General features: G+C 45.3%; 1 protein-coding gene across 1 annotated transcript; it reads left to right on the forward strand.

Moving 5' to 3' along the window:
- The first annotated feature begins 26037 nt into the window (after positions 1-26037).
- On the forward strand, positions 26038-31432 carry LOC125518474 (serine/arginine repetitive matrix protein 1-like). Its single transcript, XM_048683303.1, has 4 exons — positions 26038-26485; positions 27966-28084; positions 28176-28337; positions 29468-31432. The coding sequence occupies exons 1-3, from the start codon at positions 26038-26040 to the stop codon at positions 28182-28184; spliced, it is 576 nt and encodes a 191-aa protein (XP_048539260.1). The 3' UTR covers positions 28185-28337; positions 29468-31432.
- The last annotated feature ends 40657 nt before the right edge of the window (positions 31433-72089 follow it).

Raw genomic sequence — 72089 nt, forward strand, 5'->3', positions numbered from 1 at the left:
TTGACCGCTGTCCAGTGATCCACTCCTAGATTACTTTGGTACCTCCCTGCTAGACTTATAGCAAGGCACACATCAGGTCTGGTACACAGCATTGCATACATGATAGATCCTATCGCTGATGCATAGGGAACATCTTTCATATTCTCTCTATCTTCTGCAGTGGTCGGGCATTGAGTCTTACTCAATTTCACACCTTGTAACACAGGCAAGAATCCTTTCTTTGCTTGATCCATTTTGAACTTCTTCAAAATTTTGTCAAGGTATGTTGTTTGTGAAAGTCCAATTAAGCGTTTTGATCTATCTCTATAGATCTTTATGCCTAATATGTAAGCAGCTTCACCGAGGTCTTTCATTGAAAAACTCTTATTCAAGTATCCCTTTATGCTATCCAGAAATTATATATCATTTCCAATCAGTAATATGTCATCCACATATAATATCAGAAATGCTACAGAGCTCCCACTCACTTTCTTGTAAATATAGGCTTCACCGAAAGTCTGTATAAAACCAAATGCTTTGATCACACTATCAAAGCGTTTATTCCAACTCCGAGAGGCTTGCACCAGTCCATAAATGGATCGCCGGAGCTTGCACACTTTGTTAGCTCCCTTTGGATCGACAAAACCTTCTGGTTGCATCATATACAACTCTTCTTCCAGAAATCCATTCAGGAATGCAGTTTTGACATCCATCTGCCAAATTTCATAATCATAAAATGCGGCAATCGCTAACATGATTCGGACAGACTTAAGCATCGCTACGGGTGAGAAGGTCTCATCGTAGTCAATCCCTTGAACTTGCCGAAAACCTTTTGCGACAAGTCGAGCTTTGTAGACAGTAACATTACCGTCAGCGTCAGTCTTCTTCTTGAAGATCCATTTATTCTCAATTTCTTGCCGATCATCGGGCAAGTCAACCAAAGTCCATACTTTGTTCTCATACATGGATCCCATCTCAGATTTCATGGCTTCAAGCCACTTTGCGGAATCTGGGCTCACCATCGCTTCTTCATAGTTCGTAGGTTCATCATGATCTAGTAGCATGATTTCCAGAACAGGATTACCGTACCACTCTGGCGCGGATCTTACTCTGGTTGATGTACGAGGTTCAGTAGTATCTTGATCTGAAGTTTCATGATCATCATCATTAGCTTCCTCACTTATTGGTGTAGGTGTTGCAGAAATAGTTTTCTGTGATGTACTTCTTTCCAATAAAGGAGCAGGTACAGTTACCTCGTCAAGTTCAACTTTCCTCCCACTCACTTCTTTCGAGAGAAACTCCTTCTCCAGAAAGTTTCCAAATTTAGCAACAAAAGTCTTGCCTTCGGATCTGTGATAGAAGGTGTATCCAATAGTTTCCTTTGGATATCCTATGAAGACACATTTCTCCGATTTGGGTTCGAGCTTATCAGGTTGAAGCTTTTGCACATAAGCATCGCAGCCCCAAACTTTCAGAAACGACAACTTTGGTTTCTTGCCAAACCATAGTTCATAAGGCGTCGTCTCAACGGATTTTGATGGTGCCCTATTTAACGTGAATGCGGCCGTCTCTAGAGCGTATCCCCAAAACGATAGCGGTAAATCAGTAAGAGACATCATAGATCGCACCATATCTAGTAAAGTACGATTACGACGTTCGGACACACCATTACGCTGTGGTGTTCCGGGTGGCGTGAGTTGCGAAACTATTCCACAAATTTTCAAATGTACACCAAACTCGTAACTCAAATATTCTCCTCCACGATCAGATCGCAGAAACTTTATTTTCTTGTTACGATGATTTTCAACTTCACTCTAAAATTCTTTGAACTTTTCAAATTTTTCAGACTTGTGTTTCATTAAGTAGATATACCCATATCTGCTTAAGTCATCTGTGAAGGTGAGAAAATAACGATATCCGCCACGAGCCTCAATATTCATCGGACCACATACATCTGTATGTATGATTTCCAACAAATCTGTTGCTCTCTCCATAGTACCGGAGAACGGCGTTTTGGTCATCTTGCCCATGAGGCACGGTTCGCAAGTACCAAGTGATTCATAATCAAGTGGTTCCAAAAGTCCATCAGAATGGAGTTTCTTCATGCGCTTTACACCGATATGACCTAAACGGCAGTGCCACAAATAAGTTGCACTCTCATTATCAACTCTGCATCTTTTGGCTTCAACATTATGAATATGTGTGTTACTAGTATCGAGATTCAACAAGAATAGACCACTCTTCAAGGGTGCATGACCATAAAAGATATTAATCATATAAATAGAACAACCATTATTCTCTGATTTAAATGAATAACCGTCTCGCATCAAACAAGATCCAGATATAATGTTCATGCTTAACGCTGGCACCAAATAACAATTATTTAGGTCTAATACTAATCCCGAAGGTAGATGTAGAGGTAGCATGCCGACTGCGATCACATCGACTTTGGAACCGTTTCCCACGCGCATCGTCACCTCGTCCTTAACCAATATTCTCTTGATCAGTAGTCCCTGTTTCGAGTTGCAAATATTAGCAATAGAACCAGTATCAAATACCCAGGTGCTACTGCGAGCATTAGTAAGGTACACATCAATAACATGTATATCACATATACCTTTGTTCACCTTGCCATCCTTCTTATCTGCCAAATACTTGGGGCAGTTCCGCTTCCAGTGACCAGTCTGCTTGCAATAGAAGCACTCAGTTTCAGGCTTAGGTCCAGGTTTGGGTTTCTTCTCTTGAGTAGCAACTTGCTTGCCATTCTTTTTGAAGTTCCCCTTCTTCTTCCCTTTGCCCTTTTTCTTGAAACTAGTGGTCTTGTTGACCATCAACACTTGATGCTCCTTCTTGATTTCTACCTCCGCAGCTTTTAGCATCGCGAAGAGCTCGGGAATAGTCTTGTTCATCCCTTCCATATTATAGTTCATCACGAAGCTCTTGTAGCTTGGTGGCAGTGATTGAAGAATTCTGTCAATGACGCAATCATCTGGAAGATTAACTCCCAATTGAATCAAGTGATTATTATACCCAGACATTTTGAGTATATGCTCACTGACAGAACTATTCTCCTCCATCTTGCAGCTATATAACTTATTGGAGACTTCATATCTCTCAATCCGGGCATTTGCTTGAAATATTAACTTCAACTCTTGGAACATCTCATATGCTCCATGACGTTCAAAACGTCGTTGAAGTCCCGATTCTAAGCCGTAAAGCATGGCACACTGAACTATCGAGTAGTCATCAGCTTTGCTCTGCCAGATGTTCATAACATCCGGCGTTGCTCCTGCAGCAGGCCTGGCACCCAGCGGTGCTTCCAGGACGTAATTCTTCTGTGCAGCAATGAGGATAATCCTCAAGTTACGGACCCCGTCCGTGTAATTGCTACCATCATCTTTCAACTTTGCTTTCTCAAGGAACGCATTAAAATTCAACGGAACAACAGCACGAGCCATCTATCTACAATCAAACATAAACAAGCAAGATACTAATCAGGTACTAAGTTTCATGATAAATTTAAGTTCAGTTAATCAAATTAATTAAAGAACTCCCACTTAGATAGACATCCCTCTAATCCTCTAAGTGATTACGTGATCCAAATCAACTAAACCATAACCGATCATCACGTGAGATGGAGTAGTTTTCAATGGTGAACATCGTTATGTTGATCATATCTACTATATGATTCACGCTCGACCTTTCGGTCTCCGTGTTCCGAGGCCATATCTGTATATGCTTGGCTCGTCAAGTATAACCTGAGTATTCCGCGTGTGCAACTGTTTTGCACCCGTTGTATTTGAACGTAGAACCTATCACACCCGATCATCACGTGGTGTCTCAGCACGAAGAACTTTCGCAACGGTGCATACTTAGGGAGAACACTTCTTGATAATTTAGTGAGAGATCATCTTATAATGCTACCGTCAATCAAAGCAAGATAAGATGCATAAAAGGATAAACATCACATGCAATCAATATAAGTGATATGATATGGCCATCATCATCTTGTGCTTGTGATCTCCATCTCCGAAGCACCATCGTGATCACCATCGTCATCGGCGTGACACCTTGATCTCCATCGTAGTATCGTTGTCGTCTCGCCAAGCTTGTGCTTCCATGACTATCGCTACCGTTTAGTGATAAAGTAAAGCATTACATCGCGATTGCATTGCATACAATAAAGCGACAACCATATGGCTCCTGCCGGTTGCCGATAACTCGGTTACAAAACATGATCATCTCATACAATAAAATTCAGCATCATGCCTTGACCATATCACATCACAACATGCCCTGCAAAAACAACTTAGACGTCCTCTACTTTGTTGTTGCAAGTTTTACGTGGCTGCTACGGGCTTAAGCAAGAACCAATCTCACCTACGCATCAAAACCACAACGATAGTTTGTGAAATAGACTCCATTTTAACCTTCGCAAGGACCGGGCATAGCCATACTTGGTTCAACTAAAGTTGGAGAGACAGTCGCCCGCAAGCCACCTATGTGCAAAGCACGTCGGGGAAACCGGTCTCGCGTAAGCGTACGCGTAATGTTGGTCCAGGTCGTCTCATCCAACAATGCCGCCGAACCAAAGTATGACATGCTGGTAGGCAGTATGACTTATATCGCCCACAACTCACTTGTGTTCTACTCGTGCATATAACATCAACATAAATAACCTAGGCTCGGATGCCACTGTTGGGTTTCGTAGTAATTTCAAAAAAATTCCTACGCACACGCAAGATCATGTGATGCATAGCAACGAGAGGGTAGAGTGTTGTCTACGTACCCACGCAGACCGACTGCGGAAGCGTTGACACAACGTAGAGGAAGTAGTCGTACGTCTTCACGATCCAACCGATCAAGCACCGAAACTACGGCACCTCCGAGTTCGAGCACACGTTCAGATCGATGACGATCCCCGGACTCCGATCCAGCAAAGTGTCGGGGAAGAGTTCCGTCAGCACGACGGCGTGGTGACGATCTTGATGTACTACAGCAGCAGGGCTTCGCCTAAACTCCGCTACAGTATTATCGAGGACTATGGTGGCTGGGGGCACCGCACACGGCTAAGGAATAGATCACGTGGATCAACTTGTGTGTTTCTGGGGTGCCTCTGCCTCCGTATATAAAGGACTAGAGGGGGGAGGCTGGCCGGCCAAGGGTGGCGCGCCAGGAGAGTCCTACTCCCTCTCGGAGTAGGATCCCCCCCCCCAATCCTAGTTGGTATAGGACTCCTTGAGGGGGGAAAGAGAGAGAGGGGGGCCGGCCACCTCTCCTAGTCCTAATAGGACTAGGGGAGGGGGGAGGCGCGCGGCCACCTTGGGCTGCTCCTTTATCCTTTCCACTAAAGCCCACTAAGGCCCATATAGCTCCCGGGGGGTTCCGGTAACCTCCCGGTACTCCAGTAAAATCCCGATTTCACCCGGAACACTTCCGATATCCAAACATAGGCTTCCAATATATCAATCTTTATGTCTCGATCATTTCGAGACTCCTTGTCATGTCCGTGATCACATCCGGGACTCCGAACAACCTTCGGTATATCAAAATGCATAAACTCATAATATAACTATCATCGTAACCTTAAGCGTGCGGACCCTACGGGTTCGAGAACAATGTAGACATGACCGAGACACGTCTCCGGTCAATAACCAATAGCGGGACCTGGATGCCCATATTGGCTCCTACATATTCTACGAAGATCTTTATCGGTCAGACCGCATAACAACATACGTTGTTCCCTTTGTCATCGATATGTTACTTGCCCGAGATTCGATCGTCGGTATTCCAATACCTAGTTCAATCTCGTTACCGGCAAGTCTCTTTACTCGTTCTGTGATACATCATCCCGCAACTAACTCATTTAGTTGTAATTCTTGCATGGCTTAAGTGATGTGCATTACCGAGAGGGCCCAGAGATACCTCTCCGACAATCGGAGTGACAAAACCTAATCTCGAAATACGCCAACCCAACATGTACCTTTGGAGACACCTGTAGTACTCCTTTATAATCACCCAGTTACGTTGTGACGTTTGGTAGTACCCAAAGTGTTCCTCCGATAAACGGGAGTTGCATAATATCATAGTTATAGGAACATGTATAAGTCATGAAGAAAGCAATAGCAACATACTAAACGATCGGGTGCTAAGCTAATGGAATGGGTCATGTCAATCAGATCATTCTCTTAATGATGTGATCCCGTTAATCAAATAACAACTCATTGTTCATGGTTAGGAAACATAACCATCTTCGATTAACGAGCTAGTCAAGTAGAGGCATACTAGTGACACTTTGTTTGTCTATGTATTCACACATGTATTATGTTTCCGGTTAATACAATTCTAGCATGAATAATAAACATTTATCATGATTATAAGGAAATAAATAATAACTTTATTATTGCCTCTAGGGCATATTTCCTTCAGCTATAAATAGCCCAACCCCTACAACCATAAATGGTTGGCTGCTCAGATTGAAAGCACGGCTTTTGTCGTTTGAGAGCAACCCACCTCGAAGCCTTTAAGAGAGAATTCCTTGCGAGGATAAAGCCCTAACCACCCAGAGCCAGAGACAATTGGGCATCACTTAAGTCTTCTTGTCTGTGTGATCTGAAGACTTATTACACTTGAGGACTGTGCATCCTCCAGCCGGTTAGGCGTCGCATTCTGAGCATCCAAGAGACATTGTGGATTCCCGGTGAACGAAGTCTGTGAAGGTTTGGGAGTCTACCTTGAAGATTTACCAGAGTGATTGGGCGAGGTCTATGTGACCTTAGCTCAAGGAGAATACGGTGAGGACTGGGTGTCCTGAGCTGCGTGTTCAGGACTGGGTGTCCGGGACTGTGTGTCCTAAGGTTTAAATACCTAGCCGCTCCAACCAGACGTACAGTTGTCACAGCAACTGGAACTGGTCCAACAAATCATTGTCTTCAACGAGTCACTGGTTTCATCTTCACTTCACTTTACTTACTGTTCCTCCTTGTGAAGTCATTGTATGTTTGCTCTATCATTTGTCTTCACTGAGTGACTGCGTGTTCAGTTTGGCTTCACAATATCTTCCAACCTGATCCTTACTATCTAGCTGCTATTAGTCTCTGTGCTTCCACTTCATTGAATACTTGACTATGGTCTGCCTAGTGTAGTCTACCTTTCGCTGCATGGTAATAGGTTTGATTTTTATCGTTTGTCTTCAAAACTCCCATGTTCTGAAGACTTTCATAAAAATCGTCTATTCACCCCACCTCTAGTCGATATAACGCACTTTCAATTGGTATCAGAGCTAGGTGCTCCCTTGTTCTATGTGATTCGGTTTAACCACCTGGAGTTTTAGCTATGTCGACTGCAGGGATAATTAAAGTCTCCGCTGCGTGCCCCGTCTTCGATGGAACTGAATATCCCTACTGGAAGAATAAGATGCGCATGCATCTTGAAGCCATTGACGTCGACCTATGGTATGTCATCGAGAACGGTGTTCCCAAGGCTGGAGAAGGTGTCACTGCTGCTGATGTCAAGAAATTCGTTCAACTGGACTCTACTGCCAAGAATATCATCTGTGGTCATCTGACCAAAGGACAGTATGGCCGTGTGAGTGCTTTGAAGACATCCAAGCTGGTCTGGGACTGGCTCTTCAAGGTCAATGAAGGCATCTCAACCCAGAGAGATCAGAGAATCAGTGTCCTTCGCAACCTCTTCAACCGCTTCAAGCGAAATGACAATGAGAATGTCCAGCACACATTTGACCGACTCACTGACATCACAAATGAGCTTCAAGCCCTCGGCGCCACTGAGATTACCAAACACGAAGTCGTCAAGACGCTGCTGAGATCACTTGATAGTTCGTTTGACATCCTGGCCCTGATGATTCAAGAACGTCCTGATTTCAAGACACTCGATCCGTCTGACATACTTGAGAGGCTCAACACACATGAGTTTCAGCTTTCGGAGAAAAGAGATATCTACGGTCCAAACTATGGGCGAACTCGTGGCTTGAAGGCAAAAGCTCTCTCCTCATCTGAAGAAGAATCTGACAGCAGTTCTGATGACCCTGAAGACATTGGAAGGGAACTTGCTATGCTTGTCAAGAAGTTCCAAAAATTCACCAAGAAGAAAGGCTTCCGAAAGTCTTCCCGATCAAGTTCAAGGAATGATGAAGCTCCTGCTCATGACTACAAGAAGAAAACATGTCACAAGTGCAAGAAACTTGGCCACTTCATCTCTGAGTGTCCACAGTGGGACAATGAGAACAAAAAGAAGAAGAAGAGCAAGGAATATGACTCTGACGACAAGAAGAAGAAGAAATACTCAAAGTCTTCTTCCAAGTCTTCCTCAAAGTCTTCATCACACAAGAAGAGCTCATCTGGCAAGGCACGTGCGTTTGTTGGCAAGGAAATGGATTCAGAGGAGGAGTCTGCTTCTAAGGAGGCGAAGGTGGAGTCTAAGGAGGAATCCGACTCAGGCGTCGCAAGTCTGGCTACAGCATACGTTGCCAAGTCCATCTTCAACACTGAAGACAATGACTTCATCACCGACACCGATGCAAATGACAAGGACTACTCCGCTTCTACCTACTGCTTCATGGCACGCGGTGCCAAGGTAAATACACACACTACTCACTATCAAACATCTAGTGATGATGACTCTGATTGTGGTTCAAAACCTAGCTACAAAACACTTTCTAAAATTGCAACTGAACAACAGAAAGCTATGGAACATATTCAAAAACTGTTAGACAGAAGCGATGATCTGTTAGGTGCTGAAATGACTCGATTTGAATCCTTAATTGAAGACATAAAAAATCTTCACGTTAAGTATCAGGAACTTGAAAGTCGTCATGAAACTCTCTCAACAACTCATGAAAAGCTTTCCTATGATTATCTTCAAAGGAAGCAAGATCTTGAGAAATTGAGAGCGGTTCATGAAGATCTTCAAACGGAAAACGAGTCACTTCGCGCCAAACAGATCAGTCTCGCTCAGGAAGGATTTGAACCACCATGTCTTAAATGCATTGAGCGTGATAATGCTACTTCTGTTGCTGAATGTTCTACTGCTACTGCTGTTGCAATATCTTCAACTGTTGATGCGGTAACTAACCCCTCTGCTGAGGATACCACAGCTATTGCTGATGAGAATGCTAGGTTGAAGACATTGCTTGAAACAGGGATGTACAAAAGTCTTAAAGGGCATCAGACGCTATGTGATGTCCTGAAAAAGCAGATTCTGAACCGAAACCCTAGGAAAGAGGGTGTAGGGTTCGTAAGGAAAATGAATGCAGATGGCTCTTACTGGAAACCTGAGCAGTACCCCAAAACCATGTGGGTTGCTGCAAAGGAACCTTCAGCAGATCCATCCAATCTATCTGGCATCACTTGTGCTAACCCCATTATCATTGATGAATCCTTTGATGCAAACTATATACTGTTTAAGAATCAGAATGGTGAAGTGTTTGCCAGGTACATTGGTACTAACTGCAGGAATGGACCGCCCATGAAGAAGATCTGGGTTCCGAAAAGGTGTCTGGAAAATCTTCCTGTGAATGTCTTCATGACACCTCACTTGAAGAAGACAAACCTCAGACCAAAGGCTTCATACGGTCCAAAGGCTTCATACAAACAGAGGACTCACCCGAGTCGCACTAACGCAAATGTTTTGCAGGGAAACCATACTCAGGCATATGAATATGAGAGCGGTTCATCAAACCGCCATGTTCATAAGACCAAGAACTTTTCTGCTTATTCTTATGAGTACTATTGTCCGCCTGCAAGACTGTTTGCTAAGGCTTCAAAGCCAAAATTCTCAGATGCTGCACTTAGACTTATTGCTTCTAAGCCACCCTTGAAGATGTGGGTGGTTAAGAAGGCTTAACTCTCTTTTGCAGGGGAAGGTATCCAGCAGAAAACCAAAATCGTTTGACGCTATTGCTGGGGACCTTAAACATCTTGTAGGGCGCAAGATCAAATGCCCAAATGGTCTTACTATGTACTTTGTACCTGAATCGCTTGCTACTCTCCCTATTAGTCCTAACCTGGATCTAAGCTTTCATAACCCACTGGTTCGTCAAATGTTTTTGCTTCACAATGCTCTTGGTGAAGCCTATCCCCCTAACTGCACTGTAGGGTACAACACCAGCGTCTTCAGAATGGATTATTGACAGTGGGTGTACAAATCACATGACTGGCAAAAGAAGTCTTCTTATGGACTCAACCTTACGTCCATCAGACAAGAGCCACATCACATTTGCTGACACTGGTAAAAGTAAGGTATTGGGTCTAGGTAGAGTTGCAATCTCAAGGGATCAACACATGGATAAAGTCATGCTTGTTGAATCCCTTGGCTTCAACTTAATGCCTGTCTCAATGCTTTGCGATTTGAACATGATTGTAATGTTTGGAAAATATCGTTGCCTTGTACTAATGGAATCTGACAAGTCTTTAGTGTTTGAAGGGTATCGAAAAGATGATTTGTACGTGGTAGATTTCTCAGCAGGGCCACAGCTTGCAGTATGTCTTCTAGCAAAGGCTTCAGAATGCTGGCTCTGGCATCGGAGGCTTGGACATGCTGGCATGAGGAACCTTCACACCCTTGCGAAGAAGAAGCATGTCATAGGCATCGAGGGCGTCAAGTTCAACAAAGACCACTTATGTGGTGCCTGTGAAGCAGGGAAGATGACGAGGGCCAAACATCCCTCGAAGACAATCATGACTACTACTCAACCCTTCGAACTGCTTCACATGGATCTTTTCGGTCCCACTCATTACTCAACTCTAACTACTACTGCTTGCCTCTATGGTTTCGTTATTGTTGATGATTATTCTAGATATACTTGGGTGCACATGATCCTTTACAAGACTGAAGTGCAGGATGTCTTCAGACGCTTCGCCAATCGAGCTATGAACAATTTTGGCGCCAAGATAAAGCACATCAGAAGTGACAATGGCACTGAATTCAAGAACACTGGCCTTGATACATATCTTGATACCTTGGGCATCACACATGAATTCTCAGCCCCGTACACGCCACAGCAGAATGGCATCGTCGAACGCAAGAACAGAACACTAATTGAGATGGCCAGAAGGATGCTAGATGAATACAAGACCCCAAGAAAATTCTGGCCCAAAGCCATTGATACTGCATGCCATACAATCAATCATGTTTATCTTCACAAGCTACTGAACAAGACATCTTATGAGCTCCTTACTGACAAAAAGCCAAATGTCAGTTACTTCAGAGTATTTGGCGCAAGGTGCTGGATCAAGGACCCACATCACACCTCAAAATTTGCACCAAAAGCACATGAGGGTTTTATGCTTGGATATGGAAAGGATTCGCACTCCTACAGAGTCTTCAATCTCTTTCATTACAAAGTGGTTGAAACAGTGGATGTGTGGTTCGATGAGACCAACGGTTCACAAAGAGAGCAGCTGCCAAATATGCTAGATGAAGTTCCATCCAGTGAATCAATCAAGCTAATGGGAACTGGAGAAATTATACCTTCTGAAGCTCATCCTGAAGAAGAACTTATCATTTCAGCACCTGATCAACATGAAGACAATGCTCAGCCTGAAGACATACCTTCCAACAACGACAATGAACAGCAAGAGCAAAGTCTTCGCCCTGTACATCCTCGCGTTGCCAATGAAGTGCAGATTGAAAGAATAATTGATAGCATCAATGCACCTGGTCCACTCACTCGTTCAAGGGCAACTCAGCTAGCAAATTTCTGTGGGCACTTCGCATTTGTCTCAATATCAGAACCTAAGAAAGTTGAAGAAGCCTTCATGGAACCTGAATGGATTCAAGCTATGCAAGAAGAGCTTCAACAGTTTGAGCTGAATAATGTATGGGAACTGGTTAAGCGTCCTGATCCACGTAAGCACAATATAATAGGCACCAAATGGATATACCGCAACAAGCAAGATGAGCATGGTCAAGTTGTCAGAAACAAAGCTCGTCTCGTTGCTCAAGGATATACTCAAGTAGAAGGCATTGACTTCGATGAAACATTTGCTCCTGTGGCGAGACTTGAAGCCATACGCATACTGCTGGTCTATGCAAATCATCATAACATACTTCTATATCAAATGGATGTGAAGAGTGCCTTTCTCAATGGCAAGATTGAAGAAGAAGTGTATGTTGCACAACCGCCTGGCTTTGAAAATCCAAAACATCCTGACATGGTATACAAGCTCAACAAGGCACTGTATGGCCTCAAACAAGCCCCTAGGGCCTGGTATGACACACTCAAATACTTCCTGAAGAGCAAAGGCTTCATACCTGGTTCCCTAGATCCCACTCTTTTCACGAAGACATATGATGGTGAACTGTTTGTGTGCCAAATATATGTGGATGACATTATCTTCGGCTGCACCAATCAGAAGTACAGTGAAGAGTTTGGATATATGATGCAAGAGCAATATCAGATGTCCATGATGGGGGAGCTGAAGTTCTTCCTTGGTCTTCAAATACGACAACAACGCAATGGCATCTTCATATCTCAAGAAAAGTATCTCAAAGATTGCCTGAAGAAGTTCGGTATGCAAGACTGCAAAGGCTTCACAACACCAATGCCAGCCAAACATCATCTGGGTCCTAACGACAATGGTAAAGAGTTCGATCAAAAGGTATACTGCTCCATGATTGGTTCTTTACTTTATCTATGTGCATCTAGGCCAGATATTATGCTTAGTGTTTGCATGTGTGCTCGATTTCAAGCGGCACCAAAGGAGTCGCATCACTTAGCTATGAAGCGAATTCTTCGATATTTGGATCACACCCCAACTCTAGGATTATGGTATCCAAAGGGCTCAGAGTTTGATCTGGTTGGATTCTCGGATGCTGATTATGCTGGTGACAAAGTTGATCACAAGTCTACATCAGGCACATGTCACTTTCTGGGACGATCACTTGTATGTTGGTCTTCAAAGAAGCAGAACTGTGTATCTCTCTCCACTGCCGAATCTGAATACATTGCTGCTGGATCTTGCTGCGCTCAGCTTCTGTGGATGAAGCAAACACTCAAGGACTATGGCATTCATCTGAAGCAAGTGCCACTTTACTGCGACAACGAAAGCGCCATCAAGATTGCTAACAATCCAGTTCAGCACTCGAAGACAAAGCACATTGAAATTCGTCATCACTTTCTCAGAGATCATGTTGTGAAGGAAGACATTGATATCATACACGTCAACACTAAAGAGCAATTAGCAGATATCTTCACCAAGCCCTTGGATGAGAAGAGGTTTTGCAAGTTACGGTGTGAGCTAAATATCCTGGAATCCACAAATGTCCTGTGATCAGGCACACATCCTAACCCTTATGCATATCGATGACTTAGATGTGCAACACACGAAGTGAAGTATATCTTCAATCAATGAAGACATACATTCTAAGTGTGAATACATTAATGTGGAATTTGACTTCGGAGCGCCACGATAATTGTGCGCCGTGTCTGGGTCTAATACTTCCTATACGGTGGGTAACGCCACCACCAAACGTTCCATTTTGAAGTGTTTCTCTCATGGCGTTACCTCTCAATGTCTTCACATTTGGTTTGGCTTCATTCTCAATATGTCTTCATGATTATCTTCACTACGTTGATTATATGGATATATATGTACTGATGTTCTGTCCTCTACAGCATTCACTTATAGCTATGTCTTCTTGGTTGAATATTTTGAACTAAGTGAATGTGATCGGACCCCAACCTCTCTATGCTTTCTATCTCAAACTCTATCTCTCCAAGTCATATGCATTCTATTGAAACTGTCGAATGTCTTCTCTGCGTCCTTGTCAACAGAAGATACAGAGACAACCATTAAGTCCGTTTTCAATGCTCATTCCTCCACATGAAATCCGAAGAAGTAGGAACGACCACCCGACAATCCAGGCGTGCGTGGGACGTGGAACAAACCCCAAAATTCCGCATACTGGCCACGTGTTCCTCAGATGCGAATCGCCAGGGCCACCTGTGTAATAGCACAGTGCCGCCCCTGTGCCTATAAATACACACTCACAGCGGTAATTATCTCTTCTTCCACCCTCGCACGAACCCTAGCGCCACCGCTAGCTCTCGACGACGCCGGCGACGAAGCGCTTCGCTGCCGCAACCTCTCCGACGCCGTCTTCACGCCGACCGCGGACATCGTCCTCTCCACCGTCGCCGTAGGTCTCCTCCGTCGCCAAGTTAGGGCACGGAAGAGTGAACTGCTCGGCCTCATCTCTCACTCCGTCTAGCAGTTCTCAGTGTGGTAAATAAAACTCCCTTTTTACAGCATCGTTGATCCTATTGATCTGTCACTTTCTACCACAAGTAGTTTCTGTTCACACAAGCTAGATCTCTCTCATACTGCATCTCATACATGCCTAGTATATTCACTTGTGCTTCACAAAGTAGTTAGATTCCTCACTTGTACTGATCTATGGATTCGTACAAATCTGGAACCAACTTCTTATCTATGAGTGAATGTCTTCGCACAATGAGGTCAATGTCTTCTAAACTGATTTATCTTCTAAATCTTCTGAGAATGCATATGACCTCTTCCCCTTCCCTCGCACCTTAATGCTGTCACAGGTACATGTCCGTGGGAGAATCCTTCGGTTCTCATAGTCTGCATTCATTTGCAGAATTCTTACAGCATCACATAAATTCTCCCGAAGCCAGTTCCTGTTGGTCCAGCAAGAGAAAGCCTTTGAAGCCTTTGAACGTCTTGAAGCCTTTCAAGTTAAAGTTTATGGCTTCAGAGAAAGCAGCAAGGAAGGGGGGCAGACAACGTCGTGGCGGAACATCCAGAGATCTGCCTGATGAACTCACAGAAATGTATAAGACAGATCCTGAAGAGGATTATAGTCAGCGCAAGACCCGAATCCAATGGATTCGACGCTATTGGGCAGAACAATGGTTCAAATACCGCTTCACAACCCAAGAGTATGCTGAGAAAAGTGCCATCAAAAAACCGTGGGGAGACATCTTATACAAGAACCTTCTACCCAGGTCCAGAGATGAAGCTATTGCCCAAAGCTTCTATCCATGCATGGTCCGTGGGCCACAGCCTGATGATGCACATCCGTCATCACTACTCTGGTGTCGTGACGACAATCTGTTCAAGTGCAACTTCCAGTTTGCCCAAAACTCAGCGAAGCAGAACAAGAAGAAATTTGGGTTAGACTTCAACCCTGGTCCCTCAGCACCAAGGGCAGATGGCACACGACATGCAGAACCCAATGTCATCGGTCCTTTCGCCAACCTTGAAGGCCTCATCACCTACATCTTGGTTCAAGGGACTGCAGTGAATGAGCCTGCGGCTAACACTGAGTCCGATGACGCGCCTACAGTGCCGAAACCAAAGCAGTTGAAGAAGCCAAAAGCTTCAAAGCCAGCCCCTTCACCAAAAATCTCAAGGGCGAAGCCATTGGCAACTGCACCTCCTGAAGACAGTGTGCAGTCTGAAGATTTATCACGCGTCTCCAAGCCCCAGAAGGCCAAGATGCCTCTGTCTAACACTGGCAAAGAGCTAACAGCTGCTGCCATCCTGCGCAATGACGACATTGATCTGTCAAGTGATGAAGATCTTGCAGATGACGCTCTTGAGCAACTCATCAAGAGCAAAGAAGAAGCAGAAATCTTCAATGATCTGCCTCTCTTTGATGTCACCATCATCCACAACTTCATTGACGAGTGGTTTGACACGCCAAACATCAGCTTTGAAGATCTGCAGCTACCTATTGGCCTCAGTGTTGCCTTCCAAGGCGCCATTGCTTCAGAACTTGCTATTGCCCAGCGCATTGTTGAGCTGAAGCAGAAGATTGACTATGAAAAGGCTCAGTTCAAGAAGCATATGGCCAAGCTCAGCGTGCAAGAAGTGAAGAACTTCAAGACAATGATGCACGAGCTCAAGGAAGCCTTTGTGAAGAAGCGTGCAAAAGCTCAAGGTTCGCGTGAGCGCATGAAGACTCTGGCTGACAGATGTGTGCAAGCCTATAATGAGGCTGAGAAGCGCAAGGCACTTGGGCGTCCTGGCATCGACCCCAGGATGGCCGCAAAGAAGAAGAAGAAGCCTGCTACGACTGAATCTGATGCACCAAGGCAAGAAGCAGTTCCGATTGTCTTCCCAACAAGAATGACTGGCTCGAAGACAAAGAGTCGGTCAACAGATTCAAAGCTCAAGAAGACAAGAACTGCTGAGGCTGAAGCCAGGAAGAGGAAACACTCTGAATCCTCTCCTACTGCCCCCACCAAGAAAAAGAAAAAGACCAAGAAAGCTCGGGCTGCTCCCACAGAGCCCTTGATAGTTGAACCCATTTCTATGGTGATGTAGACCGAAACTCAATGTGAGGTCTGATCCGTTGTTGCGGCCCGACCTTTCACAACACTCCACCACCAGCAGTAGCAACCTCTCGCTCGCGCACGCGATATGCACGAAATAGAGGGTTTGAACCTTACGGCCCAGCACGAGAAAATCAATCTCGACGATGATACTCACGCGCAAAAACAATTTCTACAAAGAAATCGCAACACAGAGGTTTTCTAAAGATCCCTCCAAAACTTGATACGGGTGTCTACCCTGAAAAACACATCGTGTCTATTTCATAAAACAATAACCTGCCGTACAATGCCTCGTATCATGGCTTTATATAGTAGCTGACCAAACCTTGACCTCGTACACGCACAAAAGAAAAATAAAGTAACTCCTAAACAAATCTGGACTCTCATTAAAGATACTTGGCCTAGTAATTTTGGTACAAGCGCTCCCGACTTGTGCAATCAGGAGGGCCCCACCCGACATCTCTTAGGCTTAAAAGCTCCCAAATACATGTAGTCCTTTTGTTGATCTTTTCCTTGCGTGGCAGAAATAAAAACAGAAAGGATCTACTCCTAGTAGTTTTAATCCTTACATAGCATGCAAGATTGGATAGGTGAGATTGACCTGTAGCTTTATTGGACTCCTTCCCATACATGAACTGGTCCTGTTCCGGTGTCCATGACAATATAGATAAATATTCAAAGTGAACATCATCTGGACTCCAACCGAAAATTGGTGGCAGCTGAACTTGTTTTATATCTGCTCGCACATCAACGACTGCTTGGTCATCAGTACGAATGCATGCATTGTTAGACATGTTTTGCATACCTAGTGCATGGTTCATGGTCTTTCTCATGCCTAAACATTGCAAAACAGTAACATGGTCTGTAGTACTTGGTAGTAAATCTTCTGCATCATTGTAAGTAATGGACAAATACATTGGTGTATAAGCTGCATATTTTGGCACAACCTCGACAACAATAGGATCAACAACTACACTGGTATTTGGTATAGTCATGGACCTATCATCCTCTCCTCCTTGAAACGAAACCGTCCTCGGTTTCAAATCAGTCTTTTCAGCAATACTTTTATCTACGGACTGAACGACGGCCGTACAAATTCCAGTAGCTTCCACCTTCTTCTTTTCTTCTTCTTTTTGCTCTTTTATCTTCTCAAGATGATCTTTCCTCCAAGAAATAAAACGATCCTCGTCCATGGACACAAGGTCAAACTTCTTATCCCGCTTGACGTGATACATATTTGCAACATGGTCATATGTAGCATGGTGCTCCTTGTACCACGACTCTCCCAACAACAGATGACATGACACCAAGGAGACCGGAATCACGTCGCACTAAACATCGGAAAAAAAATTTCCCAACAAAAATGGTACCTTGGTTTGGTGTGTGACAGTGAGCTCTTCATGACCCCAATAAAAACAGTATGGTTGTGGATGTGGTGTCATTGATAGCTTCAGCTTCTCCACCATCTCGATGCTTGCAGCGTTGATCAAATTCATGTGATCGATCGTCATGGCACATGATCTCTCTCTCACCACCACCCGAGTGTGAAAAAGCCTGGCCCATCGGCCTTCTTCCTCCAACTGAAATCCATAGCTTAACTTACTGAATGACGATGCCCTTGCCATCTTCTCCATAGTGTCGTGAACAACCTGTTGCTCTGAATACCACCTGATGTAGACCGAAACTCAATGTGAGGTCCGATCCGTTGTTGCGGCCCGACCTTTCACAACACTCCACCACCAGCAGTAGCAACCTCTCGCTCGCGCACGCGATATGCACGAAATAGAGGGTTTGAACCTTACGACCCAGCACGAGAAAATCAATCTCGATGATGATACTCACGCGCAAAAACAATTTCTACAAAGAAATCGCAACACAGAGGTTTTCTAAAGATCCCTCCAAAACTTGATACGGGTGTCTACCCTGAAAAACACATCGTGTCTATTTCATAAAACAATAACCTGCCGTACAATGCCTCGTATCATGGCTTTATATAGTAGCCTGACCAAACCTTGACCTCGTACACGCACAAAGAAAAATAAAGTAACTCCTAAACAAATCTGGACTCTCATTAAAGATACTTGGCCTAGTAATTTTGGTACAAGCGCTCCCGACTTGTGCAATCAGGAGGGCCCCACCCGACATCTCTTAGGCTTAAAAACTCCCAAATACATGTAGTCCTTTTGTTGATATTCTGCGTGGCAGAAATAAAAACAGAAAGGATCTACTCCTAGTAGTTTTAATCCTTACGTAGCATGCAAGATTGGATAGGTAAGATTGACCTGTAGTTTTATTGGACTCCTTCCCATACATGAACTGGTCCTGTTCCGGTGTCCATGACAATATAGATAAATATTCAAAGTGAACATCATCTGGACTCCAACCGAAAATTGGTGGCAGCTGAACTTGTTTTATATCTGCTCGCACATCAACGACTGCTTGGTCATCAGTACGAATGCATGCATTGTTAGACATGTTTTGCATACCTAGTGCATGGTTCATGGTCTTTCTCACGCCTAAACATTGCAAAACAGTAACATGGTCTGTAGTACTTGGTAGTAAATCTTCTGCATCATTGTAAGTAATGGACAAATACGTTGGTGTATAAGCTGCATATTTTGGCACAACCTCGACAACAATAGGATCGACAACTACACTGGTATTTGGTATAGTCATGGACCTATCATATGGTTCATCCTGACGCAGAACGTCAACTGACAGTTCATGAGCCTGCTTCCACAGAGGCTCCTGAAGCTGAAGACATTCCAGCAGCTGATCCCATTGCTGCTGAAGACATTGGTCATCATGACAATGTAGAAGATGATGCAGTCCTTCCTCAGTTAGAAAACAGCGAACTCATTAGCATTGGTCGTCCACTGACGCCAATTGCACAGGATGCTTCATGGGCGGATCGCCCACAAGAGGAACAAGACTATGAGGCCCAGCCCACTCCAACTCCACATGCGTCGTCTGCGTTCCGCAGGCTTCGCAAAGGTCCAAGGCCTCAAGTCTCTGCTGAAGACATTCCAGCTGCATCAGCCGCAGAAGAAGTAGTACCACAAGATCCCACTCCCCTGCTCCACCAAGAAGCAGTTCTCCAAGAGAACGTGCCTGTGACCGACCCTCCAGCTAGTCAAGTGGAGGATGAAAATCTTGAGGCTGCCACAACCACCAATGAAGCTAATGTGGAGCCCTCCCCAGCAAAAGCTTTAGAAGACAGCGAAGCCTCTGATCCCGCCACTTCTGTTCCTGAGTCTGCTGCCGGTCCCCAATTCAACTATCATGTTGAGCACAGGCCTCAGGTCCAGAAGCCAATCCCAAGACTGCCAAGGTTTCCAGGTCCTGCATCAGCACCTAGCTCCTTCAACATCAATGGCTTCAGGGCAGACAACACATTCTTCGATAGCTCCAGGAACCCCTACTCAAGGGAAAGGATATCATCTGATCGGTTCTAGAGCTATCCTCAGCGAAGCTATTACTCTTGCATTCTCTACAACCAAGGTCGCATCTTCCCACACAAGCGCCTTGACGTTGAAGCTATAGCTGGTCTTGCCTGTCTAGAAGAAGCGTTGGATTGCGTCAAGCAAGTGGGTCTGCTGCAATTTGTTACTGCTGAAGAGCATTGGAATGAAGAGCTGCTGCTACAATTCTATGCCACACTTCACATCAAAGGATACAACAGAGATCCAAAGACTTGGGTCCTGGAGTGGATGACTGGCAACGTTCATCACGAAGCCAATGCATTTGACATCATTGAGCTCACTGGCTTGCCCACTCCTGGCGATCTCTTCGAGCAAGGCTGTCAACTGCATGCTGAAACTATTGAGAGCATCTTTCAGCGGCCAGAACCTAATATGAGTCAAATGCTTAGCATGATGAAGCCATTGCCTCAAGATGCTGCGTATCCCACAGAGTTCTTCGTTGAAGACCTTGAGTACCTGCCCAGAACCATCTATCACATCATCAGGCGAACTCTCTGGCCTATCAAAGGGCACTCTCCAAATGCCAAGCTTCAGGGTGCAATGAAGACTTTGGTCTTCTATATACTTCATGGCAAATGCTTCAATGCACAGGACTTCTTCATACGCCAACTTGCTGCATCAGGCATGGATCTGTTTTGGTTTGAATTTCTACGCCCCTTGGGTCATGCGGCTGATCAAGCTACACTCCGCCATCTCTTATCAGCCCTCAGCCCGCAACCATCGGATCTTCTTGCCTGACGTGGACATGTCTACTGAAGCCATATATTCTGAGCCTGCAAAGCAACCTCTAAGTCTTCAGAATGCAGAACATCAGAGTTTTACACAGAACGTTGAAGGCGTTGAAGCAGTTTCTCGGGTGTATCCTTTGGCTGGCACTACACGTGCACCACACCCTGCCTCAACTGAAGCCACTGACAGTGCCACTGCTTCAAGACCCAAGAAGCGCACTCGTGTTCTCAACGACCGAGAGCTTCTTGTGGCCCTACATCAGAAACAAGATAGGCATCATGACTGGCTGAAGCGTCAGATGAAAAGCCTCTTGGTGGATGTTAATCGCACTCGAAATCTTGCCACCAAGAATGCTTTCGTTGCCCATGAAACCTGTCGCCGCACATGGAAAGGGCTAACGATGATGCTTTCTGAAGCTGATCTTCAAGAGGACGGCATCACTAAGAGATTCAAGTTTGACTCCACACCTCCTCGAAGGGCTGTGCTGCTAGGAACTCCATCCCTTGAAGACTCTGAGTTCTCTTCCTCTGCTGCCACAATCACTGCCAGAATTATTGAGGAAGAAGACGATGCTACTTCACCGCCACCTGCTTCAGCACCTCCAAGCTCTTCTGCACCGCCAAACAACACCAACAACCCTGCTACTTCACCTACTCCTCATGGGAACGAGTAGAGGCTCTATATCTTCAAACCTTTTTGGTCATTACTGACAAAAGGGGGAGAAGCATATGAGATTGATAGTCTTCAAGCGGGTTCATATGGGCGGGTGCCTTATATTTTTCTTGGTGCTTACAACTCTCGTTTTTTTTGCTACATTTGGTTCTTATGAGTTGTAACACTTAAACTAGATGGTCGTCTGCTACTTATTCGCCACCTTGTTTTGCGAAGATAAATTCCGCATGTGCGACGATAAATTCCGCACTTAGCTCATTCTGCAGACGTCCATTTTCCATTATGCATGGCATTATCTTCATATACTTTCACATGCATAGTGGATTGTCATCACAAGTTGAAGTGGATCTCCACAAGTAACACCTGCCATGTGCATTTGCCTTCCAAAAGCAAATTAACTTATATGCACATCTTCAGGGGGAGCCCTTGCAACTTATGAAGACAATTCCTTATCCTTTACAGTTTCACATATTATATTCCCCGTTGAAAACTTCAACTAGTTTGTCATCAATCACCAAAAAGGGGGAGATTGTAAGTGCATCTAGTGCCACCCCTAGTTGGTTTTGGAGTATTGACGACAAACCTAGTTGAGGGACTAATGTGTTTGTGAGAATTGCAGGATAACACAGGCAGAAGTCCCTCATGATTCGGTTTTACTACCAGAGATGACCCCTAAAAATGTATGAAGACATTGAAGTCAAAGGTGGTATATGAAGATATTCACATTGAAGACTATGACAAGAGAAGACACGATATGAAGCCTATGGAGCTCGAAGACTTAGATCTTTCGTAGTTCTTTTTCTTTTGTGTTGAGTCATAGGAACCACCGTACTGTTAAGTGGGGTCTAAGAGAACTAGTCAGAATGACTGAAGTGATGTCTAAACCAAAAACCTATGTCTTCGAGTGAAGACTATGAGAGCGAATCTTGTCCAGAGTCGGACAAGTCAGCTTTGTTGTAGCCCAAGTAAAGTTGCCGTGTGAGTTTGAAATCTGACCGTTGGGACACGTGTCAGTTCCTTAGTGACCCAGGGTCATTTCGGACAAATCAGGTCGGGTTGCCAAGTGGCTATAAATAGCCCACCCCCTACAACCATAAATGGTTGGCTGCTCAGATTGAAAGCACGGCTTTTGTCGTTTGAGAGCAACCCACCTCGAAGCCTTTGAGAGAGAATTCCTTGCGAGGATAAAGCCCTAACCACCCAGAGCCAGAGAGAATTGGGCATCACTTAAGTCTTCTTGTCTGTGTGATCTGAAGACTTATTACACTTGAGGACTGTGCATCCTCCAGCCGGTTAGGCGTCGCGTTCTGAGCATCCAAGAGACATTGTGGATTCCCGGTGAACGAAGTCTGTGAAGGTTTGGGAGTCTACCTTGAAGACTTACCAGAGTGATTGGGCGAGGTCTATGTGACCTTAGCTCAAGGAGAATACGGTGAGGACTGGGTGTCCTGAGCTGCGTGTTCAGGACTGGGTGTCCGGGACTGTGTGTCCTAAGGTTTAAATACCTAGCCGCTCCAACCAGACGTACAGTTGTCACAGCAACTGGAACTGGTCCAACAAATCATTGTCTTCAACGAGTCACTGGTTTCATCTTCACTTCACTTTACTTACTGTTCCTCCTTGTGAAGTCATTGTATGTTTGCTCTATCATTTGTCTTCACTGAGTGACTGCGTGTTCAGTTTGGCTTCACAATATCTTCCAACCTGATCCTTACTACCTAGCTGCTATTAGTCTTTGTGCTTCCACTTCATTGAATACTTGACTATGGTTTGCCTAGTGTAGTCTACCTTTCGCTGCATGGTAATAGGTTTGATTTTTATCGTTTGTCTTCAAAACTCCCATGTTCTGAAGACTTTCATAAAAATTGCCTATTCACCCCCCCTCTAGTCGATATAACGCACTTTCACATTCCACTCGAAGCAGGCGCCCGACCAGTGATCCGAGGCCATCCGTCATGCTCAGACATTGATCTCATTTTGGCATATCCGGTTTGTTGAACTACAATTTGCTTTGCTTTGTTTCAAACTTTTGAATTCAGACAATTTGTATCATATGACTGACATGCATGGATTTGATGATCAAATTTTAAGATATGTGAATGTAGGATGCAACATATGAGGGGCCGGCGGGTGCTGTTCGTGGACGCACCTGAATGCGAGCGCGGACGTATAGGGAGCCGGATAAGTCCGGTTGTAGATGCTCTTAGGAGTGATCTGCTGGTAGTTCGTCAAGAGTGGCCTAAGAAAAAGGAGATTGATGTCCAACCGAAACTGGCAACACCACTATATGTCCTTGCATATAAAAAAGGACAACGCTAACGCCCACACATGTGGGGGGAGCGAAACCCGCCCACACGTCCTATAACACACAGACTGCGCCACGTCACCATATGCATGCATGCGGAAATCTTTTAGGATTTTTAGTTTTAAAATGTTTTATCTCTTAAATGAAAAATTCGATTGAAGATCCGTTTTCACCATTAAATCCCTCGCGACGAGATCTTCGAAACTAGATCTCCTATCAATATAGTTCAACAATATTTTTTTGAGTTAAAAGTTGCCATGTCTATTGCACATGAATTGCCATGGTGTTTACACTGAAGTTGTCATGATATGTTTCAGCTATTTTCTTCTACATTTAAAAGTAAATTTTGACATTTATAAAATAGGGAATTAAGAAACTAGACAGGCCATGAACTATAAACTAAAATTGACATGATACATGCACTTAAAATTGCCATGGTTCAGACAAAAAATAAATTTTATGATCAAAGTACTGGAATTGCTATGCTCTACAAATTGAAATTGCCACATGGCAACTTTAGTTTAAGCACTATGACAACTACAGTGTAAACATCATGGCAACTTTTTGGCAAAAAAATTCATCGAAACATATCAACATGGGGTCTAGTTTTAAAGATCTCGTCGAGACGGATTTAATGGTGAAAATGGGTTTTTAATTAGGAGATAAAATATTTTTAAACCGAAAACCAAAAAAATCCTGCTGATGTCATCTGTTCACACGTGGCAAAATGAGTGGTAAAGGAGACGTGTGGGCGATGTGCAAGATGCCAAACATGTAAGCGTTAGTTTTTTCTCAAAAAAGGACTGACGCTTCACAGAAGATGTCATATATTTGAAGCCCGGAAATCTCAGAGCCGAATCACCTCCTTAACAAAATATTCACTTTGTTTTGTATTTTTATTAATAATTAATAAAAAATAACTATGTGCATCATAATAATGCAGAGGGCTCTACCTTCTTTTCGCAAAAAACAAAATGTTTGCCTATCCCGTAGTGGCGATGGATAGAACACCACCGCGACGGAGAGGGGGACAAACCACCAGAGGGCGAACTGTCACGTCAGGGAGACACCCAAGGGGAGAAAAGAGGCACAACCTCATCGTTGCCGCAAAACGATCGAGGGGACATCACCCACAAGGGTCGGCTTTCCGACATCGACGCCATTGGTTGCCCATAACAACAACACCGCATAGAATAGGAAGAAGAAGACTATTATCTCAATACAACATGAAGAGTTGAAGACACATGTGGCGCCCGCCCAGATCCAAAGAACCCAAGACAACCACACTGCCTCTCAGATCTAACACCAGAAGCTAAGGGAACCATCGCTTCGATGGGAGGTATGGAGGAAAATTATTTATTGCCTTTGTTGCCATCATCGTAGTGGAAGCTATGGACAACCAAAGACCTAACTAAGATACCTAGACTATTGAACGGACGTACCAGGATCCTTGCGATTCTCCTGCACCCCCTGCCCCCGGCCGAGACAACCGGTGGAGGTGAGGGGACCCCGGTGATGCCGAAGCATGAGGCGGATGCTCTCTCTCCTCTTGCTGGTTCGCTTTGGCATCTATGGTTTTACTTGCCCTTCAATTGGTGGAGAGATGTTATGGTGTTAGTGTCATGAACACTATCTACTTCTCCCTCCGTTTCCAAATATAAGTCTTTTTAGAGATTTTAATATGAACTATATACGAATGTATATATACATATTTTAGAGTGTATATTTATTCATTTTGTTTTGTATGTAGTTCGTAGTCGAATATCTAAAAAGGCTTATATTTAGTAACGGAGGGAGTAGCTAGCATGCAAGGGTAGTTAATGAAGTGATATTGTGCATCTCTAGTTTGCTTGATGCTGCCTGGAACAAACTCCAATTCCAGCTTGGCCAAATCAAAATACAGACATAAAATGTTGGCTGCTTCACTTCTTCAACTCAATCAAACTAGCGAAAAACATGATATAGCTGAAGAGTGGTCAAGTAATTATTTGGACTTTCGGCTCGGGCTATTTTTTTTTCGTGTCAACTGACAAATTCAACATTTTCAGAACATCACAGAGCTTTTTTTTTCCTCAAGAAACCATTTTTTATTTCTGAACCACAATACTCAAAAAACCTAGTGAATCCCTTTTTACCATTTATTTATCCTCATAGGAAAAGAAAAGAAGTCAGATAATTAATTGCAGAAGGACAAAATATCAAGTTCAAATGTAAAATGGGGAAAATAATCAGTTAACCTACCTGTATGGGAGGGCAAATAATCAAACTACAAATAACCTGGGCAAAAAATAGAATTCCCCGTTAGGATAGGGGCTTGGGGCTTTGATGAAATGATAAAATGCCCCACTAGATGTGGGGGATGCCTGTGTAATAGCTCAAGCGTGTCAATGGAGGTCCATCCATAAGGAGATGGATTTTTTTTTTCAAAAAGGGTAACAAGTCCCGGCCTCTGCATCAGAATGATGCATACGGCCATATTATCTACTACCACTATAAAAGAAAGAGAGGGACAGATCTAAACAATCACATCCATCCATCATTTAAATCTAATGATTCTTAATCAGTCTTTGTTTAACGCTACCAACCAAGCAACAAGCCACGATCGATCGATCGCTAATCGCCCTGCAGTAAAAATCGTCCCGCAGTCAACAAAAAAAAACCGCCCCCGCACGACCTCCTCCTTCTCCCGCGCATCCTCCCGCAGCCGCGCCGTTCGCTTTTCACCGCTGCCGCGGGTCGCCGTTCACCGCTGCCGCCGGTCGCCGGGACGGGAGCCTCCCCGCCGCGGGTCGCCGCCTCCGCCCGCGCCCTTCACCGCGCGCCGCCGGAGCCGCGGGTCGCCGCCTTCGCCCGCGCCCTTCACCGCGCGCCGCCGTAGCCGCGGGTCGCCGCCGGAGCCCGCGCCCTTCACCGCGCGCCGCCGGAGCCGCGGGTCGCCGGGAGCCTCCCTAGCCGCCGGAGCCGCCCCGCCACACTGCCACTCTGCCGGATTCACAAGTAAGTTTCTATACTCAGAGTGAGTTAATTGCACCTACGGTACACGAACTTGCACGACGGGTACATATTCATACAACAACTTGAAAGATGATGCAAATAGGTCACAAAACTTGAGTTTTGGGTACATTTAGATACAATTCCATCTATTGCCATTAACACCCCGTTAACTCTGCCTACATGGCATGTAAAAAGGTGGTACTGGGCATGCACTATCTTAGCAAACAATCACCATGTCAACAAGATGCAGTAAGCCAAGATAATAAGCGGTCTATCTCCCCATTGAACAACTGCGGCCATCCGGTTGTTTGCTTGGCTCGTGTATGTGAAGTAGCCAGCCTTGCATATGCATTGTACTCCAATTTCGTTTAATCTCTCACCTGCTGACAAGTGGGTCGTGCATAGATGGTTCAAAGGATAAAAAAATCTATCTCAACGAGTACAAAGTTCGAGTAGTAGTTTCGGATTTGTTGGCCACGACACACGTAAATGCGATATGGTCAGGTCTTGTGTACGAACCTTCGGGAAGCACTATCTTCGGGATGAACTATCATGTGCGTAGTGGTTAGCACTGAACGCCTTGAGAGAAATTGTCTCAGGTTCGAATTTTGGTCTCCATTTTTAGAAACAATTAATTTCTCCTCGTAGCTCACAGGTGGGACCTACCCCAATGAACTGATGTAGAGCGTGGGCCCACTGTCATGTTTGACATGCCATGTAGGCAGAGTTAACGGGGCTTTAACAGCAATAGACGGAAATGTACCTACATGTACTCGAAATTCAAGTTATGTGACCAGTTTGTATCATTTTTCAAGTTGTTGTATGAATCCGTACCCGCTGTGCAAGTTCATGTATCATAGGTGTAATTAACTAAGCAAACCAATTTCAAATTCTGCCAGCATATAGACAAATAGCTGCCATCAGGATTCCTGAAATTTACGAGGACATATTGAATTAGTGAGGATTTCGGAAATTTGTAGTCCAAGCAACTCATATTTTGAAGTTTTGTTGCTTACCTTCCCATCCCATTGTGTTGCTATGCTCCTGAAGTTGCCTAAATTTTGCTATATTGGGTTACCCACAATAGTATCGGCAGCGATGTTTTGTTTTGTGAGAACTACTCAAATTTATAATCTAAATATATAAGTTGCACGCCGTGCTGTTGCTGGCAGCTTCTGACGCCATCTGAATCTTTTCCGGTGAGCCACCTTGTTCTCTCTTCTGTCTCCAATTTGTACAAGATTGAGTACCTCCGCTGCATCTACACGACCGTCATCTTCTAACGCGCATTAGGCTATCACCAGCAAGAATCTGAGCCGCCGCCACTGTGCAGAAGCTCCCTGCTGTAGTGAGATTGAAACTTCAGAATCATTACACTTGTAGCTATATTCTGTCCCCTTTTTCTGTTGGGCTTCATATATTCATTGGTTGATATGATTTTTAGGTCAGGATAAATTGTGGTGATTTTGCATAATCTGTCCAGGGAGCTTTTCAAGACCAAATGCTTCCTCAATCAAGCTGTTTGGCAACAACAATGCCAAGGTTCAGTTCGGCAAGGAAGCCCAACAACTTTTCACAATGACCACTATGACAAGTATTCTGGTCAGTGGTTGTTGCTCTCTTGTGGTCGGATGTATTATGGATGTCTCTTGTGCCACTGACAGATTGGTTTGGTGCTTGGTGTGATTTTCAGGCTTGGTAAAACAAGAAGATTCTGACGGTGCGGACAGATGTTAATAAGGAGGTTATCTGGTCCTCTCGACTACCAGCGAGGCCAAAAAGTGTAGATATATGCCTAAGTGTATGATATCATGGCATTCACACGCTTCACTCCATCTAATACATCAAACAAAGTGTGGGTATTGCCTCTCTTTGATTTCTATCATCATGAATGGATATGTGCATATCCTCATAACTTATTGTCTGTGTTGCTTGAATAAGAATTGTTTTATTTGTTCATGTGTTTTTAATGTTAACCAGTGTTATGGTCCCTAAAAAAGAACCACCGATGGTAATTTATAGTTTTCTATGTGGAAACCTGGGTGATGGATAGTCTTATCAGGGTTGTGTGCCATTCAAAAGGGAGAGGAAAGTAGCTTAGTCCAAGATTTTTATGCCACTGAGATCTGGCATTACTTTTTTCTTTTACCGTGTTCTGTTATGAACTCACTCAGAAAGTAGTACAAATAAAAAAAATGGCTTCATGGATTCTTCTTCTGACTGCCTTTCCTCAAAGGAAAGGTTAATTAGTTTTACTTTTTTTTCCTTAGTTGACATTTTAATATTTTTGTGTGTACTAATGAAAGGTTGCATTTATTTTCCTTTATTTGGTGATGGTAAGAACATATGCTGGTTGCTATATCTTGTTTTGGCAACGTTAATAGCAATTACCTTGGTTTTAACAAAGTGCATATATAGTCTGATTCATCGTAGCCTTGTAGGCAAAACATGCGGTGATAAAAATCTAGACAACTATTTTCACTATAAATTCCGAGTAATACTAGATAGTCTAACATGGCTTCAGATTCTTTTGTTGTTTCATATGTTAGTTTTCTTCTACACATGGACAAGGGGGGTAAGTTTGGTGTGCGTTGTATATTTCTCGATGTAATATCTCAACACTTCCTTTTTTATAGTCTTTAGTTGCTAGCATATAGGTCAATTGTAGAGGTAGCACTTTGTGTTCTCTGGGCTAAGCTTAGTTGGGTGTCAGGCCAAGCACCAAGCAGTTGGCTGCAGCCTGACACTCTAAGAATCGGAGGTAGTATGTTTTTGTTTCTGTGTAGCGATGCATGGGCCTTTAGCTATCTTCGAAGCGAATAATAATTGATTAATGTATTTCAAAGAAAGAAAGGAGTGCAATACAACCAGAATGGCCAATGTTGAAGATCTCAAGTTTTTTTTTCAGAGTGAAGAGTACTCCATATAAATTCGATTGCAGAAGAAACAGTAAGTTTTAACTATTTGATTTTTGACTTCTTGTAGGAGCAGTGGCGGAGCTAGACGAAAACCATTGGGGGGCGAAACGTAAATGACAAAGAGCTGGGGGGGGGGGAGGATAATTTTCACCTCATCCTGGCCCTTCAAAAAAAAATTCTTCAGGGTTTTCTCCAAAGTTGGGGGGGCCACGGCCCCCCTCGGCCCCAACATAGCTCCGCCGTTGTGTAGGAGGGTGAGAAGATTAGTCCTCAATTAGTTTCTTGTTTTAATTTGGCTTAACCTCTAATGCACGTGAATTGTGAGGTATTTGTTGTGCGGGCATGATGAGGTTCTAAAGCTTTGTACCAAATTCCAGGTTTGTGTATTAATGAAATTGGTGTAAAATTAACAGTTATCTTCTCTGATTTTAGAAGGGTGGAGTTCAGGTTTGTGTAGTAATGATAGTCAAGTTATTCCACCTCCTCTATCGACAATTGGTATTTCATCCTTGAAGGTGTTCCTTTAGAAGGGCAGAGTTGTAGAAACACCGGATCCCCGATGAAGAGTCAAGTTCAGTTTGCAACTTTTCTTTCATTTAGTGATATATTGAGCCTTAGATTTGCATCACAGGTGAGATATTGAACCCTACGTATAGTTTAGTTTAGTTTAGATGAATGATGTTAATATTTTGATACATTGTTTAAGTAAGGATTATCATGAATGCTAACTGATGAAATCTGTGCATCCAAGATGGCATAAGATCAGACTTCACTGTATATAAATGATTGTTGTTTGCAGAGGGTGATCATCACGCCACTGAGGATAGTGTCGCCGTCGGTGCCGAGGCTGATTGTCGACCGCCCGGATCTGGGGGCGCCGCTCAGGCCAGGCGTCCGCACCATGATGCTGCCATCTTCCTACGAGTCATTGCTAGCTGGAGTTGATCGGTAACTGGTTGATTTGGCCATTAATCGCTTACCCTGATCTCTCCATTTCATATAGGTTAGCTTGGCTAGCGTCCGTCTTGATTATGCATATATTCGCAAGACAAATAGGCCTACTATAGCATAGTCAAAATTGGTAGCACTATCTAGAAAAGTTGTATATTTTTGGTGAAGTTCTCAAGTTGTGCATTGTGGTAGTGTCCCTGCTTCATCTATAACAACATCTGCACCTCACTGCCAAGTTGCTGGTGAGCCTCATCCACGCTAAAGATGAGGGCGTCAATTGGGCCTTCTCAGTTTGTTCAAATTGCAAGTTTGACTGATTCCCCCTCTAATTTAGGTTGTGAGCCCCTTCGATTAATTCCTTGCTATAACTCTGTAGTGACGGTATCGAGTTTCAAGGATTTTGGGTCCAACTCTGTATGAATACTGTTTCTTTGCCGCAATTTGGTCGATCCAATCTAAAAAACGAGACCAGAGAGGCAAGCACCCCTCGGCATATTTTTATAGGACATACCTAGATTTTTATATTATAATCAGATGGACACACTGTTTGAAGTAGTCTTGCAGTAGATAGTGTTAAGATGTGCTATATGGGATGATATGAACCAAATAGCAAAAGCATTGTTGTTGCCTATGCTACTAAAACAATATGGATACAACATTAGCTAAAAGGCTATTTTTATATTTATTCATCTTCAAATCATTCATTTTTCTTTAACTTTTTATTTGCTTCCTCATTGCGTTCTTGATTTTCAGGTAACATAATTGATATGTTTTAGCATTCAAGGTGTATGTTCACACAAAACTGTTTTTACATGTCACAATGTTTGTGAATGGAGCAGCAACACATTTTTTTACATTTTATGGGCATATGCCAAGATCTCTTATGCTCCTAAAAAGGATCTGATCTTGATATACATGTCCTTGGCACTTTCAGAAGTATGTAGACCATCTCCCGGTACATGTAGAAATACCAATTTCAGAAATATGTAAAGGGACCTTCTCTTGGTCCATGTAAATAGCACTTTCAGATATTGTAAATGTGCAAATATACTTTAAAACACCTCAATACGATTATATGTTCCGTGTGTTGCCAAATTTTCATTAACACGTTCTCCTGCTCAATTAAAGCCATGCACAGAAGATTTGAGTACTGACAAAGTATTTTCATGCATCAAATTACCTTAGTGAAGAGAATACGTGTAAAATGTAGGGATTCTTTTCCTGGAACTTTAGTCACAATGATATCATTTTAATGAGGTTTCTAATTCACCATACTGCTAAGTTGGGATCTCAAGTTTTCTGATAGCTTCGCGATTGTACATCTGTTTATATTCTTCTCTCAAAATTTAGCCATTTTTCTCCTGATGGTGTCTAAAGCTTTTCTTGTTGCTCTATGTTTCAAGCTTCCGATTCCACAGAATGAGAAGGGATAAGAAGGCTGCACTTAAGCTCTATGATGTTTTGAACATCTAATCAATGTTGACAAAAAAAGCATCTTTGGTATGCCTTTCTTGCACAGGTCCAAGGTTGGATAATCATAACATTAATGAAATTCTTAAGATTACGTGTGTTACACGTACAAGCTTACTAGTTAATAATAAGTAAAAAGGTTCACAAAGGTCTTCAGGTAAGAAAAACAAAAAAAGCTCACAAAGAGCAAAAGCATCATGACAGGATAAGCCACAACCGTTCGGCAAAAATACAAGATAGGAACCTAAAAACCTATCCTATTACATGACCGCCATTCAAACCGGTTGAAGATATCCCGAGCTACCATCTTCCATCGGATAGATCCAGTAACCAAACGCTCCCTGGGCTCCGTCGGAGTGAGTAGCGATCACATACGGATGAGTGTAGTGGCCTGGAAGATAACCTGCAAGAAATGAATTTTTGTTGTTCTGTTAAAAACCAAATCGTTTTTGCAGTTCCAAATAGCCCATAATAACGCACGTACTCCTACACGGATATGTCTCGCGGTTTCGGGGTCTAACCCATCTAACCACGTCCCAAATAACATGTTGATGGTATTCGGTGGAGTAATATTAAAAGCTAAGTGCACCGTCCGCCACAATTTTTTTGCCAAGGGGCATTCGAGAAAGAGGTGTTTCATAGATTCATCCTTGTCACAGAAACTACATCTTGTAGATCTTGTCCAATTGCGTTTGACCAGATTATCCTTAGTTAGAATAACTTGTTTATGTATAAACCACATAAACACTTTGATTTTTAGAGGCACTTTGACTTTCCACACATGTTTCGAACAAGGAATAGCACTAGAGTTGATAACATCCAGATACATGGATTTAACCAAGAACTCTCCATTCTTTGTTAGTTTCCAGCTCAACCTGTCGGGTTGTTGAGAGAGCTCGACCTCCATTAGTCTTCTCACTAAGTGGAGCCAAGTTTCCCAACGATCTCCCGCTAGCGTCCTTCTGAATTGGATATTTAGAGGGTTGGACTGTAATACTGTGGCAACATAAGCTTCTCTTTGCTGCACAATATTATAGAGAGATGGATATTGGAGTGCAAGTGACGTCTCCCCAAGCCATGTGTCCTCCCAGAAACCTCGTGGTAGTACCGTTTCCAACTATAAATTTAGTTCTATTGAAAAAGGCTGATTTCACTCTCATCAGTCCTTTTCAAAAAGGTGAGTCGGCCGGCCTCACTGTCACCGGGGACAATGTTTTGGAAGTAAGGTACTTGTTCCGAATAACTGCGCCCACGTGGCATCCGTCTCTACAGATAGTTTAAACAACCATTTGCCGAGTAAACATCTGTTCTTCACCTCTAAGTTTTCAATACCGAGACCCCCTTGGTCTTTTGGTCTGCAAATAATACCCCATTTAGCGAGTCTGTATTTTCGTTTTAATTCATCACTCTGCCAGAAGAATCGAGATCGATAGAAGTCTAGCCTTTTCCTGACTCCAACTGGTATCTCAAAAAGGACAGAAGAAACATAGGCATACTTGTAAGGACCGAATTAATGAGAATTAATCGACCTTCGTATGACATAAGCTTGCCCTTCCAGCTGTTGGGGAACGTTGCAGAAAACAAAAATTTTCCTACGGTTTCACCAAGATCCATCTAGGAGTTCATCTAGCAACGAGTGATTGGATTGAATCTACATACCTTTGTAGATCACGCGCGGAAGCGTTCAAAGAACGGGGATGAGGAAGACGTACTCGACGTGATCCAAATCACCGGAGATCCTAACGCCGAACGGACGGCACCTCCGTGTTCAACACACGTACGGTCAGCGTGACGTCTCCTCCTTCTTGATCCAGCAAGGGGAAGGAGAGGTTGAGGAAGATGGCTCCAGCAGCAGCACGACGGCGTGGTGGTGGTGGAGCTGCAGTACTCCGTCAGGGCTTCGCCAAGCTCTATGGAGGAGGAGGAGGTGTTGGAGAGGGAGAGGGAGGCGCCAGGGCTTAGGTGTGGCTGCCCTCCCTTCCCCCACTATATATAGGGCCAAGGGAGAGGGGGGGGGGGCGCAGCCTTGGCCCTTCCTCCAAGGAAGGGTGCGGCCAGGGAGGAGTCCATCCTCCCCAAGGCACCTAGGAGGTGCCTTCCCCCTTTAGGACTCTTCCTTTCCCTTATCTCTTGGCGCATGGGCCTCTTGGGGCTGGTGCCCTTGGCCCATATAGGCCAAGGCGCACACCCCTACAGCCCATGTGGCCCCCCGGGGCAGGTGGACCCCCTTGGTGGACCCCCGGACCCCTTTCGGCACTCCCGGTACAATACCGATAATGCGCGAAACCTTTCCGGCGACCAAAACAAGACTTCCCATATATAATTCTTTACCTCCGGACCATTCAGGAACTCCTCGTGACGTCCGGGATCTCATCCGGGACTCCGAACAACATTCGGGTTACTGCATATACATATCCCTACAACCCTAGTGTCACCGAACCTTAAGTGTGTAGACCCTACGGGTTCGGGAGACATGTAGACATGACCGAGATCGCTCTCCGGTCAATAACCAACAGCGGGATCTGGATACCCATGTTGGCTCCCACATGCTCCTCGATGATCTCATCGGATGAACCACGATGTCGAGGATTCAAGCAACCCCGTATACAATTCCCTTCATCAATCGGTATGTTACTTGCCCGAGATTCGATCGTCGGTATCCCAATACCTCGTTCAATCTCGTTACCGGCAAGTCAGTTTACTCGTACCGTAGTGCATGATCCCGTGACCAGACACTTGGTCACTTTGAGCTCATTATGATGATGCACTACCGAGTGGGCCCAGTGATACCTCTCCGTCATACGGAGTGACAAATCCCAGTCTTGATCCGTGTCAACCCAACAGACACTTTTGGAGATACCCGTAGTATACCTTTATAGTCACCCAGTTACGTTGTGACATTTGGTACACCCAAAGCACTCCTACGGTATCCGGGAGTTACACGATCTCATGGTCTAAGGAAAAGATACTTGACATTGGAAAACTCTAGCAAACGAACTATACGATCTTGTGCTATGTTTAGGATTGGGTCTTGTCCATCACATCATTCTCCTAATGATGTGATCTCGTTATCAATGACATCCAATGTCCATACTCAGGAAACCATGACTATCTGTTGATCAACGAGCTAGTCAACTAGAGGCTTACTAGGGACATGTTGGTGTCTAAGTATTCACACATGTATTACGATTTCCGGATAACACAATTATAGCATGAATAAAAGACAATTATCATGAACAAGGAAATATAATAATAATCCTTTTATTATTGCCTCTAGGGCATATTTCCAACACCAGCAACTTAGTTTCTTTTCAAATCGATCTTCAAGGCACTTCCATTCTCTGTTAGAAAGCCTGCGATGGTGAATTGGTATACCCAAATAAGTGAAGGGTAAAGATCCCAATTCGCATCCGAACAATTGTTTGTACGCATCTTGTTCATCTTTGGCTCTTCCAAACCAGAACAATTCACTTTTATGGAAGTTAATCTTTAACAATGATAATTGCTCGAACAAACATAACATAAGCTTCATGTTTCTTGCTTTAATCAGATCGTGCTCCATGAAGATGATAGTATCATCAACGTACTGAAGGATTGACACCCCGCCATCTACTAGATGCAGAACTAGGCCACCTACTTGGCCATTCTCCTTCGCCCTTCCTATTAAGATTGTCAACATGTCAACCACTATGTTGAAAAGAATCGGTGACATCGAGTCACCTTGCCTCAGGCCTTTGTGTGTCTGGAAATAGTGACCTACGTCGTCATTCACTTTAATACCAACACTCCCTTTTTGCGTGAAAGAATCAACCTGGTTCCGCCAGGCCTGATCAAATCCTTTCATGCGCAAAGCCTGTTGAAGGAAGGGCCATTTGACTTTATCGTACGCCTTTTCAAAATCCACTTTGAAAACCACCCCATATAGTTTTTTCGTGTGGATCTCATGGAGCGTTTCATGCAGAACTACAACCCCTTCTAGGATGTTTCTGTCCGGCATAAAAGCAGTTTGAGAAGGCTGCACCACAGTGCGTGCAATCTGTGTAAGCCTATCCGTCCCCACCTTGGTGAAATTTTTGAAGCCGACATTAAGAAGACAGATTGGCCTGAATTGCTCGATCCGCATGGCGTCTGTTTTCTTAGGAAGCAAAGTTATTGTTCCATAATTTAAGTGAGACAACTGTAATTGCCCACCGAATAAATCATGGAACAACGGGATCAAGTCCCCTTTGATAATGTGCCAACACTTCTTGTAGAACTCCGCCGGAAAACCATCCGGGCCTGGAGCTTTATTATTCTTCATTTGTGATATGCCTTAAACACCTCTTTCTCCGAAAACGGGGCAGTTAAAATTTCATTCTCATCAACAGCAAGCTGAGGGACATCCTCTATCCTCGACTCATCCAAGGAAACGAAATTATCCTTTGGAGGCCCAAACAGCTGTTTATAATAGTTCGTGATGTATAATTTTAAATTTTCCTTCCCTAAAATCGTCCCCTCATCTTGCTCGAGCTGAAAGATTCTCTTCTTTCGATGTTTGCCATTTGCAATCATGTGGAAGAATTGGGTATTATCGTCCCCTTCGACGATTTTGCGGACTTTCGCATGCAATGCCCACTAACTCCGCCTCCATTTTAGTTTCTAGCTCCCTGGTATCTAGAATGGAGGATTCGGCCTTTAAATCTAGGGATTGAATAAGGTCAAGGAGTCTATCCTTTTCAATCTTATAAATCCCACTTAAATGTTTGGCCCATCCACGTAAGAATTGCCTTAGATGTCTTATTTTGTTTTGCCATTTGTCAACATTCGACCTCCCACCCGAATCCTTAGCCCATTCTCTGGCTATCAGATCCATGAACCCTTCTCTTTCAAACCACACTAATTCGAAAGAGAACGTGTTCTTGTTCCCCAGATGCGTTGCCTCTCCCGAGTCAACAAGCAATGGAGTATGGTCGGAAATGGCTCGGGATAACGCATGAACCGTTACCAGGGGAAATTTCTGTTCCCATTCGACCCTAGCGAGGACATGATCCAGCTTCTCAAACGTCGGGGTTGGTAATGAATTGTCCCAAGTGAATTTTTGACCAGATAGCTCTATCTCTCTAAGATCCAAGCTTTCGATGATAGTATTGAACATGAACGACCATCTGCCATCAAAGTTATCATTGTTTTTTTCATCCTGTCTACGGATAATATTGAAATCACCCCCAACCATAATTGGGAGCTGCTCGCTACCACAAATACGGACTAAATCCGCCAAAAAATCTGGTTTGAGTTCAGGCTGCGCGGCACCATATACCGCCACCAAGTCCCAACGAAACCCATCGGTCTTCGATCTGACCCTAAACTTAACCGCAAAATCACCCATAACCACATCCCGGACCTCTAAGGAGTCACACTTGACCCCAAGTAGAATCCCACCGGATCTTCCTCTTGGAGGCAGACAATGCCAATCAAAGTCCACACTTCCCGATAGAGTACTCAGAAACTGGGGTGTGAAGTTGTCCCTACCAGTCTCAGAAAGAGCGATAAAATCGAACTTGTGTTCTATCGAAGCATCAGCTAGAAACCTTCTCTTAGCCAAGTCCTTAAGACCTCTGCTATTCCAAAAAATTCCTTTCATAATTCATCATGAAATTTTTTAGTGGTCCGGATACTTCTACGCACAACCGAAGCTGGATATAACTTTCTTTTCCATTTGCGTTTGAGTTTGGTTTGATCCTCAACTCGGTCCTCATAACCAAGCTCAGTGGATGTAACGACCTGAGAGTCAGCAATAATGGAAACCCTTGGTGAGACATGATAGTCATCTTCCTCGGTGTCAGGAAGAGAGGGTGCAAGATCAGCACAAAGGCTATCAAGGGCCCGAACTCCCAACGCATCTATCTCCGAGTCATTCATAGGTTTAAGAGCCGCTAGGTTCCTAATCATTTGTAAAGCACGCTCCGCTTCAAGATCCAGAATATCATTAACGGATTTAGAAGTTTCACTATCATTATTACCTAGTGACACGCCCAACTGAGTTGCATTATGAATAATCTCATCATTAGAAAAATGCAGAATAGAATTGGATAAATTGACTGACATACCCGTAGTGTCCTCAATGGTACAGAGCTTGGCCACCCGCATGGTGCACCGCAGCTGCATGTCATCCACGTCCGGCTGATCCTGGAGGCGACAGCTCATCCGTCTACCAGAGTACACAGGATCCAGAATCCCTCCAAAGCGATGACCTCGTTCCGCAAAGCCCTGTTCGGAGTAAGGCCTCCTGCCGTACCCCCAACAAGGCTAGACGGATCAGAACCTCCTGGGTGCTGCCCCGAGCCGATGGTGAAGATCGTCCACTCGCCACCTTCCCAAGACCCTGCGCCATGAGTTGGTTGCGAGATCTTATGGGTTTCACCAAAGAGCCATGAGTTGTTGTTGTTGTTGTTGTTGTTGTTTTTGTTGTTGTTGTTGTTGTTGTTGTTGTTGTTGTTGTTGTATCTATCTCCTCCCGTGCAAACACACGTTACAAAAGTAAAGATAAAAATATCAGCGCCCATCTTAAAAAGAAAACAAAATTATAATATTTATCTTCTTCCATGGAAACACACGTTACAAGGTTTTTCCTATCCAGGTTGTCTGCTGTGCCGTTAACAATCGCGAGATTGATTTGGCCGTCTTTGTCACGCGCGCGTTGGCCATGGAAGATATGCAGTAGGGAGTCATGGTCGCAGGTAGCCATGGGACGCCATCATTGCTCTTCGCTGGAGGGCCACCCACTGCAGTCATCGCCACAAGCAGGGCCGCAACAGATGGTGTCGTCGCGCCGCTAGCACCTGGGTCGGGAGCAGCTAGAGATGGGGGGCACCATCGGTGGCCGTGAGGATCTGTGCACCGTCTTCGCCATTGGTAGCTACGCCGCATGAGTGCCTCATCAGATAAGAAGGAGGTTGCCATGACTCACCTTGGTCAGAGAAGCTGATCCGTGTCATTCGTTGCCTTTGTCGTTGGCAACCGATGCGCCGTTCGGGGCTACACAAGAGGAAGAGACCTTGTCGGGGTCGTGGGTCATGCATCATCGTGCTTTTGCTCTGCAGCCACATAGAGCGTTGGTCGTTCGGGAACCTGATGGTGGAAGGCGTCCATAAGTTCGGGGCGGTGGATTGTGCGCCACCGCCCACGCTGGTGGGGAAACTGTCATCGATCTGATTTTTTTGATAAAAGAGAGCTCTCTCTCTGATTTCCATTAAAAGAAATCACCAAGTCTTACAGCAAAGTAAAGGAAAACTCAAAAGCTACCATAGAATCCCCCCGGCGAGCACTGGCTGTTGAGAAGGAAGGGGAGCCATCCCTCTCCCCATGATCCCCAAAGAAGCACACCCGAGAAGATCTAAGGCCTGGGCTCAAAAGCAAGTCCCGGCACCAAATTTAACAACATAGTTTTGACGACAGAAAAGTGTCTAAAGCGACATACAAACTGCTTATTAGACATAAATTTATTGCTCCCCCCAAGGAGAAACCAGAAGATCGAAGGATAAGCGGAGAACAGGATGATCTTGAAGCCTATTTAAGCATCTGTCGCAGCAGCACGGTCCTGGGAAAGACTTGAAGTTTTGGTCACCCCATGATTCTTCTAGTCTCCAGGCACCACCCATGTGCTGCTCTAAATACTTCTTCATCCACTTCACCAACTTGCTTCACTCCTGCCTTCATCATCTCACTTCTTGCGGGTTTTTTCTGCAAAATGTTCCAATCATGTAAATTTATAAGCAGTAGATTAACAGGTATGCAGGGATCATTCACCCCGTTATTATCAAAAACAACACCATTTCTCAATTTCTAGATAGTCCAACATATATCAGAGATCCCTATCATAACTAAGCCCCTCTCTTCTCTTCCAAAGGTCTTGACCCAGGTTCTCATCACCAGATCAAGATCATCTGGAATGTCAGTTAAATTGAAAGAAAATTTTAAAATATTCCACAATAACCTAGCTATAGAGCAGGATAGAAATAGGTGGTTTATGCTTTCTTCATGCCCACATAATGGACATTTCTCGTCTCCTTTCCATCCCCTACATAGCAGATTTTTTTAGTAAGAACGATGTTTCTAAGAGCCAACCACATAAAGACCTTGACTCTAGGTGGCATTTTGATTTTCCACATATATAAGTGTGGGCATTTGATTCCGTTTTCTATCAAGTGTTTATAAAATGACTTTATAGTATAGATTCCTTTTTTAGTCAGTGTCCACTTCACCTTATCTCTGTCCTCACTCAGGACCGTCGAGCTACGTGCTTCTTTTATGTGTTCCCATAATTCTCTTGAGTCCCCTTTCAGGGTCCTCCTAAAATGCATGTTATCAATCCTCTCATCAGTGATCTCCTTGACCGTCTTCTTCTTATCAAAACAAACATTATACAACCTTGGAAAGTTTTTACTTAAAGGTGCAGATCCAATCCACTAATCTTCCCATAACCTGACATTTTCCCCGTTTCCCACTATGAATTTACACAAAGAAGTAAAATGATCTCTGTGTTTTAAGAGCTCCCTCCAAAATTGGGAGTCCCCTTGTTTAGCAGAAATATTACCCAGAGTTTTATTCCCCTGGTACTTTTTCAAGACAATCTCTTGCCATAGCCCTTCCGTGTTATAAATTTTCCACCACCACTTACAGAGCAAAGCTTTGTTCATGTGGGCAAGGTTTTGAATCCCCAGCCCACCCATATCTTTAGGCCTACAAACCTCATACCATTTAACTAAATGGTATTTTTTTTCTTTTTATCATCTTCCTGCCATAACCACCTTGCTCTAAAAAAAATCCATAAGTTTATTCACCCCAACAGGTAACCCATAAAAGGACATCATAAAATAGGGGATGCCTGCCAAAGAAGATTGAATTAGAGTGACCCTGCCAGCACTTACAAGCAACCTTCCTTGCCAAGTTTCAATTTTTTCTCCATTTTACTTTCTGGGGGTTTCCAGTGTCTATTCCTAATTCTGTTTTTGTCAACTGGCAGTCCTAAATATTTTATAGGTAAAGTACTTACAGGGCATGTAAAAATCTTTGCATATTCATCCTTTTTATCATTGGCCTCTCCAAATAAAAAAAGCTCACTCTTCTGGAAATTGATTTTTAAAACCAGACATTTGCTCAAAAAGGCACAAAATATACTTCAAATTATGAGCACTATCTATGTCATCTTGCAATAAGAAAATAGTACCATCAGCATACTGTAACATGTTAATCCCATCTGGGACATATTAATAGTTCCCCTTTGACCAGCCCATTTTTCCTAGCATTGTCCAGCATAATAGCCAGGGCATCAGCTGCCAGATCAAAATTAAGGGGCGATAAAGAGTCCCCCCTGTCTCAGCCCTTTATGCGTGAGGAAATATTTCCCCAAGTTTTCATTGACCTTCACACAAACTCCCCCCTGATGGTTTCCATAACCTAGTCTATCCATTTGTCAGGGGACCCTTTTAATCTGAGCATCTGAAAAAGGAAAGACCATTTTATTTTATCATATGTTTTTTTCAAAATCTATTTTCAATAATAAAGCATTTTGCTTCTTCTTTTTTATATTGTTTAAAGCTTCATGTAGAATCAGTACCCCCTCCATAATATATCCGTCTTTAATAAAAGCAGTCTGCACAGGAGAAATTACATCAGCTGCCACTAGATTCAATCTGTTCATCAGAACTTTTGTGATGATTTTGAAGCAGACATTAAGCAATCATACAGGTCTAAATTTTTGTATCTTGTTAGCATCTTTTCCTTTGGGAACCAAAGTAATGATCCCATAGTTTAATCTGCTAATATCAATTTTCCTTTTAGCAAAATCATCTAGCAAGGATTTAAGATCATGTTTCACCAACTCCCAATAGTGCTGATAAAATTCAGCTATAAACCCATCAGGGCCAGGTGATTTATTATGTGCCATTTTAAATACCACATTTTTAATTTCTTCCAAGGAGAAATCATTAGTCAATATATATCTATATTTTCCTGTATCTTTTTTGGGTTATCAATATTAAGAGACACTGAAGAATCATCTGGATGACCAAATAAATCTTTATAGAAATTTGTAATATACCGTAACAGATTTTTGTCTCCCTCTATTTCTCCCTCATCCTTCTCAAGCCTATTAATTCTATTTCTTCTAAGCCTCCCATTGGATTTAGCATGAATTTTTTTTGTGTTGCTATCTTCCTCCAAAATTTCATCTACCTTAGCTCTCTGTTTTCATTTAGCCTCTTCTTGCTGGAGAAGCCTATCAAGTTGTGCTCTAAGTTCCATTTGCTCTTTCTTGTCAGCAGCAGTAAGACCATTTTTTCCCAATGTTTATCAATTATATCCAGTTTCAACATAATATGCTTTTCAACTCTATATACCAAGCATTCATATTCCTATTCAAGCCTTTGAGTTTAGGCCTAAGCAATCTAAATTTACCCGACAATCTATCTATGCTGTCACCAGTGATAATCTATCTATGCTTTCACCAATGATACTTGGATCATTCCAAGCATCATGGATGATTTTATCAACCCCCTCTCTCATAAACCAAGCATTTTAAAATCTGAAAATGGGGTCAGTCTTCTGGATGTCACCAGAGTCTAAGAACAATGGAGTGTGATCAGATTTCTCTTTAGTTAGTGCCGTAATCTGAGTCAAGGGATATACCTATTCCCATTCTGTGTTACATAAAATTGTATCCAACTTCTCAAAGGTGGGGGTAGGCAAATTGTTCCCCAATGTGAATTGTCTCCCATTCATCGCAAGCTCCCTCACTCCAGCCTGTTCCAGGATGGCATTAAACAAAAAACTCCAGTGTCCAGGTGAGCCTGGCTTATTTTTTTCACTGGCTTTTCTAATAATATTGAAATCACCCCTAATAAAAATAGGATTAACACTTTTTGAAAGATTCTGGATAGCTCAACCAGGAAATTAGCTTTTCTCTTTGGCTGAGTATCTCCATAAACCACCACCAGGTCCCAAATAAACTTAGTTTTAAGATCCTGGACAGTCATTTTAATGTGATAATCCCCTTCATGCTGTGAAATTATATCTAGAGTAGTGTAGTTAACTCCTAATAGGAGTCCACCAGATTCCCCCTAGCTGGAGTGAAATGCCAGTGGAAGTCTCTACCAGCACAAATTTGCTGCAAGTCATTTCTAGAAAATTGCTATCTCATGGTCTCTTGTAAACCCAGGAAATCCACTTTCATATCCATATCATTTCTCTAAGGAATATTTTCTTAATGTATCCCCCAAAACCTCTCATATTCCAAAAAATACCTCTAATCTTTTCTTCTTATTTTTCTTAACAGAAGATTCTAAAACTTTCACAGCAGAAACAGTTTTAACCCTAGAACCTCTGGTGTTTCTACTTCTTTTTCTTTCTTTTTTGATGAGAAAAGTCCTCTCACTATTTCCCAATTATCCTCTTCCTCTTTATCTTCATCATTTTCCCCTCGTCTAACAAATCTTCTAGGGTATGTTCCCCAGTATCAATAATCTCATTTTCCTCAGGCATAGCGATTTGTTTCTGATTCTTATTATAATTAGATAACCATAAATCAATTCTAGCCTGTTCCACATTTTTTATCAATTCTAAATTGTGTTTAATCATCTCAGGATTATTCCCTAAGTTGACCCCACTCCCTCAGCAATTTTTTGAAGAAAACTGTCAGATTTAGGAAAAATCCCAGTAGGAGATAACTCACCATAGTTGTCTTTCTTAGCCGCTCTCTCCTTGGCTAGCTCTACGATGTTGCAATCCTTCTTCCCTCTTAATCTAGCACATCTTCCCAATTCTTCTTTATCTTTGGGGTCAATTTCCCCCTTTTCAGCTTTCTTTACTTTAGTCCAAAAAGAATCTGTCTCCTGACTAGCAGTGTAATCAACTAGCTCCACATATCCCAGCCCAATAGCTTGTTCAATTAGTTCTTGTTCTGTCATCTCTTCTCTCCCTCCTGTTTGTCTTCAATCGCAATATCTTCCTCTTCTTCTCCCACATCAGTAGTTTTTCCCCAGACTGAGACCCCCTCACTTCATCATTCACCTTCAAGTTAATCTGCAGTAATTCATGTTGTCTTCTGACCTCTTTTTCAAGGGTTTTCTTTATAATTTCCATTTCCTTTCTTTTCTTCTCTTCCAGCATTAGTTGTGCAGTCTGCCTAGTAGCAAGTTCCTCTGCTTTTTGTAACCTCACCATCAGGCTTTCCTCTCTCCCCTGCAGCTCTCCTGCTACCCCTGCTCCAATTTTCTTTTTAAGTGTTTCACTTGTCTGTCCTATCTCACCAGTTTTCAGGACCACTTGCTCATATTGTCTCAGCCCCAAGCTCCCCAAACTCACATTCTGTTTCCCAGTATCAGCTTGTTTGCTTTTTTTCTGCATGTCATTCTCTCATTGTGTTTCAAAGTTTTTCAGATCAAGATAGTCAAATTTTTTCCTCTTATTCCCCTCATCAAACTTGTACCACCCTTGTTCGGCAACTGAATCAAACTCAAAGCCTATGTCATACATCAATAGAACTCTTGTAGTTATCTCAGTCCCTGCTGGAATCTTGTGCAGATCCCTCACTCCCACCTTCACCTTGATCTCTTCCTTAGAGTGAATATGCTCCACATCTTCCACCACTGGACCTAAAGCAGAGCCAATCTCACACACCCCAAGTAATGTCTCAATGTATCAGACACTCCCCATATTTTGATCCAGACAGAGTGAAGTTTCCCCTTAGCTTTGTCATATGGACTCCAAAAATCCACCTCAACCATGGCTACTATCCCTAGCAGAGTGAACTTTCCAATTTTTTAGCTCCACCAATTTCGACTTGTTAGGGAATCTCATCAGAAAAGTCTTAGGGCTCTGAAATTTAGCTCTCCAAGTCCATCCCCACTCAAACATTTTTGCAAACCCATATGCAACTGTGGTTTCATTCAGCTGTCCAGACTGTACTGTAACCAGAGTCGTGGGATTTGAATGCTCAGCAACAACAATGTCTTTTGTGTTTTGCACCAGTAAACATCCCAAACCTCTAGCCCCATATCCCACATACTTAGCAACTGGCTTAGTTTGTTTCAGCACTGTGCACTCATCAGTATTGTGGGATGGTCTCTGACACACCACACAAAACACCTTGCTTTTGCAGTCAATCTTCAGATGTCCTGTTCTTTACACTTGACACAGAACAATTCCTTACTGTTCCCTATCTCTTTCTTTTTTGCTGCCTCCTTAACCCCCTCATCTTTTGATCTCCCTGTGTCTGCAGAGTCTCCTGTTTTGCTATGTTGGAGAGCAGATACTGATATTGTTGTGCCATTTGTTCTTGTGGTATGAAGCCAAACTTCCCAAGCCTCATTCCAACTGGCACCATCTAAGGGAAATTAGTGTTGCTCATCATTGGAAACCCACCTGTCATCTGCACATGCCCTCCTTACATCCCCACCTGTTGAATATTAGGGTTTGCAACAACAAAACCATTGCCGGGGCCAATCTCTCCATTCCCAGTCTGAGATCTCTCTTGCTGACCCCTCAATCTGCCTGTGTTGAATCTTCCTGACTTGCCATCCAAATCTCTACAATTCCCAATCGAAGTTCCTTCCCCTCCAGATCCACTACTGTTTGTCCCAGATCCCCCTCTGTAGTTTCCATCCCTGTTTCTCCAATCAAAGCTGTCTTGATCTCTCACATCCTGCCTATTGAAACCTCTGTCTGAATTGCTAGGCTTGCCATAGAAATTACCTCTCCCACCAAAGCATGTCCCTCTCCCAGGTCTTGGCCTCCAATTCGCTTGCCTGCTTGCTATGGTCTCCTCTTCTCTCCAAGAATTTTCTTCCTCCTCAGTTCTTTCCCCCAGCTTGCCGCTGCCGTGCCCCTATTAGGGTTTGGTAGGTGGAGGAAGTCTGGTTCTGGAATGGGAGGAGGGATGCCCCCTTTATATAAGGCCAATCCCCCACCATTCCTTCCCGGGCCACCCAAAATGTCCACCTCAATGGGCCTGACAGCCTTAAGGCCCACCTTTTCAGACCCTCCCCGAGGGCAGTGATCTACTCTGTTTCCCTCCTCTGTCTTCATCCTCAGGCCCCTGCATCTTTCCTCCCCTTTGAGCTTCATCAACAACTTCCTTTAGCATTAAATTTTCAGGTATTTCCACATTCACTGTCTTCTTATATATCATTTTCACTACATCAGCCCCCCAAATCTGTTTTCAAACCCCTCCTTAGCTGGATTAACATCATCTATCTCAATGTCACTCAAATACTCAGGAAATCTGGTTAAATCCCAAATTACTGGATCCCTAGGTTTAATTTTTTTCAATGCTATTTCCACTTCACTATTATGACATTCCCCCAACTAGGGGAGTCGACATGGATAAATTTTTCCTGACAATCTGTCTGAATTGTGCTATGTTTTTCCTTATCAATTTCTACCTCATGCTTCAAAAGCAGGCTTTGAACATATAAGTTCATTTTCTTCTTTATCTTACGATTTTCCTGCCTAATTCGGCGTTGCATATCAATTGCATGAGACCCCCCCCCCCCCCCGCCCCGAACTCATAGACAGGAGGTATGTATGAAGGCAGAGGGCAACAATTTGTACCTGAATCAGCGACATCCTTGTCAGAATCGTCGCCTGAATCCTCACTAGCCAGCCTCCAGAAGTTGTTGCTGGCTAGTGAAGGGTTCAGGCATCGTTTCCGGCGAGGCGTGCCGAGCGGCGTGGAGTCGGAGTTGGAGCAAGTCGAGCGGAATGACGCGACATCTGCACCGCCTCCTGTAGTGGCTGCTCCACCGGGTCTTCGCGGATCTCGATCGGCGCCATGGCCGAACCTGGGGCAGGGAGGGCCAGGACCCCCTCGCGGGATCTGAGGGCCGATTCCCTCATGGATGGGGCGAGATTAGCGGTCTCGCAGGAGGTGAATGCCACCCACTTCCTTGCCACAGACCTCACCGGCGAATCCGCCTGATCCATTGCCCACAGCAGAACCTCCAGCGGGTGCTTGTGTCCTCCACGCCCGAAGAGCGATCTCTCCTCCTTTGTCATCGGCCCCTCGAAGACCGCCTCTGCCTCCGCATACATCACCTTTTTGCTTGTGTACCACGACCCGATCTCTCGCAGGAGAGCACGCAGACGCGCGTCCCTACCTGCGAACCTCAGCATCTTCTCCTCGTCGATCTCCACCATCGCCGCCGCAGACACCAACAAGTGGAGGAGGAGATGGGGTGTGGGGAAGGAGAAGTGGAAGACGAGGAGGGTTCGGGGCGAGCTCACCAGATATATCGCCCGGAATAAGTCCCCCACCGGACGCAATTCCTCTCCCACCGGCCGCAATTCCTCCCTCGCTGGCTCCCGAGGCGCCGCCCCCATCTGGGGCCTCTCCCTTGATGCACGCAACGTGACAGGGAAACACGATCGTGGCACCAGGGGCTAGCACAAGCCCTCCCCTAGTACGCACGTCCACCGTGTACCCCCGCTCGTAGACGAGACGCACCGTCGCCGGGTGCGAGCCCAGCACCACCTCACCACGGCAGTACATGAGAACCCTCGCTGCCCGGAGATTCGCGGCGTAACACGCCGGCCATCGCTGCGCAAAGGGTTCGCCCGACGTGTCGCGAGAGAGACGTGTCGAGTCGGCCATCACTTACCCTCTTGAATGCAAGATGTCGTCGATCTGATGAAGTGATTCATCTAAATACTTCATTTTTAGGTATTAATTTTTGAATTGAGGTGGGAATTTTTGTGCATATTTTTGAAGTACTCATTAGGGTCATTTTTACTCTTCATATAAGATTTGTCTGAAGTCAAATTTCATAAAGTTTGATCGACTTTATAGAAAAAAATATGAACACTCCCAATACAAAATCAATATTATTAGATGCGTCATGAATTTAATTTTGGTCAAACTTTACGAAGTTTGACTTTAGACAAACCTTATATAAAGAGTAAAAAAACCTGAAGAAGTATGAACGGAATAAAGCTCTAAATAACATCCCATCCATAGAACGAGCATAATAGATCGCCTCACCAAATGGACCTTCAAGATAGTAGATAATGTTGCTTAGTTTTTATTTTTTAAATATTTTTGTAACAAATTATAATATATTTATGCGATTGTTCATTTTCTGTGAAGACGTGTGTCTATTGATCACATCGTTGGGCATTAGACACATTTAGATGACTCAATATAAAAACTCGCTAAAAGAGAAATAATATTTAAAATAGATGTTTTTATTACAGATTATGATATGTGTGTTGCACGTGTACTCTTATACTAGTATGAGGAAACGGTCAATTAGGATGTTTTCCTGCAGCCTGTCCGAGGGGTGCTTTGAGTTTCTTGCCATGCCGACCCAGGAACCAATCGCCGTAGAGAATCTCTTCTTCGACATGTTGCTCTCCAGTGTTGTTATCATGATTCGGAGTGGCAAGTTCTCGACCCTATGCGTGGATACCTTAGAGGCATGGTTACTGGTTTACATGCATGATTACTCGTACTATTACACCATAACCCGAGCTCCAATCTTCAACCACCAATAGGCGCATGATTATTCATGGTACGACATAACATCTGGTGGGTCAGTAGTTTTTTAAAACTCTCTCATTTAATTTTTTATACAATACACTATGCTTTTTATTTTTTAAATCTCCATAATTAATTGAGGCTACAATTTAGAATTGAGTCACCCGATTTTGACCGGGTCAACAATTTCTCAAGGGGCTCTCCCATTTAATTATTTTATTTCTCTATGTTCCCTAAATTTAAAGCTCTTTTATTCAATTGAGGTATTCAATTTCAGATTTGATTTATGATTTTTATCGGGTCAACGATTTTTCAAATCAATCAGCAGCAACCGGCCTATAAAAACATATCAACCCCTCAGAGACTCCACCTTGTTCCTACACGGCCTGATCAAATCGATCAGGCACTTGCCATCTATCTTCATTGTTCAACTCTTTGATGAAAAGATGAAAAAACCAAAAAAAAGCTCTGCCCTTCCATCTCTTGGATAGATAGAGAGGGAGGGCAGAGGCCTTTGGTGTCCCTTTCAGTCAAGAATTGGGGTTTCACAATTACTAGCCAATATTTATCTCATGCCTTTCCTCGTTCATGGTTCGATATTCTGTTGTCTTAGGCGTAGAGGAACCACACCAATCGATCCCGAATTTGGTGGTTAAACTCTACTGTGGTGACAATACTGTAGGGGAGGCCCTGCGGCAAAATAGCTCGATGCCATAATGATAAAAAGCTTAACACCTTTTGTTTGACTTTTTTACTATTTTAAAATAATCACCTAGAAAAAAGCGCCACCATGTGATACTTTTGCACGAATACAGTACATGCAACCACTCATGAAAAAATATCCCCACATAAATATGGGTTGATTAGTAGTTAGCACAAAATCGCACCGCGAAAGGCCCATCAAATAACTGCACTATAAGTAAACATTAAACACACTCCATCGTCTCCCCCACCGGTCAAATTAAATATTCCACCAGTTTCAAAATATCAGGGTTATTAGTTTTTTGGAAAGTCAAATTTCTTTAACTTTGATTAAGTTCAGAGTTCGACATCCATAGTATTAAATTCATTTCATGATGAAGCTAATAACATCGATTTGATATTATGAATTTTGATACATTTCTCTATAAATTTGATCGAACTTAAAGATGTTAGACTTTTAAAAAAAGCAATATACAATATATTTTGAAATAGGGTGAGTAAAGAAATTTAAAAATCCCATCAAAATTCAACGGCGCGGTTTTGCCGCGCCCAACCCTTCTAATGTACACCATATGAGACAAACAAGAATGGACGCCAAAAGATCGAGTGAAACATTTTTGACAGGACAGATTGAATGCAATTAACAATGACACGAACGAAGTGGGAAGACGCAGCAAAATACAACACAAACACTGACGCAACCAGGCAGCACCTTCCTCCCGGGGGGTCCCCGCTCGTCGGAGCTAGCCAGCACAACATGCAGTATACAACGAAGGGACGACCTTGCCCGGCTGCACTGCATCGAACTTATTCATACGTACAATGCTACGATATCAGCAAACAACGGAAGGGATCGAAACCATAAACCACCAATCGACGCGCGCCCGGCCGGCCACCACCTCACCTCACCGCGGCAGCGCCTTATGGGAAATCGCAGCCGGTGACGCATTGCTCTTCGCACGCTAACCTGGCCGTTTCCAAGCAGCCCGGGCAGTTTTCGGGCACAGTGGAGGCGGGGCCGCAGATGCGGGCGCATGCCGCTTCCCGGATGCAGCCCCGGCACGTGCCGGTGCAGGAGCACACGTCGGCGCAGTCCGTGGCGCAGTCGCCCATCGCCGTCCGCCCCATGGACGACAGGACCAGCACGACGCAGAGGGCGACGGCCGCCACCTTGAGCGCGGAGGTCCTGGCGGAAGCCATTGATATGTGTATGGAGCTAGCTTGAAGGAAGAGGAGAAAGAAATGTAAGGAAGAAGAAGGCGACCACAGGACCGGGTAGAGCAGAGCAAGTCAGACCGGTGCGAATAAGACGCGAGAGGGCGACGCTATTTGTAGGCGGCGGAATAATGCATGACATCATGGCAAACAGTAGCAGATCATCTTTCATGCTGACTCACGAGCACAACATACAAGTTGAGTTTCGTAAGGCACTACGTTAATACGTACTAGACTAGACAATATTTTTCTCTAAGTATTTGCATCACACACTAATATTTAGTACTTTCTCTGTTCCATAACAAGTGTCGTGGTTTTAGTTTAGATTCTCCATTCCAAAATAAATGTCATGGTTTTAGTTCAACACTTATTTTGGAAACCGAGGGATTACTCCAACAAGGGGATCTCTTGTCCTCTCTCGAAATAAGCTTTTGCCCCGCTTTATAAATAAAACAACCATCCATACAACCGACATCCAAACGGCTTAGCAAATACGATGGTTGGGGCAACATCACAATCACGCCCAAGAAAACATTAGAGAAATACGAAAAAAGCCACCAAGTGGCGGCCATCAGGCGGCCCTACAAAGAGGATAGGCGGCGCGCGGTAGTTAGAAGCGCATCCAGCATGAGCCCAAGCTGATCACGGCCCCACTGGCTAGAGAGCGAGTACCAGTGCTGTAGAAAAGTAAGGATGAAGGAGTCAGAGGCCTACCGCGGAAAGACCCGCTCACTCACCATTTTATTACTTGTCGTCAACAACGTCCATGACATCGCCCAATAATTAGCCAGAATAAGCGGCGATGCCGCCAAGGCTGGGTAGCTCTGGCCTGAAGGAACTCTGCAAAGTCTAGGGCCTTCAAGTCGGGCACCAGAGCCTCGGAGACACAAGTCCAAAGGACCCGTGCTGCCGTGCACGAGAATAGGATGTGAGTCCGGCACAAGCCATCATCCGGGCCATGCCGCTTAAGCACCTCGGTCCCTGAGGGAAGGCGGTCTCGTAGTAGCTGCCACACAAAAATCTTAATCTTCAATGGCAATGAGGCCTTCCAGATAGGGGAAAGCCAGGGGATGATGGGCGCCCGACATAGTGCCTGGTATGCTGAGCTCATGTAGAACTCACACTACTGCAGGAATGCCTAGTAGTGGCGGCCGAAAAAAGCCTAGTATTTGCGAGCAAGGCTCTCAGGGGCGTCAGCCACTGACCTTCTGCCACTCCTAGCATGCCATCACTGGCGCGCGCGTGCCTGCCAGTGGTAGCCCATCAGCAGTGGAAGGCGTCTTACAGTGCCCGCCACAGGAATTTTACGTAGCAATGGCGGGCGCTTTGCCCCCCCCGCCACTGTTATTAATCGATGTCGAATTGATACCATTGCAGCATATTGCACCTGGATCAGATCATCAGATTGCATGGGATACATAAATTCTAGTTTTAACATTGATCCACATACATGCACCACATTACAATGATGTGTGATCAATGAAAAGTAGCAGCTATAAAGAAAATATAACAAGTGCATTACAATAATAAGCATATATATGTCGCTCGTCACACATAATTAATGGTTTCATGAGTTGTTTAGGAGTGAAAAGAGTGTAAGACAATGTTCAACAGATAGAGCGTTAGTAGAAGGCGCACATACTACATGAATTACTAGTGGATCGAATGAATGGGACCAACTGGCCACTTGCTCTGGAATCAGAAATTTGGCCTCTCGAAAAGCCCATTGAGCTGCCTCACCCGGCGTTGGTACGGTGGTTGGACTTAGACCCGACAAGATCCTCAACCTCTCATCCGGGGTCGCCTCTGCCAGGATGCACACCGTGAGGTCACTGAACCACCTCTCTGCTATCTTCTCCAGTGCTGGGAGAGAACACTGGGTCACTGGAACACTTCTGACCCAAGCTAACATCGCCTCCCTGAGGTGCTCTGCTCGATACTTGTCCTACGTCCATAGATAGTGCTTCTACATGTCCGCCGCAGATACGCCCTCCCACAATTCTTCTCGCGGACCCATCTGTTATTTTTAGCACACAATAACATTCAAAATATATACATATAGAAAAATCACAAGGTAAATATATAAACATATGACACACATGCATATAAAGTACATATCACAAGGTAACAAGCATTGTGTCATGACATAATTTAATGTGTGCCGTTTTTGTAGAAAGGAGCATATATATCTATCCTTTCTCCATAATATCAATCGGCATTTTGATGTTTAATTATCAACTCTCGTTCTTCTTAACTCTCTGCCCCGCAGTAGAACATCCCCTCATCCCTCACTACATGGCGATTGATGATATTTGTGAGCACCCTCTGAAGGCGCTCATGCTCTGTCCAAAAGTGAGCAAACTTAACTTCCTTCTCATTCTCTTCGAACCATTTCTGCAACATTGAATCACTTCTTGAAAGTGGTCCTGCACGCACATGGCCATCCATGAGGACCATGGCATAGTAGCCAGACATGTGCATGGTTTTTTCTTTCGGTTGTTCCCGACAACCAGAAGCTAGTGTTAAATTTGAAATGTAGATACGACATGTTCTGATGGTCGGACTTATGACACATTAAAAGAGCAGCATTTAGTACTGTGTTCAGATATATCCACGGCTTCTTAGGGTCTCTCCTAGAATCAAATAAATAAGCTCGACCATCCTGGGGCATTAGTGCGATGACGATCTAGGTTTCATTGTTGCGCAAAACAATTCAACAATGTAACTTGAATGAGATTGACATTGAAGTAGGCAGGTGTGTATGTGTGCAAGCATAAAGGAATGAACTTACGTTTCGAAGTAAGGCACGATAAAGTTGAGCTTGTGCCGAGGACTATGAAGAATGATCTTGTGGAGGTACGTTGCGATAAGACACTGGCCTTTATAAGAATCAACATTGCTCCAATGCATGATATACGGATCAAGGAAGAGAACTTCTTCATTCCGGAGTAATGGATTTGTAGCATGCCAGAGGGACCAAAGCCTCATTAAAGGCGGTGTGACTATGTCCATGTAGAAAATATTGTCGTTGACCACAATATCAAACCCGAGATGTATTTTATCAGCAATGAACGCGTTGACAAATCCAAGACCGTCTATAACATTGGCGGTGTAATACATCTCACCCTTTCCTGACCTAACTACTACGTCTTTGTGTATAAGCTGAATTTCAATGCTTAGTGCACTACACATATGTTGTGGTAACATCGGTTCACTGGGCGTAAACATTCGCCATGCGCGCGAACTAGTAGGAACATTCACCACATTTTATTCTTGTGCCTTCCCTACAAAAAAAGACACATCCGTGACATTTTGGGCCGAACGATTTTTTCCTGTCATGCTTATGACACTTCTATGATGATAATTGTGACAAAACCCGGTATCATCATAGATGTGGTGGGCTCCTACTTCTATGACAAAAAATCATGATAGAAAATGGGCTTTTCATCCTGGATGGGCCGGAGATGCAGCTGCATGACATTCTTTGGGCCGTCCATGATGAAAAAAACCATGGTAGAAGCGAGGGCGAGGAAAATATCGAGGAGTTCCCGGTTACGGTGGGTGGTCGGTCTGAGCGATGCACAGAGGTTTGCACGTTTTTCTTGTACACGTACGCGCGTGTGTGCGAGGCGTTGCGCTCTAATTGAACCCAAGCGAGGCGTTGGGCTCTAACTGAACTCGAGCGATTGCACTGCAGGCTACGCGTTACTGAACCTGAGCGGTCGATCGATGGCTGTTAACCGAACCAGATCGAGCGATTCCTTCGTTACTACTGCTAACTGAAGCCGATCGATGCTGCCTCTGGATGAACAATGAGCGTTGTTGGGGGGGGGGGTTGGATGAACAGTTCTTAGTGGGGGGTGGATGAATAGGACCCCGTGGTAGTAGAGGCTGTTGCCGCTGGATGAACAGGACCCCAATCGAGTCGGTTGGGGTGGATGAATAGGACCCCGTGGAGGGCTGGATGAACAGGACAACCCCGTGGAGGGCTGGTTGAACAGTAGTAGGTGGAGGGCTGGATGACCAGTAGCCCGTGGAGGGCTGGTTGAACATGACCCCGTGGAGAGGGCTGGTTGAACCGTAGCCGGTGGAGGAGCGATGGAGGCTAAATGAATAGGAGCCCGTGGATGAACAGTCGCAGGTGGAGGCTGGAGGAGGTTGACGGTGGATGAACAGTAGCCCATGGAGGCAGTCGACGGTGGAGATGAACAGTATCCCGTGGAGTCCCGTTTTGCGATACGCCACACCCCTCCCGATGAACAGGACCCCCGTTTCGACCGTAGGGCTCCAACACAAGTCCGTTTCCTCTGTTTTGCGCTACGCCACACCCCTCCCGATCAACAGGACCCCGTTTTGACCATAGGAGGTCCAAGAGAAGTCAGTTTCTTTCGTTTTGCGGTACACGAGACACCTCCCGATGAACAGGATCCCGTTTCGACCATGGCCGGTCGAACACAAGGCCGTTTCGTCCGTTCTGCGGTATGCCCAACCTTGTTTCGATCGGCTATTCCGTCCAAGCTAGTTGGCTCCCGATGAACACGATGCCACAGTTTCTCTGTTCTGACCCTGCCATGTACACGAGCCCTGGCCATACGTATGCGCGACTAGGCGTTCAAGACCCCGCCCGTATGTACGTACGTGGCCATATTTACTTTCTCGCACCCTGGCTGTATGTGCCCTTCCTTACACGGCCACGGTTCATCGCTGCATCCTGCAGACAAACCGATCGACCAGTATGTACGTACACGTTTGCGACCAGAATGACAACACTACGTACACTTTGATCAGGTGAGCCCCGACCGTCAGGCACTTCTTTGCGTGCGAAGATGTAGCTGGTGGGTCCCAGCAGTCAGGGGGGAAACGTTTTTTTGCGAAATACGGTGGCCCGTCCGGTGGGTCCCTGCTGTCAGGTGGAGGAATCATTATTTTCCGCGTAATAAGGAGGCACTTCCTTGCTGCGGCTATGGACCCAGCTGTCAGGCTCTCCACGTACAGTACTCTTCTGATGGAAGTCGTTCCTTGACCACGTTGACCACACCATGCCGAGAGCACCAGGGTAGTGGACGACGGCGAGGCCGAGGAAGGGGACGACGCGGAGCCGGGGAATACACGCCAGTGGATGCACACATGGAGAGGAGTACGAGGGTTCACTTTTTCGGCTGCGTGTGAGGCTGTCGTCGCCGCAGAATAACAGGGACCGTGGGTGAGTAGAGGGATGGTCTGGCCAGTGGTGGGAGTAGTAGGGGTCGATGAGGCATCTGCGACATCACAACCGGCCACGGGAGGCAGGAGCACGCGACACGACCGGCATTGGTTTGGGCGGCTGGAGCAAGAAGACCAGAGGTTGAAGAAGCACTATGGCCGTTGGATGGACATCATACGGTCACTGGAGTTTGAATCGCTCATATTGACTAAGTTGACAAAGCCCTCCGTCCCCGTCAACTTAGTAGGCCCACAAGTCAGTCTCCCACTATGGTGGGTCCCAGCTAACAGGGGGGTATTCATTTTTTGTGCATAATAAGGAGGAACTTCCTTGCGTGCGAAGATATAGTTGGTGGGTCTGACCTGTCAGCGGGGGAACATTTTTTCGCGAAATACAGAGGCCCTTTCAGTGGATCCCAGCTGTCAGGTGGACGAATCATTAATTTGCCCGTAATAAGGAGGCATTTCCTTGCGTGCGGCCATGGACCCAGCTGTCAGCCTCTCCACATACAGTTCACTTTCGATGGATGTTGTTTGTTGACCACGTTGACCACTCCGCGCCAAGCGCATCCAAGGTGGTGGACGACGGCGAGGCCCTAGACAGCAACGAGCCGAAGATGGGAAGACGCGGGAGTGGAGTCGCAGACGGAGAGGTGTATGAGGGTTAGCTGGTTCTGGTGCGGTGTGGTTCGGCAGTCGATGGAGAAGAACAGGAGGTATGGAGGGGTGGATGGATGGCCTGGCCGGTGGTGGGGTAGCGCTTCACATCGAAGCGTGCTAAGAAGAACTGGTAGCAGCAGGAGGCGGGAGCAGGTGGTCCCAGCGGCGCTGGAGGAAGAAGACGAGAGATTGAAAATGGATATCGGTCATTGGATGTAAATCCAACGGCTATTGATGTCAGAATCATTTGTTGACTAAGTTGACATCGACTTGCGTTATCTTTGACCTATTGGCCCACATTTTGGCCTCCAAAAATGTGACACGTATTCAACCCATTTTTTCAAAATTTACAGTCAATTTGATCTTTTTTTAGAATCATAGTCCATTTGTTGGGCTGGGTGAACAAATAATGTAGCGTCCATGCAACCCATTTATTTTTTTCCAAAAAACTTACAGGCCATTTGCACTTTCTGGAAATACATGATTTTAGGGATGATTCTAATTATAATGTTGGGTCACCTTATCTGGGTGGGCGGAGCAATGTTATCAAAAAATAAACAAGGGCTGGGCATTTTGTTATAAATATATTTAAATAATAAGTGATTTACTATTACATTGGTCGTTAAATCTTACCAAGCTTTTGTACATAATCATCAGGATTTTCGTTGCCAAAAAAATCCAGGATTTTATTTTTAAGAATTATTCTTATAAGTTAAAAATATGTGGGACATTGTTTTCTTACATATGTAAGTATATATTAAATATATGATGACAATAACAATAATATATAATATCATATAAAATAATTTAAATATATATAATATAGTTAGAAAAAAACATAAGTTGGACTAGACGTTCCTATTCTTATATAAAAAATAGAACAGACATTTGCGTTTTCTACAAAGAAATACATAAATTGGACTGCCGATATTTTAGAAAAAATAAAATCTCAGATGGGAGGTCCATAGGCCAGTCGATGCATGATGGCCCTCAAGAAAATACAGACCAGCATGTCGTGGGATGCGCATGTTAGAAAAGAAATCCTAGACGGGGCAGCCCACAACCCAGCTGATACTTGCTGCCCCAGTGATAATAAATGATACCTGCGAGCTCTCTGGCTTCGTTGTAAATTTATCTCCTTTAGTAACTATGTTGAAGCATCTAAAAAATGTAACTATGTTGACAAACCTGTGGGCCCCAACGTCAGTATGGCATTAGGAGGAAGTATTTTTTTCAATGAGGCACTTGCTTGCATACGGCCATAGACCTGGTGGGCCCCGACTCTCCGCCTCTCCACGTACAGTTCTCTCCAGATTTCTCTCGTTTGTTCAACATGTTCACAACGGCAGACAGCGGCGCCGCGACGAGCGCACAAAGGCTCATGAGGAGATCGGACCACCTGAGGCAGTGCCTTATTTGTAACAGAAGTATTGAACTAGCCCAGTGGCCAAGTGACACTACCCGACAACTGTTCCGCCCGGGTTCGATTCCACCTGATGCAGGGAAAATATCTCCAAATTTTTTGCCTCTACCATAATTGACATGTGGGCCCTCATTGTCATCTACATGCACCACGTCCAACACTTGACAAAACTTCGTCCCTCGTTTTCTCTATTTTTGCACACTCGACATTGTGTGGGCATTTTGAAAATATCATATCTTTTTGACTGTACATCATATGAAGATGTGCTATGCATGAATGTTGACCAGCATGATGTTAACTGGCTGGTAGTTCCATTTTTGACCATGAATAAAACTTCCAACATGATGTTATCCCTGTTTGAAAAGGCCGTGTTAATATAAATGCTCTGCCTCTGAAAGTTGCAGTTTCTTATCTGAAACTGAACTTGCGGTTTCTTATCTGAAACTTGCAGTTTCTTCTCTGAGAATCACATTGTCAGCACTTTTATACTCACATGAAACTACATTTTATTAAGTGCTAAAAATAGATCTCTAGAATTCATAAAATACTTCATATGCTCAATACTGCAAATCTGAAATTCAAAAGACATTCATATCTAAAAGTACTCTCAAAATACACAACAGAAAACACAATTCACAACCTGAAAATACTGACAACCCTAAGCTCATCCTGACAATTCACAACCTGCCCGACTATTGGGCTGGGGGGCAGTCTCCTCCTATTCCTCGGCGGTAGACAGCCGCCCCGTCAGACGATGTGAACGGTGAGGGAGAGGATGGCGGGGAAGCATCGTCAGGCCAACTGCTTTTCTCCTCTTGTAGTTGGGTTCGGTCAACGAATACTCCACTGGCTCGCTCTGGCATGACACCCTCTAAGGGAGTCCTGGATTAGGGGGTGTTCGGGTAGCCGGACTATACCTTCAGCCGGACTCCAGGACTATGAAGATACAAGATTGAAGACTTCGTCCCGTGTCCGGATGGGACATTCCTTGGCGTGGAAGGCAAGCTTGGCGATGCAGATATTCAAGATCTCCTACCATTGTAACCGACTCTGTGTAACCCTAACCCTATCCGGTGTCTATATAAACCGGAGGGTTGTAGTCCGTAGGACAACAACTCCATATACAACAATCATACCATAGGCTAGCTTCCTCTGTGCCGTCGCAATCAGGAAGGATGCCTCCTCCCGTCTTTAAAGACGGCGCCGTTGCTAAGGGAGCCTTGGCTGTCGGCCAAACTCTCCGGCTAGGTGGTTTCCTCATGACCGCCTATTCGGATGTTGCGCCGACGGTGACCTCTCGGGTCATCAAAAGCAACCTACACGTCAGCTCGGAGCTCGTCGAGCAGCTAGATCCAATGGAGCTCTCTTCCGTAAACGAGCTCTTGGATCGCATCGCCGCCCTGGGGGTCGCTACGGATTACGACCAGGTTGGGCTTAAACCCGATCTAAGAGAAATTAACTCTCCCCAAGTCACCCACCATGTTGCCGTGGTAGAGGCGCAGTACGGCGACCCTTCATCTATTTTAAGGACTAGCTACGTCCGAATCCCCGACCCCTCCAAGCCGGATACCCGCGGAGGGGAGGATGTAACTCAAGACCTGAGCTTAGGATCAGGCAACGGGCTAGATTCATTGGACAACATCCAAGAATCTGAACTTCAGAGTTCGGAAACTCTTTGGCCTCCGAATCTTGGATTGGGTGAGGTTTCAGATTCAACGACACCCTCCCACCCGAACATAAGCGATCTCTCCCAAATCAGGCAGAGGCCCGAGGAAACAGTACATCATTACTGGGCCAGATTCCTCCTGGTTATGAACAGGATAAAGGATTGCCGCGAGGGAGACGCAATCTCAATTTTCTGCAGTAATTGCATGGACGAGGGAATCCTTAACGCCGTAAGTCATCGTGATATTACACGCTTCGCTGACTTGGCATCCATAGTACAAAAATACTGTGCGATGGAAAGCGCCTGGAAAACCAAAATAAAATTTTGGGATAATCCGGCCTTGAATAGTAATCCCGTCCGAACTAAGAGGGTGCATCATCATAGGACACCCGGGATAAACACCAAAAAGCGAAAACCCTCTACAGGGCATGGAACCGTACTGGAAAGGTGGCTTGATGGACCCTGTAGAATTCACAGTACAGAGGATGCCCCACCAAATCACAGCCTTAGAGCATGTTGGATACTCCGGCAGGTGGCCAAAATTGGCGAGGACCTCTTAATTCTGGAAGCCGCAGAAAGCCAGCCCGAGGACACCAGTACCGTTCTCACAGTCTTTGAGACTTTCGCATCAAACAATATGCGAAAAAGAATACTCCGCAGCCTCGCCGAAGTCTATCAAGTTGCAACAATAAATCCATGGAGCGACACTGCTATTACCTTCAACGCAAGTGATGAACCTAGATTCCGAACAGCCCGAGCACCAGGCGCATTGGTCCTCAGTCCCATAGTGGACGGCTTTCGCCTCACCAAGGTTCTCATGGATGGAGGCAGCGGACTGAACCTCATTTATGAGGAAACCCTTCAAAAAATGGAAATAGACTGGAACCGCATCGAGCGAAGCAGCACAACCTTTAGAGGAATAATCCCCAGTCGGGAAGCGCGCTGCACAGAAAAAATCACACTAGATGTGGTGTTCGGCACGCCGGATAATTACAGGTCTGAAGAAGTCACGTTTCAGGTGGCCCCGTTCAAAAGCGGATATCACGCTTTACTAGGACGGGAAGCATTCACAATCTTCCAAGCAATACCCCATTACGGGTACATGAAGCTTAAAATGCCTGGGCCGAACGGAATTATCACTCTAGCTAGTGATCCGGACATAGCACTCCGTGCTGAAAACAAGACGGCCACATTAGCCCTTGAGGCACTATCCGAAGCCTTAGCGGCTGAGGAACTGACCGCGCTGCGCTCCACGGTTAACAGGGATGATGTGATACTCGACAAGAGATCCAAATCCACATCCTTCAAGCCAGCTGACGAAATAGTTAAATTCCAGGTCCATCCAACGGACCCCAATAAAACAGCTTCCATCGGGGCACGACTGAACCCTGATATAGACGTCGCACTGCGAGAGTTCCTACGAGAGAACTGGGACATTTTCGCCTGGCACCCTTTAGACATGCCAGGGATCCCACGCAGGCTGGCCGAACACAGCTTAAATATCCTAAAAGGATTCAAACCTGTCAAACAAGCCCTTCGGCGTTTTTCCGAACCCAAGAGACAGGCTATGGGAGAGGAGCTAGCCAAGCTATTGGAGGCTGGATTCATTAGAGACATAAAACATCCGGACTGGCTAGCAAACCTGGTGATGGTACCAAAGAAGGACAAATCCTGGCGCCTGTGTGTCGATTTTAAAGACCTTTACAAGGCTTGCCCAAAGGATCCCTTCCCCCTCCCCCGTATCGATCAAATTATTGATGCCACCGCAGGACACGATTCGTTGTGTTTCCTCGACGCATACTCCGGTTACCATCAAATCAAGATGGCAGAATCAGACCAAGCCGCAACAACATTCATCACACCATACGGCCCATTCTGCTTCAACACAATGCCCTTCGGGCTGAAAAACGCCGGCGCAACATATCAGCGCATTATCCAGACATGTCTGGCAAACCAGATCGGCAAAACAGTGGAGGCGTATGTGGATGATGTGGTCGTCAAATCAAGACATGTCGAATCTCTAGTAGACGACTTGAGGCTTACATTCGATAACCTCCGAAAATATGACATCAAGCTCAACCTGGAAAAATGTGATCCGGGAGGTGAGATGGAAAGCAGAGGGCCCCTGTCCTCGCGCGCGCAGGAATAGATAAGCTCTTCATGCATGAAGAGCTAATCTATCCATGTCGGATGAGCAAGATATGCGGAAGATGGGGGGGATTGCCTCCTCCTTTCCTTTGACCTAGAGAGTATTGAACTTTGTGACAAATAGGTTATAGTTACACTCCTTAACTCCCTATTCACGAGATATAAAAGCTAGCTAGTAAGAAGACTTTCCCTTCTTTTCTGGGAGGGTGAGAACTTGAAAGACTGGTAGAGAAACTTCGGCGTCCCAGCCGGAAAGCTCTTGGGCTTCATTGTATCCGGTAGAGGAATTGAAGCAAATCCAGCCAAGATCCGAGCTTTGTCACAATTGGATATCCCAAAGGACCTCAAACAAATACAAAAATTAACCGAATGCGTGGCGGCTTTAAGCCGCTTCATCTCCCGCTTGGGAAAAAAGGCACTACCCCTCTATCGCCTCCTTCAACGCACCGAACACTTCGAGTGGACGGATGCCGCCACGACCGGACTTGATGAAATAAAAGCCATATTGGCAACAAACCCAGTCCTGGCCGCGCCGAACACCGGCAAACCAATGTTATTGTACATTGCAGCAACACATCAAGTTGTCAGCGCAGTGCTCGTTGTCGAGCGGGAAACGGATGGACACAAATTCCCCCTTCAAAGGCCGGTCTACTACGTGTCCACTGTCCTCACTCCATGCAAATCACGGTACCCGCATTACCAAAAGATTGCATACGCGGTATTCATGGCATCCCGGAAGCTATGACACTACTTTCAAGAGTGTTCCATAACAGTAGCCTCGGAAGTACCACTCAACGATATTATCAACAACCGCGATGCAACGGGCCGGATTGCAAAATGGGCCATCAAGCTTCTCCCGTTTGATATAACCTATAAGCCATGGCGAGCTATTAAATCACAAGTTTTGGCCGACTTCGTCGCAGAATGGACGGAGGCCGAGCTCCCTAAAGAGTACGACACATATTCAAACTGGATTATGCATTTCGACGGCTCCAAAATGTTGGCCGGACTGGGGGCTGGCGTCGTCCTGACGTCCCCCATAGGAGACACAGTCCAATATGTGCTCCAGATCATGTACACGGATTCCAACAATGCAGCCGAATATGAGGCCCTCCTACATGGTCTCCGGATAGCAGTATCCATGGGTATCCAGCGCCTAGAGGTACGCGGGGATTCAAACCTCGCGATATCCCAAATAAATGGAGACTTCGACGCCAAGGACCCAAAAATGGCAGCTTACCGCAACGCCGTCCTAAAAATGTCAGCTCGGTTCGAAGGGCTGGAGTTTCACCATACAGCCCGAGAAAACAATCAAGCAGCGGACGTCCTGGCACGCTTCGGAGCAAAACGCGATGCAGTCCCCCCCAACATCTTTTTGGAAAGATTGTTCAAGCCATCCGTAGCATGGGAGGGGGAACCCGCAAATAACAACCCGGACCCAGCCGCACCACTCGACGCCGAACAATCTGACATAATTGGAGGCTCTGCCAATGAAATTACACCTTCAGCCCATGTAATAATGGCGGTTATCGCCCCGTGGACAGAACCATTCCTAGCCTACCTTACTAGGCAGGAACTCCCGGAGGACCAAAACGAGGCCCGCTGCATAGTGCGGCGATCTAAATCCTATAGAGTCCATGAGGGAGAGCTTTATAAGAAAAGCACTACCGGAGTCCTTCAAAGGTGCATCTCCGAAGAGGAAGGGCGGAACCTTCTGGCTAAAATTCATGCCGGACTCGGTGGTCACCACGCCGCTGCTCGGTCCCTTGTTAGCAAGGCTTTCTGTACAGGCTTTTATTGGCCGACGGCCCGGGCAGACGCTCAGGACCTAGTCCAACGATGCGTTGGTTGCCAACTTTTTGCCAACCAAAGCCATATGCCACCCACCGCACTCCAAACTATACCCATCACCTGGCCTTTTGCAGTATGGGGGCTTGACATGGTCGGACCCCTTAAAGGTGGGACCCATAGGAAAAAATACTTACTGGTCATGGTGGATAAAAGCCAAGCCTGTTAAAACGGCCGAATCCGGACCTGTGATAGACTTCATATCCGGGGTTGTACACCGTTATGGCGTCCCCCACAGCATCATAACCGATAATGGTACAAACTTTACCGCCGACGAGGTAAAACTCTGGTGCAAAAACATGGGCATCAAGCTCGATTATGCTTCCGTCTATCACCCACAAACCAACGGCCAGGTCGAACGTGCAAATGGTCTTATCATGAGCGGCATTAAACCCAGACTGGTGCGGTCCCTCAAGGAATCTAACACGCACTGGGTAGAGGAGCTCGACTCCGTGCTATGGGGGCTGCGGACCATGCCAAATCGCACCACCGGATACACACCATTTTTTATGGTGTACGGCGCAGAGGCAGTTCTGCCCTGCAACATAATTCATGACTCACCTAGAGTGCGCATGTACGAAGAAAGAGAAGCCGAGCTCGATCGGCAGGATAACTTGGATGCCTTGGAGGAGGAGCGTGACGTGGCAAAAGCCCGTTCCGCATTTTATCAACAGCAGGCCCGAAGATATCAAAGCAGAGAAGTACGTGCCAAAAATTACAATGTTGGCGAACTAGTTCTACGCCTGCCGGATAAGAAAAAGGACAAACTCAAGCCCAAGTGGGAAGGTCCATTCATAATCGACCAAGTCCTGACTGGTGGGGCGTACCGTCTACGAGATGCGCCGGATAACCGACTCGAGCCGAACCCGTGGAACGCCACCCGTCTCCGAAGATTCTATGCCTAGCGCCGGACTCTGTGTTCGTCTCCTTCCTCTATCCATTTTTTGCATTTTTCTGTCTTACATTTCTCTCCTTCCCCTCTTTTCTTTTATAGCCCTTAAAGGCTCATCTAGTGACGCGCCACTCACGCTCATTAAACCTGGGGGCTTCTTTAACAGAAGCTTATTTATACGGGCTTCACGCCCAACACATGCGTCAAACTTCCGCATGTACCTTTTTCTTCACCATTATATGCATCGATATGACTTAAGTTTTGGCCAAGCTGGGTTGCCTGGCTCCTGTGCTTACCCCTACGTTCCCGATTGTTCGGCTAGGCGGTAAAGGGAGCACCTCTGCGATTGTTACTGCCGGGTCAGCCGGATGTGTACCTCAGACTGGGTGAAGCCGAAAGCTAGCGTTCTTAAGGGAATATTCGATTGGTGAAATAAAAGATGATCTTTTTACTCATTTTATGCGCCCCCAGATGCTTTTTTCTGCGTCTTTTCACGCAGTCCGGACATGCACTTTAGGGCATGTCTCCCAGCGAAAGGAACCCTAACGGAACTATTCTCTCTGGAAGATGTTTCTTACTAACCATGTAATATAACATAACTAGTTGGGCACTTGTCTGATAAAGCACTAATGACCCCTACGCCTGGTCTCCACGCATACCCCGGTTCTTATATAACCGCTATGGTATTCGGACACACTCCGGACCGTCAGGTCCCGAGGTTGAAGCGAAAAGGTCGGCAACGACAAACGATCTACAATCCGGCTAGAAGGCATTACACATGTCAATTCAAAATTGCATAGTCATTCTGACTGATTGTATTCCTCTTCTATACCATCTAACAGGCTGTCTAATTTACAGTCCTGCTGGGAATACTTCGCGGCCAACTCTACTTGGCCGTATACTAAGCATACAGGGATCTCCTTCCCGTCAGGCCCCACTGGTCCGACCTCGGCCATGTGGTTTGGGTCAGACTTCGTAAAACGGGTCTTCACCATGGCCCAGGCCTCCCTAGCGCCTTGTCGGCATGCCGATATCTTCCACAACCGGAAGCGCCGCCGAGCTCCCTTCAGCTTCTCCGCAAGCTCTCCAAGGCCCTCGGGCATGGAGTGGGCAGGCCATAAGGCTTGGGCAACGCCTCGCATCGCCTGCCGAATTCGCTCGTGCAGTTGCAAGAGTTCGGGAAGAAGGTCACCCATAGAACCGGGCATCTCCTCTGCAGGACGACCTATGAGCATACCTACAGACATTACTCTGTTAGTCGACTTCCTCGCCGAACTCTTTTTTCAAAGTTCGTTCAAGCACTTACTAAATATGCCGCGTCAAAGCCGCTGATTCTCCTTCGTGGAGTCCGACAGCTGGCCACGAACATCTTTAAGTTCAACGTCCAGCTTGGTGTTGGCATCCTGAAGATCATTCTTCTCTCGCCTCACCTTTGTCAACGTACTCTCACCGGCCTTTAGCCGGCGTAAGAGTTGTTGCTTTTCCGGATCGAGTCCGGCGCCATCTGCAATATGATTTATCAGATTTGCAGCCACACCGCACAATACTAATCTTTCGAAGTGTATCTTACCTGAGGGGGTCTCTTTGGGCTCCCCTGCTGCGGCTAGTGCGGCCTCTAGTTGGGCCTTGCACTTTTCCAGCTCCTGGGATAGTACGGTATTCTTCTCTGTAAGAACCTGCATATTAAATGATCCTTAAATCAGTTGCTCTAACTGTTTCAAGTCTCGGGGGCTACTGGTATATATATATATTTGACCAAAATTTTCTTACCCGTATGTATTTTACATACTGCTCCGTGGCTCTGCCTAAACCATTTTGAGCGGCACGGAGGTACGCATCTCCCGAGTTAAAGGCATCTAAAGCCTCTTGGGAGAAACAAGCGTCGCGTAGAACTGTCTGACGACGCCTGTGGTTCATGGCACTCTCCACTTCAGAATTTGTGGCAGACAGCCTGTCTGCATCCTCTGTCGGAGGAGCGTCCGGTGCGCGCCTTGTGCTCGCCTCCGCTTCCTGGCCAGACGTTGGAGCCTGGCTGGTGGAGGCGCGATTGGCAACCTCTCCGGATGTAGTCCGGCGAGGTCTCTTCGTTCTGAAGATAGCACGAACGTTAATATGCCCTGACAGAATAACACCAGGGAAACAGAGGGTGCGCTATACCTTTGCGCCGGCATCTCAGTCCGGACTACATTCCTTTTTGCCCCACGGGGCCCTGCGGCCCCCCGTTGGCTAGCCGCCGCAGGTTCGGCCTCCCGCCTCGGAAATCTCCCATGCAAAACATGGTTGTCGTCAGAAACACCGGAATACATGAGAATGGAATCTCTCTCAAGGGAATGAGACTCCGGTTTCTGTCACCTGGGAGGCCGGGATTAACCCTGGGTAATCAGCCGTAATGGCTACCAAGGTATTGTCCTTGCTTAGCTAATGGAACACCCCGTCGATAAGCTCCACCGATATGTCCGGATCCTCTTCGGAGTCCGGATCGAGGGACCGTTCTGGGTCCTCGGGCTGTGGAGGGCGGCTGTTTATATCCTTTACCTCCTGTCGCAGTTCCTGCATTGAAGTCGTTAGACTACATATCTAACCGTGGGAGCATAAAACAAACGGGCAAGCGCAATTGTTCACTTACCCAACTTGGAGGATCGTACATAGTAAATCCAGCCCGCGGGTTGACACGGAGGAATTCCTCCTTTTCTCCCTTGTACAAAGAGGATAAGATCTTTACTAGGGCGGCGGCTGAGGCCGGCCCCTTACGATCGTAACGGGTGGCGTCATCCTCCCCGTTGAAATCCCACATGGGGTGGCCTCTATATTGAAGCGGCTGCACCCCCCGCATAATGCATGCGGCCATGACTCCAATCATGGTTAGTCCGGAATGATCCAACAGTCTTATCCGGCCCATCAGGTAAAGGATGTCTCCGTCGTTTTCTCTCTAAGAGCTCCGCGGACGCCAGCTCAAGCATTTCTTCAATGGAGCACTGTTGAACTCAGGGAGACCGACCCGGATAGGGTCCGGTAGCGGGACATCATCTATGTAAAACCATTCCGAAGGCCAGTCCTCGGACGCCTTACTTCGGCTTCTTGTATCCGGTCCCGGCGATGCGCCATACTTCGGCTCCACCCACTTGGTATATAGACCCCTCTTGAGAACGGGGCACCAGGCAGAATAACCTCTTCCATAGCGCGAAATGAGCCTCAACGCCTAAAAATAGCTCGCAAAGGGCGACGAAACCCGCAATATGTAATACGGAGGCGGGCGTGAGATTGTGCAGCTGGAGGCCGTAGAACTCCAGAAGCCCGTGGAGAAATGGATGAATTGGAAATCCCAGTCCCCTTATTAGATAGGGGACGAGGCACACCCGCTCTCCTTTAGAAGGATTGGGGGTGCTCTCCGCTTGTTTTCCGCCATTGTAGGTGGCGAGACCGGCTCGGACCGGGACCATGTATGCCTGAGGGAGAAATCCCTTGGCCTGAAGCGACACTAACTCGCTATGCGGGATGGTGCAACTCTCCCAGTCCCCGGGTTTGGGACCGGAGGGGCGAGGGGAGGAGCTGCGGCGGCTGGTCATGTTGGAATGGACCTTTGCTGGAAGCGCTCTGATGATAACTCGCGGAGAGGAGAAGATGTGGTTTGGACCTAAATCCCCATCGCGTTAAATAGGCGGCTCGTTTATACGGCTAGGGGTGTGGATGTAAAAACGCCCCGGCTTTTCGCATTCGTTTGACACGTGGAAGACGGCCATTATTGGGCGTGGAAGCCGAGGAGCACTACATTACAAAAATCGGACATTATTCCTACAGGTACACAGGATTTGGAGAAGAACCCGCCTTGCAATGCCGAACAATCTGCGCGCCGGACTCGTCGTCATTGAAGCCTGGTTCGGGGGCTACTGAGGGAGTCCTGGATTAGGGGGTGTTCGGGTAGCCGGACTATACCTTCAGCCGGACTCCAGGACTATGAAGATACAAGATTGAAGACTTCGTCCCGTGTCCGGATGGGACTTTCCTTGGCATGGAAGGCAAGCTTGGCGATGCGGATATTCAAGATCTCCTACCATTGTAACCGACTCTGTGTAACCCTAACCCTATCCAGTGTCTATATAAACCGGAGGGTTGTAGTCCGTAGGACAACAACTCCATATACAACAATCATACCATAGGCTAGCTTCTAGGGTTTAGCCTCCTTGATCTCGTGGTAGATCTACTCTTGCACTACCCATATCATCAATATTAATCAACCAGGAGTAGGGTATTACCTCCATCGAGAGGGCCCGAACCTGGGTAAAAACATCGTGTCCCTTGTCTCCTGTTACCATCTGGCCTTGACGCACAGTTCGGGACCCCCTACCCGAGATCCACCGGTTTTGACACCGACACCCTCACAAACGACACCCTGTAGATGCTCGATCCTTCAATGTCTGGTGGATGCTCCATCTGGGATCGATACTCCCACCACCGCTCCCTCATGATCGGTTTCGGTGAATCTGTTTGCTCCATGGCCCAGAGGAACAAGTCTATGTACTGCCGCGCGACTCCCTTCAGGAGTATCGCTTTCTTTTCGCTCTATTGCAGATATTTGGCCATGGATGTCGCCGTTGCCGCTAGTTGGTCCTTATTGTCAAACCAAGACTGTATCTCCAACGTCCTAGCTAGCTTCACAGGGTCGCTGTCAATGATCCTCACGTATCTATTGTACTCCTCCATCGATCTACTTCTCCACAGCACCTTCACTCGCCGGCGGTGGTTTTTGAATGGAAGAAGAGAGGAGCAGCGCTGGTTTTGGATTAGAACGGGAGACGAGCGACACTGGTTTTGGATTGGAACAGGAGAGGAGGGGCGGTGGTTTTGAAATGGAAGAGGAGAGGAGCGGTGCTGGATTTAGATTGGAACAGGAGAGGAGTGGTGGTGGTTTAAGAGGAGAGGAGCAGCACTGGTCTTGGAAGTATTATTTTGTTTTGTGTATTTTGGGTCAAAGTTTTACCACGTACTGTATTTGACGAGCAAAATGTGAATGCATGTCACCAAAAATTGTATCATTTGGTTCATATCTGAATGTACTTTCAAATTATATTATTTTTGCAATGTATAACATATATTTTATTTGTGAAAATCATGGTCAATTATGACCCAGAATAAAAGGGAGACTAGTTAATGTGGGGTCGCTTTCTTAATTGAAGGGTAAATTGATTTTGATTTTGATCCAGTCACAGCGCGCCGGCCCTCTCGTCCAATCCTAAATTGCTGCCGCGCGCTCCTCTCCCTCTTCTCCATTGCAAAACCACCTCCTCTCCTCTCCATCATCTCCATTCCAAAACCACTGTCTCGCCTCTCCCTCTTCTCCATTGCAAAACCACCTCATCTCCTCTCCATCATCTCCATTCCAAAACAACCATCTCGCCTCTCCCTCTTCTCCATTGCAAAACCACCCCCTCTCCTCTCCATCATCTCCATTCCAAAACCACCGCCTCGCCTCTCCCTCTTCTCTATTGCAAGGCCACCGTATCTCCTCCCATCTTCCAAAGCTAGCACCGGACCACTCATAAGGACATCTATGGAGAGGATGCAGTAGCGAATCAGGCAGATCATCGGCGGCGACCAGGCAAAGTTAGCCAGGTTGAAGGAGATCCTTACTTGGTTTGACAATGAGTGGGATATTTCGAGGGCAGTGAGGGCCATGTGGCAATGTATGCGAAAGAGCGAGACGGCGGAGATGTACTCCTCGGTGACAGTCACACCGCAGTCCTTTGAGTTCATCGAGTATCTCCTCTGGGCGATGGAGTAAACAGATTCGCCCGAGGCGAAAGTCAGGCGGAGGTGGTGGGTGTACAGGTCGAAGGTCGAGCACCCAGAGGATAACGAATCGATCGAGTACGGTGTGCCATTCGCGAGGGTGCAGAGCCAGCCGAAGCCACAGGAGTATTCTTTCTCCCACCGCAAGAGGAGGAAGATGGTGCGACATCTCTTCCCCGCCATTCTCCATGGTTCCCTCGATGCTCGCCTCATTTCAACGGCGGCGGTAGGGTTTAAGGTAAGCTTCACACTAACCTAATCTTCCATCTGCTCATGCTTACAATCAGTGTGACAGCTAATGAAAATCATGCTTACAATCAGTCTCTGAGTACTACACCAATCACCCTAAAATAGCTCTGGACCTTTGGGTCAAAGTTGTGACACTGTGTACAAATAAAGAAAAATAGATTGGTGCTTCTTTCAGAAAAGAGTACTCCCTAGAAAACTGCCAATATAAGCTAATAGTATTTGGTTAGAGGATTTGCTATCGAGAAAGGTCCGTCCACAGAGAGCGCCACACATCCCACTGGTGGTGGTGGATGCCAATGCATGCATGGAGCATGGTTGGTGTCAATAATTTGTACTTGGCATACCTCGCACTCTGCATATATGCCGGTTCCATCCATACATTTGTGCAGTTCCACCAAAATGCAACTGAATAACCCTGTTTGCACAGATAATGAAAAAGCGTGATTACATTATAGTGGCACTAGTTGATGAAACATACAATAATAAATAGAAGAAAATATTGCGATAGTATCATAGTATGCCATGTTGCGAGGGTGAGATGGGCCCTGCGACGCCTCATATAGTACGCCTCATACTGGAAATCGACCCAAGTCTCCCCGATACACCTTCTGCTAGTGATGAACATCAGTGTACAACGGTAGTACAAGGAGGGGCCTTGAGAAATTCCAATCTCTATTTTTTGCAGATCAACTAAAATTAAGCACCCCAGTTTGCAGAAATGCTTAAACAGTAATAATGGGACTAGTTGATGAAACATATACTAACAAAGAGAAGCACTTTCTTTATCTACATTGGAAATGAAATGATAGAGAGGACACTCGCTCTATTTTAACTGTATTATTACTTCATTTTATCAGTGTCACTAGGGTCGAGCGGGTGGCAAACGAGGTGTACCGTGCGTCGCAAGGATGGAGGTCGGGGGTGCTTAGACTGGGATGCTGAAGCTGGCTCTATCAGTCCTTATCTTGCCCCCTGATGTTTCTGTGGTAGCATTTGGGTTGTAATCCAAACTTGGTTGAGCTGGTGCTGCGTCCCCCTACCTTCCTAGCTTATGTGGCGAACTTTTCTCCTGCTAGTACTTAGTCCGTTCTAGTAGTAGTTGCATAACTGCCCATTTACACTGTGATGTTATCAGATAATGGTTCTCTATGGTTGGGTTTCTTTAATGAAATCGGAGGAAACCCCCTCTTTCAATATATTATAAAAATCAGTGGCACTAGCAGTGCCAAAACATTGCCTCAAATTAATAGTGCCACTAGATTAAGGTGCAAAATAATAACATTACTGCTTTATCATGGCAGTGCCAAAACAGTAGCACAAGAGCAGACTCAACATGCAGGATCTTTGGCAAATGGTCAGACCAAAAAGGAACATACCTCGTGATGGGAACCATATCTGCAGTCAACGCCATCGTAGAAGGGATGACACTAGTCACCAACATGGATGATTCAATTCATGGGACCTTTTGGTGCAGTTCACCTAAAATGAAGCAATGTCCCATGAGCTTCTTCTTCGTCTTTTAGGAAAAGGGCTCCAGCCCCGGTTCCATTTCCATCAGAAAACGAAACCCACAAAGCTTCTTCATTAGTTGCAATAAAATTGAGCAACATCAAGGATGGTTGTGAAGCTCCTAGAATGTTCAACTATAATTTGGATATCATTTGTGCAGTTGAACTATGATCAAGCATGAAATGTATATCTCTCTTTGCACAAAAAGGTGGAAAGGAGGGTAACTAACAAGTGATGAAACATACATCAAATGAAAAGAAGCATGTTCCTCATCTGAATGGCAATCCTACAAGGACAGTAGCAATTTCTAAAGCAGCAACATTGCTAGATATTATTGTGGGAATTAGGATTAACTATGACAACCGTTAAATTCGACATTCCTTTAATGGTGCCATTGCTTCATTTTACCAGCAACATTACATTAACAACTGCTATAGAGTTGGTATTTGGGCACGGGAGA

The sequence above is a fragment of the Triticum urartu genome, chromosome 7, assembly GCF_003073215.2.
Source record: "Triticum urartu cultivar G1812 chromosome 7, Tu2.1, whole genome shotgun sequence".
Taxonomy (NCBI): domain Eukaryota; kingdom Viridiplantae; phylum Streptophyta; class Magnoliopsida; order Poales; family Poaceae; genus Triticum; species Triticum urartu.

What these genes read in the sequence shown, in the direction of transcription:
- LOC125518474 (XM_048683303.1), top strand. Translation starts at nt 26,038, where the DNA reads ATGATTCTTAATCAGTCTTTGTTTAACGCTACCAACCAAGCAACAAGC. An exon ending in CCACTCTGCCGGATTCACAA is followed by an intron (nt 26,486 to 27,965) that starts GTAAGTTTCTAT and finishes TAATCTGTCCAG; the next exon opens with GGAGCTTTTCAAGACCAAAT.